Source organism: Oryzias latipes, chromosome 19 (assembly GCF_002234675.1).
Source record: "Oryzias latipes chromosome 19, ASM223467v1".
Classification (NCBI taxonomy): Eukaryota; Metazoa; Chordata; class Actinopteri; order Beloniformes; family Adrianichthyidae; genus Oryzias; species Oryzias latipes.
The window spans coordinates 1,245,523-1,315,005 of NC_019877.2; the positions used below are offsets into that span (position 1 = coordinate 1,245,523).

General features: G+C 46.7%; 4 protein-coding genes and 1 long non-coding RNA gene across 14 annotated transcripts in view; 1 reads left to right on the plus strand and 4 right to left on the minus strand.

The window, feature by feature from the left end:
• Positions 1–12,625, minus strand: part of LOC101164965 (kinesin-like protein KIF20B) — a 13,187-nt gene extending 562 nt beyond the window's left edge. Inside the window, exons 1-30 of one of the 6 annotated variants that reach the window (XM_020701996.2) lie at positions 11,902–12,625; positions 10,219–10,325; positions 10,052–10,141; positions 8,767–8,886; positions 8,554–8,692; positions 8,286–8,470; positions 8,167–8,209; positions 7,847–7,983; positions 7,698–7,770; positions 6,643–6,754; positions 6,499–6,570; positions 6,287–6,433; positions 6,055–6,217; positions 5,568–5,858; positions 5,252–5,358; positions 5,074–5,182; positions 4,872–4,989; positions 2,870–2,931; positions 2,541–2,666; positions 2,357–2,471; positions 2,102–2,290; positions 1,893–2,017; positions 1,645–1,818; positions 1,411–1,574; positions 1,166–1,341; positions 1,019–1,093; positions 828–949; positions 380–460; positions 192–254; positions 79–127 (exon numbers count right to left, since the gene is read on the minus strand). In XM_020701996.2, the coding sequence (XP_020557655.1) occupies positions 79–127; positions 192–254; positions 380–460; positions 828–949; positions 1,019–1,093; positions 1,166–1,341; positions 1,411–1,574; positions 1,645–1,818; positions 1,893–2,017; positions 2,102–2,290; positions 2,357–2,471; positions 2,541–2,666; positions 2,870–2,931; positions 4,872–4,989; positions 5,074–5,182; positions 5,252–5,358; positions 5,568–5,858; positions 6,055–6,217; positions 6,287–6,433; positions 6,499–6,570; positions 6,643–6,754; positions 7,698–7,770; positions 7,847–7,983; positions 8,167–8,209; positions 8,286–8,470; positions 8,554–8,692; positions 8,767–8,886; positions 10,052–10,141; positions 10,219–10,323 (3,532 nt within the window). In that variant the 5' untranslated portion in view covers positions 10,324–10,325; positions 11,902–12,625. Of the gene's footprint in view, positions 1–78; positions 128–191; positions 255–379; positions 461–827; positions 950–1,018; positions 1,094–1,165; positions 1,342–1,410; positions 1,575–1,644; positions 1,819–1,892; positions 2,018–2,101; positions 2,291–2,356; positions 2,472–2,540; positions 2,667–2,869; positions 2,932–4,871; positions 4,990–5,073; positions 5,183–5,251; positions 5,359–5,567; positions 5,859–6,054; positions 6,218–6,286; positions 6,434–6,498; positions 6,571–6,642; positions 6,755–7,697; positions 7,771–7,846; positions 7,984–8,166; positions 8,210–8,285; positions 8,471–8,553; positions 8,693–8,766; positions 8,887–10,051; positions 10,142–10,218; positions 10,326–10,451; positions 10,471–10,529; positions 10,702–11,901 lie in introns of those variants that run through there. The other 5 variants (XM_011473484.2, XM_020701992.1, XM_020701993.2 and 2 more) reach the window with 5 other exon arrangements.
• On the plus strand, positions 10,999–15,850 carry bbs1 (Bardet-Biedl syndrome 1). Of its 2 annotated transcripts, none has more exons than XM_004086804.3 (7): positions 10,999–11,112; positions 12,680–13,098; positions 13,784–13,966; positions 14,151–14,282; positions 14,395–14,501; positions 14,566–14,686; positions 14,784–15,850. In XM_004086804.3, exons 2-7 carry the CDS (start codon positions 12,721–12,723, stop codon positions 15,612–15,614), a joined length of 1,752 nt encoding a protein of 583 aa, XP_004086852.1. In that variant the 5' UTR covers positions 10,999–11,112; positions 12,680–12,720; the 3' UTR covers positions 15,615–15,850. The 2 variants fall into 2 exon arrangements, with proteins under 2 accessions (XP_004086852.1, XP_011471791.1); XM_011473489.2 differs by having other exon boundaries at positions 11,000–11,112; positions 12,677–13,098; positions 14,784–15,614.
• Positions 15,851–35,308: 19,458 nt separating this feature from the next.
• On the minus strand, positions 35,309–37,332 carry LOC111946394. Its single transcript, XM_023949426.1, has 2 exons — positions 37,276–37,332; positions 35,309–36,922 (listed from the first exon to the last, which is right to left on the minus strand). The coding sequence occupies exon 2, from the start codon at positions 36,806–36,808 to the stop codon at positions 35,765–35,767; it is 1,044 nt and encodes a 347-aa protein (XP_023805194.1). The 5' UTR covers positions 36,809–36,922; positions 37,276–37,332; the 3' UTR covers positions 35,309–35,764.
• Positions 37,333–45,408: 8,076 nt separating this feature from the next.
• Positions 45,409–48,078, minus strand: LOC101156467 (microfibril-associated glycoprotein 4). 3 transcript variants are annotated; one of them, XM_004085627.3, is made up of 6 exons: positions 47,954–48,078; positions 46,985–47,149; positions 46,626–46,664; positions 46,458–46,554; positions 46,225–46,392; positions 45,409–46,027 (listed from the first exon to the last, which is right to left on the minus strand). In XM_004085627.3, exons 2-6 carry the CDS (start codon positions 47,147–47,149, stop codon positions 45,774–45,776), a joined length of 723 nt encoding a protein of 240 aa, XP_004085675.1. In that variant the 5' UTR covers positions 47,954–48,078; the 3' UTR covers positions 45,409–45,773. The 3 variants fall into 3 exon arrangements, with proteins under 3 accessions (XP_004085675.1, XP_011492311.1, XP_020556677.1); XM_011494009.3 differs by lacking the exon at positions 47,954–48,078 and adding an exon at positions 47,299–47,349; XM_020701018.1 differs by lacking the exon at positions 46,626–46,664.
• A 3,362-nt stretch (positions 48,079–51,440) lies between these two features.
• LOC105358388 lies at positions 51,441–52,536 on the minus strand. Of its 2 annotated transcripts, XR_002872103.1 has the most exons (4): positions 52,453–52,536; positions 52,298–52,369; positions 51,872–51,970; positions 51,441–51,744 (listed from the first exon to the last, which is right to left on the minus strand). It is a non-coding gene; the product is annotated as an uncharacterized LOC105358388 (long non-coding RNA). The 2 variants fall into 2 exon arrangements; XR_002872102.1 differs by lacking the exon at positions 52,453–52,536 and having other exon boundaries at positions 52,298–52,381.
• Between the last annotated feature and the right edge of the window lie 16,947 nt (positions 52,537–69,483).

Sequence of the window (69,483 nt, forward strand, 5' to 3'; positions counted from 1 at the left end):
AGCTGAAGGCAGACTCAAGTAACCATGGCAACAGCCCCCCCTGATGTCAGCACAGCAGCTAGGAGGAGAAGGACGAACCTTTGGCTTTGGACGGCGAGTCGATGATCGCCGCGGCGACTTTCTGCTCCTGAAACCACAGAAGAACGTAAAGAAAGGCAGCGGCACGCCAGCATTCACCTGAGAGCGCTCACCTGTCTGCTGCTGAGGGCCCCTCCCCTCCCCCGGTTCCTCTTGTTCTCGCTGAAGACCAGGTCCTGAAAGACCAGAGGAGGCGTCACGCCTGCAGCTCCAACCCCCACGTTAACACACACACGATAACACTCACACACACGATAACACACACACACACGATAACACTCACACACACGATAACACACACCTCCACCTCCACGCTCTTCCTCTTCCCCCTCACAGCTCTGGGGCTCTTCCTCCTCTTGTGCCTCACCGGCGACGGGACGTCCTGATGGGAGAGAAACGTCACTTCATTCAGACCTCCAAAGGTCGTCTGCACGCATCCACCCCCCACCCCCCCACCGGTTCAGCTTTCTAAGCTTTATCTCAAGAAATTTGTTTTTTTTTTCTCCGTTTAAATCAAGAAAGAACATAAAAATATTTAAAATTTGAAACTTTATTCATCAGAGAATTTTGTTTGTGTGAATTCTTTTGGCTCTAGAATTTGACCTTTGCCCTTCTAACTTCCATGTTCCTTTTCCAGAACTTCCTGAAATTCAGCTACTGCTAAATTGTCTTCACTGAAGGATTTCACTGAAACATTTTCATCGTCTGGTTTGTCATGAGCGCCTCCTGCTGCTCCTGCTTGGTCTCACCTGCAGGCAAATCACTTCTCCCTCCGTCTCCTGCTGCCTCCTCCATGGGGTCTCCTCACAGCCCCTGTTCTCCTTCTCCTCCTCCTCTCTCCTCTGTAGCTCCTCCTTCAGCCTCTGCAGCTCTGGGAGGAAGCACAAGTTCAGCTTCAGCTGCTCTTGGCACAAACGGGAGGTGGAGGAGCGGCGTTCACCTCGTCTCAGAGCCTCCGCCTGCTGCAGGGTCTCGTCCAGGAGTCTGTCCTTCTCCAGCAGGACGTCCTGCAGCTCTGACGCACAAACACAACATGGTGACCATCTCCATCCTGCCGCCACTCACCCGCTGAAAGCCAGCTACTCACCACATGTCTCCTTCTCCTTTTCCCTCCTCCTCTCCTCCTCTGATCGCTGCATCTCCTGCAGCCTCTCTCGCAGGGCCCCGCCCTCTGCCTCTAGCTCCGCCCTCAGCTCCTGCAGCCGCAGGAGCTCTGCTCTCTGGGTGGCCAGCTTGCCCGTCAGCTCCTCACACCTGTTGAGGCTGCGGCAGACGGGTATGGCGTCAGGCTCTGATCAATGAGGCTGATCGGCAGCGGCGTGGATCGATCACCTCTGCTGCAGCCGCTCCTCCAGCTGCGTCTTCTCTCCCTGAAGCTCCTCGATCTGTTGGGACTTCTCGGCAGACCTCTGCAGCGCCGCCTTGCTCTCCTTCGTCAGCTCCTCCATGGTGGCGTGAAATACACTGGTGCTGTTGCTCCGCCCCTCCTCCTGCTCCTAAAACAACCAGCCAATCATGAGCCTGGAGCAGACGGACATTAGCTGCAAGCCAAAGCCAGAGCAGGACCTCCACTCTCTGCCTCAGACGCTCCACTTCCTGCCTGAAGCTGCTGGCGGACTCCGACTTCTCCTCTAATTGGCTCTCCAGGTCCTGGAGGCGGGACTTGGCTGTGTTGAGCTGCTCTGATTGGCGGTCAGCCATGATGCTTTGCTGTTTGAGCTGCTCCTGCAGAGCGGTCATCTGGGGGTGGAGCAGGAAACCAGGTGTAAACAGAAACGAGGAGGCGAGAAAGAGAGGCGGCGCAGGAGGCGGACCTCAGTCTGCAGCTGGAAGATGCCGTTCACCAGAGCCTTGTTTTCCTTCTGCAGCCGGGCGGACTCCCGCTGCTCCGCCTCCAGAGACGCCAGAACCGAGTCGCAGTTCTGACACGCGTCCAGATCTATGGGGAGGAGGTCAGGAGGAGACTGTGACGCACAGAAAGGAGTCATGGTGGAGACGTGGGAAATGGAGGCGTTGCTCCTACCGGTCAACATCAGCACCTTCTGCTCCAGTAGCTCCTGCTCCTCCTTCAGCTGCTTCACCTCCTCGTTGCGTCTTCTCACCTCCTCCTCCAGACTCCTCCTCCTCTCCTCCCTATTTTGCAGCTCAGCAATAGCTTTCTCCTTGTTCTCGTTTTCCTCCTGGAGCCTCCAGATCTCCTCCTCTAACAGCGCTGAGGAGAAACGGGAGAGTCAGAGCCAACCTCCACCTCTTACCCACCACCTCCTCCTTCGCTTGCCTCTCTTCCTGGCTGGTCCTCCACTCTCCTCTGCAGAATCCCGCGGGCGTTTGCAGCTCTCCTCCTTCACCTCCTCTGCTCCGTCTCCCTTCATACAGCTGCAGGCGTGCTCCTTCTGGAAAACAGCAGGAGGATCAGAAGGCTGCTCCTGAATCTGCAGGACTGACCTGATGTCTGCGCTCACGTCTGCGGCTGCGTTCTCCACAGCGTCCTGCAGTCTCACTATGACCTCCTCTTTCTGGCGGCAGACCTCCCTCAGCTCCCTGAGCTCCTGCTGCTGCTGCTCCAGACTCTGAGAACGCACAGGAACCTGCGTTGAAACCCAGCGGAAACATCGCCCCCCGGTGGATGCGGTCAAACCCCATCAGGGCCACTGAGGTCGAAAAATCGCATCTGACCAATTGTGTTAGCACCTCAGTTGTCATGGTTACCAGTATAAAGACACGCCTGCACGGTCAGGCTGAACTCAGCAGAGCAGAGGGGGCGGGACTTAACTCAAGCATCAGCGCTAACCTGTAATGTTTCCTGGAGCTGGTCATGTGATCGCTGATTCTCCAATTGCAGCTTTTCAATCTCTGCAAACAAAACAGGAGAAGAGACAACAATCAGAATGTCTGCATACAACCCATAATACATATATGCCATTAATAATTATCCTGGATTTTGTTATAATGTTCACAATTTTTGTGCCTATTTTTATGCAAACACACGTGTGTACCTGCAGTGTGTTGTTACACTAACACACATGTGTGTACCTGCAGTCTGTTGTTACACTAACACACGCATATCTGCAGTGCGTTGTTACACTAACACACGTGTGTGTACCTGCAGTGTGTTGTTACACTAACACATGTGTGTGTACCTGCAGTGTGTTGTTACACTAACATACATGTTTGTACCTTCAGTGTGTTGTTACACTAACACACGTGTGTGTACCTGCAGTGTGTTGTTACACTAACACAAGTGTGTGTGTACCTGCAGTGTGTTGTTACACTAACATACGTGTTTGTACCTGCAGTGTGTTGTTACACTAACATACGTGTGTGTACCTGCAGTGTGTTGTTACACTAACACACGTGTGTGTACCTGCAGTGTGTTGTTACACTAACACACATGTGTGTACCTGCAGTGTGTTGTTACACTAACACACGTGTGTGTACCTGCAGTGTGTTGTTACACTAACACACATGTGTGTACCTGCAGTGTGTTGTTACACTAACACACGTGTGTGTACCTGCAGTGTGTTGTTACACTAACACACATGTGTGTGTACCTGCAGTGTGTTGTTACACTAACACACGTGTGTGTACCTGCAGTGTGTTGTTACACTAACATACATGTGTGTACCTGCAGGCTGTTGTTACACTAACACACGTGTGTGTACCTGCAGGCTGTTGTTACACTAACACACGTGTGTACCTGCAGTGTGTTGTTACACTAACACACGTGTGTGTACCTGCAGTGTGTTGTTACACTAACATACATGTGTGTACCTGCAGGCTGTTGTTACACTAACACACGTGTGTACCTGCAGTGTGTTGTTACACTAACACACGTGTGTGTACCTGCAGTGTGTTGTTACACTAACACACATGTGTGTACCTGCAGTGTGTTGTTACACTAACACACGTGTGTGTACCTGCAGTGTGTTGTTACACTAACACACATGTGTGTGTACCTGCAGTGTGTTGTTACACTAACACACGTGTGTGTACCTGCAGTGTGTTGTTACACTAACATACATGTGTGTACCTGCAGGCTGTTGTTACACTAACACACGTGTGTGTACCTGCAGGCTGTTGTTACACTAACACACGTGTGTACCTGCAGTGTGTTGTTACACTAACACACGTGTGTGTACCTGCAGTGTGTTGTTACACTAACATACATGTGTGTACCTGCAGGCTGTTGTTACACTAACACACGTGTGTACCTGCAGTGTGTTGTTACACTAACACACGTGTGTGTACCTGCAGTGTGTTGTTACACTAACACACGTGTGTGTACCTGCAGGCTGTTGTTACACTAACACACGTGTGTACCTGCAGTGTGTTGTTACACTAACACACGTGTGTGTACCTGCAGTGTGTTGTTACACTAACATACATGTGTGTACCTGCAGGCTGTTGTTACACTAACACACGTGTGTACCTGCAGTGTGTTGTTACACTAACACACGTGTGTGTACCTGCAGTGTGTTGTTACACTAACACACGTGTGTGTACCTGCAGGCTGTTGTTACACTAACACACGTGTGTACCTGCAGTGTGTTGTTACACTAACACACGTGTGTGTACCTGCAGTGTGTTGTTACACTAACATACATGTGTGTACCTGCAGGCTGTTGTTACACTAACACACGTGTGTACCTGCAGTGTGTTGTTACACTAACACACGTGTGTGTACCTGCAGTGTGTTGTTACACTAACATACATGTGTGTACCTGCAGGCTGTTGTTACACTAACACACGTGTGTACCTGCAGTGTGTTGTTACACTAACACACATGTGTGTACCTGCTATCTGTGCCTCGTCAGCCAGACAGTGGTGGACGCTCTGAGCTCCCTCCTTGATCTTCTGCAGATCTTCGCTCATGGAGCTGATGATTTCTTCCAAGGCCGCCGTCTGCCTTTCCTAGTAACCAATCACATTCACACAGATGGAATTCAGCGCTCATCAGGGATGGGCGGGGCCAGCAGACATTGGGGTGGGGTTGACCTCATCAAGAGCTGAAGGCTCAACAGTTTTATCGACCAGCTTCTTCAGAATCTCCACCCTCTTGTCCGCTCGTTCCTCCAGGATCTCCCGCTCTTTCTCCAAGCGCTCACTGGCACACAGATCAAACAGATTCACACCTGAACTCGTCTCAGGGTCACATGATCACATCCTGGATTACCTGTAGTCTCTCTCCATCTTTTTGAAAAGCTCCATGAACTCATTGCTGACTTCTTCACGGATCTGTGCCTCCAGAACCAAACGCAGAGCCGCCTCTCTGTCAGGACGCTGTCACAGAAACAGGAACTCTGACATCACCTGGTCTAACCAGAGCACACCTCTAGAAAAGGGAGGGGCCATTTGGGCTCCAGGTTCAGATAAGGTCATTCCAGAAATGATCCAGAAGGTAAAATATGTACCAGAACCAAAACTCTACACCAAAAACTGATTTTAGATCATTAGATTATCTCAGGAGAGTCAATCATTTTCGGCCTCACCTGCTCTTCGTCCCCCATGGTCAAATCTACTTCATCTTCTTCCTCTCCTCCTGCTTCTAGCACGGTTCCCTCCATCATGCTGTCCTCCTCCTCCTCCTCGTCCTCCTCGCCGTCCTCATCTTCCTGCACATCCTCCAGACTGGTTTCCCAGGCGACCAGCGAACTCCTCCTGCCCCGCCTCAACTGGTTCCTGCGCTCCTCAGCTTCATCGATGATGATGGACAGCTCCATGGCCATCTTCTGAGGGTCCTGGTCACCTGGGACGTCCGGCTGGGAGCTCAGCACCACAACCTGCACAGAAAAGCCCCCATGTCATCACAAACCCCCACAGACGGGAGCAGAGGAGGTGACCTCGTCCAGCTTTTCCACTCATTCTACGTCTTTCTGTTTTTACCCATTGTAGGTGGAGCTTGAAACAATAATTCAGGTGAAGAAGAATCACCAAAACTGATCTGGTGTTCATTTTCAGAAGAGAGAAAGCAAAGACCTTCTGAGCGAGCGCAGAGAACTTGAGGACATTGAGCGTCTCGTCGAAAAAAGACGAGCTCTGGTTGATGTTGACCACCATGGAGACGCGGCCGGCGCCGCAGAAGAAGTTCTGGAGGAAGTGTGTGAGCTTGGACTCCCTGAAGGGAATGTGGTGCTGAAACCTGCAGAGAGACGGCAGCGTCAGTCCAGCCGTCATCCCCGGACTGTCCCGGTGGAGGGAGACTTCGTACTTGGAGTTCTGGTTGAGCCTCATGGCGTTGATGCACTTCCCGAGCGTGAGCAGGGAGGTGTTGATGTTCCCCGCCTCCTTCAGCCGCTCCCCGGTGTTGTGAGTCCGGGAGCAGCGCTCCGACCCGGCCAGGTCGCACAGCGCCAGCCTGAACGGAGTCACAGATTACCGTCGGGGCTGCAGCAGACACTAAAGGCCGACGCCAAGACTTACTCGCTGACGCCGAGGACTCTGGGAACGCCGCTGTCGTCCACTCTGAGGATCCTGATGGAGAAGATGCTGTGGCTGCAGACGCAGGTTCAGCGGGTTAGAGACAGGCGTGGCTGCACGCTCCACCCCTGTGCCTCACACACTCACCTCCTGCTGGACAGATAGTTCAGCCTGGTGGAGGAGAAGCTTTGGTTCCTCTTCCCGATCTTCATGATTCTGTAGGCTTCCTCAGAGCTGTTCACCTGAACCCAGCGCAGGTCTGACCGGCGGCACAGAAAACACAAACATCCGATTTGTTAGGCGCTTCTTTATCTGGGAAAACGTACAAAACTATGACATAAAAAAAGAGACAGCAGACCAAGACAATGTTTAGTCCTATGGAGAAAATGTAACATTGAAGAATTGACCGATAGTTAGAGCCGTCTGCACTTGCAGTCGTATAAACAGTTCGAGTTTCCCAATCAGGTTTCTGGGACTCGATCCGATTTTGAGTCACTTGAGTATCTACTGATGCCCAAAAGTGCGACTTGTATTCTGAGGCGGGACTCTGCTGCGTCTTATGGACTGAAAACTAGACTTAAACATTAAACCATCTACTAGAAAAAATCCTTAAATCTTCCATGTGTGAAGGTTTGGTGACTTCAGGATCTTCAGAATTATCATCATTTTTGATCAGATGTGATCGATGTCTTCATCAAAAATTCCTAAAGAAAATCCTCAAAAATCGTTGTTGTAGCATCACTATGATGAGTGTTCATGACCAACTCATCTCCATGGAAACATTTTTTAGATTGGATTTTTGACCACCTTCTCCCTGAGGTTGAAATTTGTAGATGGTCCCTTGTCTGTATAATTCCCATTAAATGTTTGTCCTAATGTTTGCATTAGGACAAACCAAGCATGTATATCTCACTAACTTTAGCGGCTGTTTCTGTGTGTCTCAGACCAGAACCATCTGCAGCATTTATAGCAGTAAATTGTTGTGATTCCTTCATGATACACTAGTAGAGTATTTATTAGAAATAATAAGCTTGACATATAAAGCGCAGATCAAAGTAATCCGATATATGATCAGGCATGTTTTCCGATCGCGTGATGGGATTTGGACGTCCCTAGTGAGCAGCACCAGTGAGCACCGGACGCCTCTGTGACGGGCAGATGGAGAACATGCTGTGCAGCATCGGCTGATGACTCGGCGTTACCTTTGATGAAGGAGTTTCCCTTCACGTCCTGAGACAAGCGCAGCACCGTCCTCCTCTGGTTCAGCGCAGGAACCTGGACGCCACAAAGACGGCGAGCCGGTCAGCTCGCCCACATCCTCCTCAGCCGTACAAAGGTGTGTTTGCGTTACCTGTTCCAGCAGGTCGTGGATGCTCTCGTTGTAAATCTCACAGAATGAGACCCAAACCGAGAAGCTAACGTTGGAAGAAACGTCCAGACAGAAGCTGTCGGGCTCAGAAACGCTGCTGTCGCTGCTCAGAGACGAACCTGACGCACACAAACACACCACAGCTTCAGCTCTTCTGAAACTCATCGCACTTCATTTGACGATTTTACCTCTGAAGACATTTAAGCAGAACATCCCAGAGGAATCCGGATGACAGGAATTTCACATAGAGCTTCTGAATGAACCAGCTCCTGATTGGCTAAGACATTTTGGATCCCACTGACCTTCCAGGAAGGTGGACCTTCCAGACGTCAGTGTCTTGTCCGTCTGCAGACAGAGAGCAGGTGTCGGTTTAGAACAGGCCACGCCCCCTTGACGTGTGATGACACTGGGGGGGTCTCACCTCTTTGAACAGCCTCAGCAGGCTCCTCTTGCTGCTGCTCTCCGCCGCCTGCTGCTCTGCCGTCAGTCTGCTGAAGTCTTTGCAGCGCTGAGGCTTCAGGTCGTGGCGGCTGTACAGGCGGTCCTCGATGCTGTTGAAGATGACCGACAGCGACCGGGGCAGCAGGCCAGAGTCGTGTTCTGGACCTTCAGAACCACAGACAACCACCTTTCAGTGACAGACAGATCAGCAGACATTGGGAACCCGGATGGCGGGCCGCGTCTCTGACCAAGGAAGGTGAAGGTCTTCCCCGCGTTGGTGACTCCGTAGGTGAACACCAGACAGTTTCCTCCCTGCAGAACGTCTCTGACCAAACCCCGAACAGAACCGTTGAACACCTGCCTTTGACCAGCGTCTGGGCCGAACACCTGAACAGAACCACCAAGCGGATGAGCGCTTTAACCGGAGCAGCAACGGCAAACACAGCCGATGCCACGGCCACCTGCGTGAAGGTGAACCTCTGCGCCGTCTGGGGGAGGGGCTTCTCACTCTTCTGGTTGGATGTGCTGACCCTGGGGGCCCTGAGGGCCACGGTGTCGGGACCCTCGATTGTCACACAGTCCTGGAAAGGAAAACGGGGCAGAGTCATGGTGGGAAGATGAAGGTTTCTGTCCACCTGAACCCAGATTAGGAACAGAAGCGCTAAAGGTGACGTAACCTTAAAGAGGTTCCAAACTCCTGAACACAAAATCGACAAGTTCAAAATAACTTCCCGGTGTTTCTGTTTATGCAAATTACAGAAAAATGCAGAAGGTTTTAACATTTTTGATCAAATATATATATGTGGCAGTCACATAAGATTATCAGAATCAGCAAAGATAAAAATCCTCATCAAATAATCAGCCGATTAGAAATAGATAACAGCAGGACGTTAGAGGAGACGACTCGATGAAACATCTACTGCGTGATTCAGAGGAGCCAAAAAATGCTTTATTAGATGACAAAGATCAAGAATCTGCTCCATGTCAAGAGAGGAGAGAACGAAAAGCATTTTTTTTTAAATAACCCCAATTCTGATCCTCTTTTGATCCGTTTTCAAAGCATTACCAGTGGTCTTTGAATTATGTTGATGCCAAAATCCAAAAACCTGCGTCTATTTTCTGGGACACAGTTTCTGCAGAGCGGCAGGAGTTTATTAGAAATGTACTTTCGGCGTGAAGTAAGCCCACCCCCTTCCCATCATCCAACCCTTCACACGTTTTCCACTATCTTACAGCCCGAACCTAACATTAGCGGTGCAACAACAGTGGTTAGCAATATTTGATCCAGATTCCAGCTCAGACCAGGAAAACAAAGACGTTCATGGATCTATCGGTCTGTAAAGTGGATTATCAGAATGGAGCAGAGACTGGGAGACAGGGAGACTGTTGCCTGGCTTGAAGATATTTTCTACGTTACATTTATTTGTCTGCTCCATTTCACAACAATTTGACAAAAGAAATACTCAGAAATGCAATTTTAAGCTTATTTTCCCCCCAGATATGGCAGAAAAATGCAACAATTTTTTAAAACACAAAAAAACCCACAGATTTTATCGTAGTGAAACCTAGAAAACAATAACAACCCAAAACATTTTTAAACCGGAATTTGCATCAATAAACGTATGTTTACAGTCAATTTAATTGAAGGTTAAGAGGAATTACTTTTGTCTAACTTTAATACTAAGCTGAGTTAATTTTTGACCTTTGACCTTGCCCTGCAGATCAGAAACAGAGAGGCCCTCTTACCTGGGAGTCTCTGCTGTGGCTCTCGGCTGCAGTGAAGGGCCGGACCCTCAGGTAGACCTGCAGGTTTTCAGTCTGAGGAGGAGCAGCGACCTGCAGGAGCAGAGCAGCAGTCATCATCATCATCCTCATCTTCATCATCACCATCATCCTCATCAAAGCAGACCCACCTGAGCTGGAGAGAAGCCGAATTCATCCAGCAGGTTTCGTTTAATGTCGTCCACCTCCACCGGCTCCGACCTGTCCGGCATCCCGGCTAAGCACGAGTCCATCATTTCTGCGGCGACACAACAAGCAGTCAACAAAACATGCACGTGACGGGATAAGGAGCGATAAAAGCCAGGAAAAGCAAAAGATCAAAGGCTTAGATAGATAGCATAAACGAAAACATTAAACAAATCACCGATTCGCTTTTGTTGTTAGCATTAGCTACAGCTAGCAAACAAACAAGGTCGTATTTTGAGTCGGTGTCTAATCCAACCTTTAAGTGAAATCACAGCTTTACAACATCAGACGGCATTAAATCCTACTTAATCTCACTTGTAGTTTCCTTTCTTTGCCCGTGAATTCATTAAAAAATATTCTATAAAATATTCGTCGCACGCGTTAGCTGTTAAATCCGCTTCTCTTTTCTGCGCGGTAGACCGTTTAAACCTGGATTGCCCAACCAATAAGGTACCGAGATCTTTGTGACATCACGTATTGTTGGTTGTAATCTCGCGAGAAATGCTGGGGATAGTTTTGGAAAAACAAAACAAAACACTCTTTAGTCTTTAAACACTAAATAAAAGTACAATATTCCTAAGAACATTGCTGTAAAAAAAAATTAAGTTTTGAAGGTGGGGGAAAAAAAACTGCGAGGGATGATGAGGTCATCAAAGTGGGACAGCGAGTATAGATCTGGATCTGCGTCACTAAAGCGGATTTGGGGATTAGAATCTGTAAGACTGCAGCTAGCTGGCGTTCTGTGGCTTTATCTAGATTAGTCTGAATCTGAAAAACACATATTGTGTTTATGTCAAAGAAGCGGCACGATGCAACCCGGAAAACGGCAGTAGACGAAGGTAGGAGTGCAGCAGACTGGTTACCTTGACAACGGTGATACTGAAGGGTATGCGCGCGCAGTGATGTTCGTGTTTGAGCGTGTTTTTCTCTGTCTACTCATTGCTTTCAAAGAAATGTTTACATATTCTAGTAATTAAAACCAAACTTTGTGTATTGGAACCAATTGTTTTGTTGGAAGAACCTCATTTCTGTCATGCTGGGTCATGTTTAATGCCCACTGGGTCTGCCTTTATGCAGTTATAATAATACACCACAATACAAAACAAAAAAACACAAGATTACATGCATTTAAAAAAATAAAGGAATTAAATTAGAATGACACAGTTTATTACAGCCTTATAATTAATGTTTAGGTCATTAAAATGTCAAAGGGAAAAGATTTTTGTGTTTGTCTGAACCAGCAGATGGACATTCAGAATATATGTCCTCATTTTTAATACAAAAAAGGCTGATTATTTAAAAAAGTTCACTCTGCCTCTTTACTTCAGCTGCATTTTATTTTCTATTATTTTGTTGCTTTTTCCATGTCTGTGCTATTTTACGGTCTCAATGCGATTTATGCCGGTAATTGTCTAAGAACATGATAGAGTCGGGAAACTCAACAGGTAATTGCTAAACTAAACTAAACCGACTAAACTAAACTGTCTCCCTGCCCTTAGACCCTCCCACACATCGCATTGTGTTTTCACAAAAAGCTTGATTATTAATACCTTTACTAATAATTATTAAAAGAAACAAGCTACTTTAAGGTCTAAAATGTATTTTTATTTTGAAATCAAGTCACTCACCACGTCTGGATAGGCGGATCGGCGGCAGAGCAGCTGATAAATGGAATCAAATCGTGTTAGAAGTGAACTGTTACTACATTTTTAGTTGAGTTTCTTCACTGCTGTGTTTCAGGTTAGGTCACTGTTCCCACCACACTCAGGATTTACTGCACATCATAATGATCTAAATAACTGTGTGAGTTTATTTAAACCACACAGCAGCTTCGTCCAGGTCACAGTTAGAGCCTCTGCATGGTGTTTAGGTCCCAGTAGATGCCCATAATCCCCTGATCATCTCCTCATTAGGACCTGTCAGACACATGAAATCAGCACAAGTACTCTCAAAGAAAATCCTGATTCACAGCTTTGTTACGTAAAAAAATATTAATTTACATCAAATCAAACTGATTAAATAGAACAAATAAATAAATTAATGGGAGTAAAGTTAAGTGAAAACGTGTTCTAATAATAGAGTGAATTCTCGTTCCATAATATTCTACAGTTGATACTCAGACGTTGTTAGCTAAAGGCTTCAGTTTGGCGCTTCTCTGTTTTTGCACTTTTTTTTTTCACTGCAGCTGAACGTTTACCAGCCCACTGGGGTCAGATGGATGATTAAGTTGGTGTCAGTAGTATCTTGGTAATCAGTCAGAGCTAAAAGGAATCAAACTTGACACTAAGCTCTGAAGTGTAGCTCTTTGGGTCAATGAGCAGGTCACGGTTCTGTGGGTCAAAGAGCCTGACTGTGGCCTCTGGTGTGGACAGAGGCAGTGATGCGGTCTTGTTTGTCATCCAGCAGACCTGCGTCTCTGTGTCCAGTAACTTTAACGCCTTGCTCCCATGACGTCCATGGAGTCCGGCGGCGATGGAGGGAAGTGGCTGGACGCCCACTACGACCCGGTGGCCGGTCTCTACACCTTCTCGTCCTGCGTGGACTTGGCCGACCTGAGCGGGGACGGAGAGAACCGGCTGGTGGTGGGGGACCTGGGCACGGGTTCGTCCGGCATGAAGCTGAAGGTGTACCGCGGCACGGCGCTGATGAGTGAGAACACGCTGCTGGACCTGCCCGCGGGCCTGGTGGCCTTCTTCATGGACCTTCACGAGCCGCGCATCCCCACCACCGCCGTGGCATCGGGGCCGTGCATCTACCTGTATAAAAACCTGCGGCCGTACTTTAAGTTCACGCTTCCCAGCCTGGAGGTCAACACGCTGGAGCAGGTCTGTGTGCTGGAGCTCCTTTACGTCTCTACGGACCTCTGAGGGCTGAAAGAGCTCACAGGGTTAGACGGGACGGTTCAGAAAGAGAGGAAACAAACATCTATGTAATGTTCATGTGAAATATGCCTTACTAAACAAAATGAGGTGAAAATGAACCAGTACCAGAACCTCCAGAATCTAGAGCTTCTGCAGTGATCCTCACAGCAGTTTGTGTCCGAACAAGTCGGCAGTGACCTGAAGGTGGGGTTTGCACTTCTTAAACTGGGCTGGGTGAGGGTGAAGGCTAATGCTCAGGGAACTGCTCCCTCTAGTAGTCGGTCAGCTGCTGAGAGCTCGGAGCTGGTGGCCCCGCCCAGCGTATTTTCTACGTCACAAATACAATCTTTTTTAAAGCAAGTCTTTAAGATTTGTGACGACGTGAAATGACGGCTAAAGACTTCAACTTGATAGCGTCTCTCCAGTGAGGTCACAGACGCAGCTGCTGTTGCACTGCATTCTGGGAGAGCTTCCATTCTTTATTGAAACCGTCGGGCAGTTGATGATGTGGGCCGGTCTAACTGCTGCAACTAGTGGGGGTCAAAACGGCACAACTGGAAAGTCTGACTGATGTTCAGATTCTAGATTCAGCTGAAAGGGAAGAGGTTGTTTTCCGATCACCATGTGGCTCTGTGCTCTGATTGGTCAGGACGTGTGGCAGCAGGCCAGGGAGGGTCAGATCGACCCCCTGACTCTGAAGGAGATGCTGGAGAGCATCAGGAAGAAGGCCGACGTCCCGCTGTCCGTCCGCTCGCTCAGGTTCCTGTCCCTGGAGACCGACGGCCTGGACGAGTTTGTCCAGCTGCACAAGCAGCAGCCAATCAGGCGGCAGGTAATTCCCTTCAGAGCTGAATGTGAGGCCAACACAGGCGTCTCAGATAATGCTTCATCATCTGATATCCAGACATAACACCAGTTCAAGACTTTTCTCAGCTTTTGCTCTGGAGATGCGCTGCACGTGTGAAGAAAAACATACAGCTGCAGAGCTCAACTCTGATTGGTGGCTCTCATTTCAGACGGTCATCACCTGCATCGACACTCTGAAGAAGAGCACCGCAGACGAGGACGGCGTCAGCTGCCTGGTGGTCGGAACTGAGAGCAGCGACGTCTTCATACTGGACTCGAAAGCCTTCATCATCCTCTCTAAGGTGGGTCTGCGCCTGCTCCTCCTCTGCTGCTCCTCAGGGATCCTTATGTCTCCTAAAGCCATAAAGCACAGGAAGAAGGTTTACTGCAAACGTCTCTGTTTGACTCCTGCAGATGTCGCTCCCTGCCCCTCCCACCATGATGGACGTGACGGGTCAGTTTGATGTGGAGTTTCGCATCACAGTGGCGTGCCGGAACGGGAACATCTACATCCTGCGCAGGTGAGGAGGTCTGTCGCCGCCTTCTGCTGGCGTCACCTAAGCTGAAGCTTGTGCCGCTCTGCAGGGAGTCGGACAAACCCAAGTACTGCGTGGAGCTGCCGTCCCACCCCGTGGGGTTGGTGCGGGTCGGGAAGAACGTGCTGGTCGGCTGCACAGACGAGAGCCTGCAGGGCTTCACTCAGAAGGTAACTCAGACCTGAGGAGGACCCTGGACCGGGGCTGAGGACCTCTGAGAGAGATTCCTGCAGGACCAGAAAGATCTGCATGTTCTTGTGTCCTCAGGGGAAGAAGCTGTGGAAGATCGTCCTCCCCGCCCCCATCACCACCATGGCCCCCATGGATCTCCCCACCAGAGGTTTCCAGGGAGTCCTGGTGGGCTTGGCTAACTGTGAGGTTCACCTGTACCGGGACAAGAACCTGCTGAGCACCATCAAAACCCCGGATGTGGTCACCAGCATCTGCTTCGGCCGGTACGGGCGAGAGGACGGGACTCTCATCATGACAACCAAGGGAGGGGGCTTGATGGTGAAGATCCTGAAGAGGACGGTGGTGTTCGATGACCGCGACAGCGCCCCCGGGCCTCCACTGGCCCAGAGCATCCGGCTCAACGTGCCCAAGAAGACCAAGCTGTACGTGGACCAGACTCTGAGGGAGCGGGAGAGCGGCGTGGCCATGCACCGCGCCTTCCAGATGGACCTGAGCCGCGTGCGTCTGGCTGCCGCCAAGGCCTACGTGAAAGCGCTGGAGTCCAGCCTGACGCCGATGTCCGCCAGCCTGTCCGAGCCTCTCAAGATGAACGCCGTGGTCCAGGGTCTGGGTCCGTCCTTTAAACTGACGCTGCACGTCCAGAACACGGCGGCGTGCCGGCCCGTCATGAATCTGGCCATCAGCTTCCTGTACGACGAGAACCTGTACCGCATCAGGGACCCGTACATGCGGATCCCCCTGCTGGTGCCGGGACTCATCTACCCGGTCGGCACCTTCGTGGACTGCACCAATGACAAGGGCATCACTGACATCATCAAGGTGTTCGTGCTGCACGAGGGGAGGAGCTCGCCATTGCTGACCGCCCACATCAACATGCCGGTCAGCGAGGGACTGGCGCTCAGCTGAAACCCCCCCCCCAGATGGATCAGCTGAAGCCCACCAGCTCTGCTGGTTTGGGATTTCCATCTGTGATCTGCAGGTCTCCTTAGACGTTCACTGACACCTCTGACACTTTATAAACTCTGTTAACACAGACATGTTATTTAAAGCGGCTGTCGCAGCCTGTGAGTAAAACCCGCTCACTTCTCTTTTCCAGTTACCGACATAAAAAAAAATTAAAACGATCAAACAGAGAGAACGACTCCAAGCCGTGTGGCTGTCATTCTGTTACAGATTTTTGTTGTCTGTGATGACAACAATTTACGATTTACAGTGTTGCATTTAGGCGACTTTCATTTATTATCGGTTCTGTAATGCAGTCGGGGAAAGCGCTGTTGTTTAGGTTGAGTTATCCGCTGTTTAAAAGGCTCGGATGGTCGTAAAGGAGGCAGAAAATGCAAAATTATACAAGTTAAGAGAGTAAATATAAATCAGATTACATAACTGTTGGCCACATAGAGGAAGTCATACATTATTTACACATGCCCAGACTGATTGGGTAGCCGTTACCGATCAGGAGCGACAGGTCCTGCAACAGACTGTCCAGGATGTACCTGTCTTTGCCCAACAGTAGCCGGGATGGGGGACGGGGTCGGGGACGGGCTAGCTTCTCCCCTCCTTGAACTTTGTGCTGTGTCGTAAGGCACCTTTTAATCCCCTTCTTCTTCTTTGTCTTTTTCTTCTTCTTTACGAGGAGTTGGCATCCATTACAGAATCGTAATCGAAACAATTAAACTTTAGACCAGAAAGTTATACGGAAAAAGTTTTCAACAGCACCATTTTTAAGACTTTTTAAAATTATTTTTAAGGCCTTTTCCCCCCCAAAATTTTTTAATTCAAGACTTTTAGACTTTTAAGACCCCGTGTGAAGCCTGATTCACATGATTCAAATAGAAATGGGGACAGTAGCTTCTATTTTGGCCTAAGCCCACTGACCAATGGGAGGTTTAGGTCAGGGGTCTGCAACCTTCAATACTAAAAAAGCCGTTCGGAAAAAGTCATCCTGCTTTGCATTCGTATCACTTGTAACCCTTGTGCTATCCTAGGCACTTTAACATTGGGAGGTGGGTCATCTAGACCCACTAGACAGTGCTCTGAACCTTTTTTCTTCAGTGATTTGTGATCTTCACTGGTGTCCATGGATTAGATGAAATCTTTCCACCTTTGTCCACCTTTGTCATGGTAGAGAGAACACGTCAATGGAAGGGGGGGTCATAGGATAGCAAAAAGGATAAATTGTATATTAATGTTTTTTATCTTATGAATAAAAACAGAAATACACAGAGAACACGCCTTTTCTCTAAATATAAAATTGTTTTTTACTTTTGACAAAGACTCAGGAATCAGATCCTGTACACTGATGATAGTATTAGACTGCACTGTGGTGCAGCGGTTAGCACTCTCACCTGACAGAGAGAAGGTCTAGAAGGCTCCGTTGGCTGCATGTAGGACTGGCACACGGGAAACCAAGGGTTGCTTCTTTCTTAGGTTAGATCCCACCCTACTGCCTAACTATGTACAGCGGGGAAAAAGTATTGAACACGTCAACATTTCTCTCAAAAAACATATTTCTAATCGAGCTATTGACACGAAATTATCACCAGATGTCGGCATCAACCCAAGTAATGCACACATGGAAAGAAATCCAATATTTATGTCCATAAATGAAGTTATGTGTAATAAAGTGAAATGGCACATGGAATAAGTATTGAACACGCTTACTGAAATTTATTTAATACTTAGTGCAAAAACCTTTGTTGGTGATTCCAGCCTCAAGACGCCTCCTGTATGGAGAAACCAGTGGAATACATTGCTCAGGTGTGATTTTGGCCCATTCATCCACACAAACTGCCTTCAAATCTTCAAGGTTCCGGGGGTCTCTTCTGTGAACCCGGATCTTCAGTTCTTTCCAAAGATTTTCAATTGGATTCAAGTATGGTGATTGACTGGGCCATTCTAGCAGCTTTATTTTCTTTTTCTTCAACCAGTTGAGTGTTACCTTAGCTGTGTGCTTGGGATGGTTGTCTTGCTGAAAGATCCACCCTCTCTTCATCTTCAGCAGCCTGGCAGATGACAGCAGATTCTGATCAAGAATGTCTCCATACTTTTCTCCAGTCATTATTCCTTCAATGATATGAAGTCTACCAGTTCCACATGCTGAAAAACAGCCCCACGCCATGATGCTCCCACCTCCAAACTTGACTGTTGGTATGGTGTTTTGGGGGTGATGTGCTGTGCCATTTTTCCCCCAAACATGTTGTGTCTTATGACATCCGAAGATTTCAATTTTGGTCTCATCTGACCAGAGTATCTTCTCCCAGAATGCCATGGGTTTATCCAAATGTTGTGTCGCAAACTCCAAACGAGCTTCAACATGCTTCTTCTTCAAAAATGGAGTCTTGCGTGGTGTGCGTGCATGGAGGCCATGGCGGTTGAGTGCATTACTTATTGTTTTCTTTGAAACAACGGTACCTGCTGATTCCAGGTCCTTCTGAAGCTCTCCACGAGGGGTCCTGGGCTGTTGGAGAACCATTCTGATGATTGTTCTGACTCCTCTGTCTAACACCTTGCTGGTGAGAAACCTTTGTAAAAGGCATCAATCAGGACTATACCAGCTGATATTACTTTGCACTAATAGGGGGCAGGTTAACCTTCTGAATACTGACAAACTCCAGCTGCTTTCTTGGCTTGCCAGACCTTTTTACTCCTCCTTTTCTTCATGTGTTCAATACTTATTCCCTGTGCCATTTCACTTTATTACTCATAACTTCATCTATGGACATAAATGTTTGGATTTCTTTCTATGTGTGCGTTACTTGGGTTGATGCTGACATCTGGTGAAAATTTCGTGTCAATAGCTCGATTAGAAATGTGTTTTTTGAGAGAAATGTTGACGTGTTCAATACTTATTTTCCCCGCTGTAGCTAAAAGGGGGCCCAAGTCTGGCTCTCCCTGTTCCTGTCCCCATTCTACATAAAATACAGGTTTGTGTTCAGAAAGGGCATCCGGCCTAAAACTCTCTGCCAAACCACCTGAGTGAATCAGTGAAAGCTGGATCAATGTGGCGACCCCGGACCGGATGCTGGCAAATCAGACTTTCTACACCTGAACTTGAACAAGAGACCAAGAAGATTCATTTAGGAAATAAAAACAAAGTGGAAACATCTCTGCTTTGCTTCTTTAATGACAACAATGTTCAGTTTTTACATCAAACTTGAATCAAACTTACAGCCAGCAGCTGCTCACAATCAGTTCTATTGAGGTCAGTTTATGATTGAATGATTCTACAGATTATTTATACACAGCAGACCAAGCTGCACTATTGAACGTTTGTCCTCCAGATTTATTTCACAGGACGGATCTTAAAGCTGATTCTCTTCAGAGAATAGTTCCAACCCTTCCAGCGGTACCACTCCACCCCAATGTAATTGATTGCGTCATCACTCCCCCAACGATAAATGCCGTTAGGGTTTGTATAGTGACACTCGTTATACCAGAACGCTCCTAAATACGTTTTTGCACAGTTGCGTTGTTGGTCGTTGTCCTGGTCTTTGTCAAAGGTGGTGAACTTCCGTCCATCACTTTGTGTTCAGAGCAGATCTAGACTTTGTAGAAACTGCAGGATCTGTTTTCTAGAGTAAAATGTTTCATCTTTATATTTCTTTGTGACAATAACGTTCATCTTGATGCTGCAAACGCTCCTGTTAGGGCTGTGGCCGTATTTGCTTTTGTTTTGTTTGTTTGTTCTGTGTTTGTGTGTTATTTTTGTATCAGAGTGGGACTTCTGTGTTTTTTGTGGATCTTTGTTTGTATGTCTGTGATTATTTTCAGGTGTGCTGGCAAGGGTGTGGCCTTTAAAGCCACCACTTGGACCTCCAGCCGGTGAGAAGGGTGCCTTGCAGCAAAAGCCTCCACTGCAGCTTGGCCCTCTTCTCCATTTTGTTTTGTTCTCCATTTTGTTTATGTCTTCTCCACTTGTTTTAGTTTGTGTTGCACTTTGTAGTTCTTTGTAGTTTTGTCTGTGCCCACTCTGTTTAGTCCTTTTGGTTTATAGTTATGTTTTAAGTGAAGCTGAAGGGGTGAACGGCCATTTTGTTTAGTACATGTTTTCTCCTGGTTTTGTTAGGTTAGGGAGGTTAGCGTTCTGTCTTTGATTTCACTTTTCTTTCTTTGCAGGTAAGATTACATGTTGCAGTTAGTTGGGGTTTTGTTTGTTGTTTTGGCCTGGGTTCACCCTGAAGCCTTTTAGCTTCACTTTTAGTTATTGTTGGATTGTTTGTTTATATGTAAATAAATTTGGTTATTTTATGGAGACATTCGTTTGGTGTTTTTGTTACAGTTAAATTATTAGTCAAAACGTTACTTTTTTTATGTTATGCCACCAGTCACCCCTAGACACAGAAGGGGGCGTAACATAATTGGGGGCTCGTCCGGGATTTTTGAAACCATTTGAGTTAACATCATTTGTGATTTGTTTGGTTTTTTTTCAGTTTTGATTGTGCTTGGAGATTTTGGTTAACAGTTTTTGTTTCTCTTTTGGGCCATAACATTGGCATTTGAAGTCTGTGACTTGTTTGGCTTTGGAGGCCAAGAGCATCTTGTGAGAGCAGGCAGACCTTGGCTGGAGACATCTGTTGGAGGTGGTGTAGGTGACGGTGTAGGAGTGGAGGCAACTGCAGCTGTTGCCAATACTACTAACCCCGCTCGGGCGGAGGCAGGTGCGGAGGTTCCCTGCTGCCGTAGCCGGTTAAGGAGGGGGCCAGACCCAACTCTATTGCTCCAGACTGGGGTTGCCACACAGGATGTCCAACTGCTCATCATGTCTGTGAGTAAAAACATCTCTCTTGGTTTGAGTGCATTGTGGCGTCTTTGGCCTGGCCAAAAACATTGGAAGTAGTGCTTCAAGCACATTGCCAGCATTTTGAAGAAAAAAAAAAAAAACTGTTAACCAAACTTGTGTTGAATTTTGTTTGAAACACATTTGTTTTGTTTGTTTAATTTGGAGTTTATTTTGTTTGACTAGTCTTTGGTGACTAGAGTTGACGGGTGCGTGTCCTGCGGGGCGCGCACCCCGAGTTGACGGGTGCGTGTCTTGCGGGGCGCGCGCCCCGAGTTGACGGGTGCGTGTCTTGCGGGGCGCGCGCCCCGAGTTGACGGGTGCGTGTCTTGCGGGGCGCGCGCCCCGAGTTGACGGGTGCGTGTCTTGCGGGGCGCGCGCCCCGAGTTGACGGGTGCGTGTCTTGCGGGGCGCGCGCCCCGAGTTGACGGGTGCGTGTCTTGCGGGGCGCGCACCCCGAGTTGACGGGTGCGTGTCTTGCGGGGCGCGCACCCCGAGTTGACGGGTGCGTGTCTTGCGGGGCGCGCACCCCGAGTTGACGGGTGCGTGTCTTGCGGGGCGCGCACCCCGAGTTTGACGGTCGCGTGCCCAGAGGGGTACGCGTCCCGAGTTGACGGGTGCGTGTCTTGTGGGGCGCGCACCCCGAGTTTGACGGTCGCGTGCCCAGAGGGGTACGCGTCCCGAGTTTCTGTGGTGTGTCTTGTGTAGTGCCTTAGGTTTGTGTGGTACATCTTGTGTTTGTGTGGTGTGCTCTGTGAGAGCTACCGCTTTGTGTGTGCTCCACTTAGGGTAAAACTTCTTTTTGAAGAAGTTTTATTTTGGGTAGGGGGGTGTTAGGGCTGTGGCCGTATTTGCTTTTGTTTTGTTTGTTTGTTCTGTGTTTGTGTGTTATTTTTGTATCAGAGTGGGACTTCTGTGTTTTTTGTGGATCTTTGTTTGTATGTCTGTGATTATTTTCAGGTGTGCTGGCAAGGGTGTGGCCTTTAAAGCCACCACTTGGACCTCCAGCCGGTGAGAAGGGTGCCTTGCAGCAAAAGCCTCCACTGCAGCTTGGCCCTCTTCTCCATTTTGTTTTGTTCTCCATTTTGTTTATGTCTTCTCCACTTGTTTTAGTTTGTGTTGCACTTTGTAGTTCTTTGTAGTTTTGTCTGTGCCCACTCTGTTTAGTCCTTTTGGTTTATAGTTATGTTTTAAGTGAAGCTGAAGGGGTGAACGGCCATTTTGTTTAGTACATGTTTTCTCCTGGTTTTGTTAGGTTAGGGAGGTTAGCGTTCTGTCTTTGATTTCACTTTTCTTTCTTTGCAGGTAAGATTACATGTTGCAGTTAGTTGGGGTTTTGTTTGTTGTTTTGGCCTGGGTTCACCCTGAAGCCTTTTAGCTTCACTTTTAGTTATTGTTGGATTGTTTGTTTATATGTAAATAAATTTGGTTATTTTATGGAGACATTCGTTTGGTGTTTTTGTTACAGTTAAATTATTAGTCAAAACGTTACTTTTTTTATGTTATGCCACCAGTCACCCCTAGACACAGAAGGGGGCGTAACACTCCTTTGAACAGTTTCTTAGCTCTGTTGTTCTCAAAACTCCATTTCTCCGGGTGTCCAAGTGTTTCTGATCAGAGACCTACCTGCTCCTCCATCAGTGAATCCCGTCACCTCCAGTTTGTATCCTTCATCCTCTGGACCAATGGAGAAGGAGGAGTAGCGAGCGTACGCCTTGTTTCCTTCAAAGTCCTCCATGTCGACCAGCAGCTCATATTTTTTCCTCAAACAGAGCTGGAAGAGATTCTCCAGACCTGAAACCCAGGAAGGTGTTAGCACCAACATTGGCATCAACGCATTGCTTTGATTTCTATCTCACCCAACCAGATCTCTCCATCAGCAGAACCAAAGCCCGTCCTGTAATAATCCCAGGGTCTGTAGAAGTTCAGAGAACCGTCCATCCTCCTCTGGAAGACCTGAGGGAACAGGACAGAAGTGAACCGGATGATTCATCAGACAACTGAAAGGGACCAGGTCAAGTTCTCACCATCCACTGTCCTCCGAGGGAATCCATGTCGCAGTGCACCTGGAGACAGACACACACACACACACACACACACACGCACGCACGCACGCACGCACGCACGCACGCACGCACGCACGCACGCACGCACGCACGCACGCACGCACGCACGCATGCACACACACCCACACACAAACACACACACACGCACGCATGCACACACACCCACACACACACACACACACATACACACATATTTAGGTAACACAACTCTTAGTGTTTTGATTGACTAATCAAACACTGAAACATTATTTTGTTTCATTTTCTCACTTTCAGCTTTTAATAAGCTCATGTTGTACGTTTTTCTATCACGATCATGAAAAATAACACCAACTTGTACTAAAGCTAGCCATGTTTCTAAAAATGTCTGTTTTCTCCATAAGTGTCCATCATGAGCTGAAAGTGGGAGAGCGTACCTGGACCCCATACGTGTCTTCTATGGGATAGACGGTGTAAACTCCACTGGCTCTGCTGTTGTCCTGGTCGTAGATATCACTGCAGTCCACAGGAGCAAGCAGCAGAAAAACACCCATCTGAGAGTCACTATTTGAACGTATTGTTTGGCTTTTCGGCCTGTCCCTGACTGGAAACACTAAACCACAGAGGAAGAGAGTTCACGTAAACCAAACATGTAACAGGTCTCTGGAGTGCAACTGTTTTGGTCACACGTGTGACAGAATCTTTCAATGGTGCATCTGAAAAGAGACTTTCTGTTAAAAAGAAATAAAGAGAAAGACAAGAGTTTAGAAATGAATCATCTTCAGGTCCTTAATGTCGACACTGACAGTCATGAAAAAGCAAAGTGACCATGTAAACTGCTGAGTTAAATACAAGCTGGTTGTAAAGTTAGAGGCACCAATATTTCATGCTGGTTGACCTAAGAAAAACCAGTGGAAACATTAAATCTGGAAGCGTGTTTGATCATAAATATGTTGAATAAAACAACTAAAATATAAATTTGCTGTTAATAAACAAAAAGCTCTTCATTAAAATACAAAAACGTGCTCACCTTACAGAATTTTGTGTCACGTTTAGAGACTAAAACTGTGATATTTTATCTATTTTATTGCAGTTTTTTAGTTTGAAGTGCATCAGATTGTATAATTATAGATTATTTGCACAGAGAAGCAAACACAGGTGATGTAAGTAAAGTTAGATTTTAGGAGAAAATCCTCTGACCTTTGACCTTTTTCAAGCTCTTTGCTTCAGTCGCTTCCTTCAAGAATTGGAGAAACTTCAGAAGAAGATCAGTCCTGGAGCTGCTTCTTGGTGTTTCAAGAATTAAAGTCTGAAACTGTGGAACAGAAGGAATTTCAAAATAAGAGCCTGGAGAAAGAGAACGCCCTTTCTGAATTCCTTTCACTTCTCCTTACTGATGATAACATCTGCTTCTATTTAGTAATTCTCTCTGCATTTTTAGGAAGCATTCTTCATTTTTTCAGTGAAACAGTTGATATTTCTCAATATTGAACTCAGACGTTGGAATATTGTGAAGTCAGTTCCTGTTTATTACAGAAATTACAATAGTATAAAGTAGAATAAATGACTTTTTTGGGTCAAAATGTATTTAGGAACCATTGATTCTGCCAGTTGTCCCCCTTAACCCTTGTGCTATCATCTGGGGTCATCTAGCTGGTATTTTGGTCTTTTCTTACACATAGATCTTTTTAAGAGCTGTGATGTTTAAAACTGTCACTTTGTCATCAAAGAAATGAATTTCCTTCAAATGATTTAAAGCATCTATCTCAAGCCAAGCAGTTATTCCTCATTGATCCCAAAAGCTACAATCTTAAAACAACCTGATAGTGAAATCCACAATGTTGTGGTGTTATCCTTGCATTTGGGCTTCACACTCAACAGGCTTTGCAGTTGCCATGGGGGTGGTCTAATTCTGTGTTCATATATAAGAAGATTTGCCCGCTTTATTTCTGTTGTTGGCATATGATTGCATAAAGCTTCACGTATTGAAGTCAAGACGTGTCTCCTCATCATTGCCACATTGGTGATCCTAATCGTGAATAATGTCAGAACCAGCAGACGCGCGAGTTTCTACGTCATCTTCAGTGACCTCGCCATCTCCTATGCGCGGGGACCCGACCATGCTAGCTGCTGCCGCTGTGAAGCTGCCCGAGTTCTGGCAGAGCGATCCTGGGCTGTTTCCGTCTTTGACCATCCCAGCTTTTTCCTCCACTGTGGCTAAGCACGGAGTGGAGCATTTCATCCCCACTAAAGGCCCGCCAGTTTTTTCTCGAGCATGGCGCCTCAATGCAGTAAAATTCACCATCGCTAAGGAGGAGTTTGCCACCATGAAGAGTCTGGGTATCGCGAGGCGCTCAAACCCCCTGGGCGTCGCCCCTCCAGATGGTGCCCAAGGCAGATGGTTCCTGGCGCCCGTGCGGAGACTTTCGCTGTCTGAAGGACGCAACGACACCCCTTGCCCACATTCAGGATTTCTCGGTCCGTTTGTGCGGCGCTTCAATTTTTTCTAAAGTGGACCTGGTGTGCGGTTACAATCAGGTTCTGGTCCGGGCTGAAGACATGCCCAAGACTGCGGTGATCACTCCTTTTGGACTTTTTGAGTACCAGTGCATGCCGTTCGGTCTTAAAAGGTCCTGTCCAGACTTTTCAAAGGTTGATGGACTCTGTCTTACGCGGTCTCAAGTTCATGTTCGTCTATCTAGATGACATTTTGGTGGCCAGCCCCTCTCCTGAAGAGCATCTCGTGCACCTAAAGGAGGTTTTCCAGCGGTTGGAAACCCACAGCTTGATGGTTACCCAGCTAAATGGCAGTTTGGTTTGTCAGCCATTGATTTTGGGGTCATCGAATTTCGGTGCAGGGTGCGATTCCTTTTCCCACTAAAGTCCAGGCCATGGTAAAATATCCCCGTCCTGCAGTGGTTAAGACCTACAGGAGTTCTTGGGGTGTTGCGGCGGGTGTTTGGGGGAGTACCCAGGCGCAGAGAACATGAGGCATGAGGTTAAGGTGGATAGGGGCTTTAATATTAACAAAAGGCTACAAACCAAAAACCACTGCATAAGCAGGCTAGAAAACTCGAAACAGTATAAAACACTCGAAACAGGGGAAGAACCGAAATATAAACTATGGACATGCACAGGAGGAAGGGAATGACAAGACTTAAATGCATACAGACAAACAAGACACAGGTGAACACAATCAGGAAGGATGGGAACCAAAGTAAAACTCAAAACTACAACAAAACAGGAAACCCTACAAAATAAAACAGGAAGTAACACAACACAACAGGAAGTAACAAACCAACAAAGAACCAAACACAAAAGGAAAGAAACTGAAACCGTTACATTACCCCCCCCTAAAGGAACAGCACCGAAGTTCCACCTAGAGCCAAAGAGGAGGGGGCCCAAAAGGCTAACACATGGGCCAACACAATCTGAAGGACGGCCGGGAGGCTGTGCAGTCCGGCGAGGCGGGTCCGGAGGGCGGCCGGGAGGCCGCGCAGTACGGCAATGCGAGCCTGGACAGCAAACGGCTGGTGGCTTCGGCTCGGAGTCCGCGTCTGGAGCTGGGGTCTTGGAGTCCGCATCTGGAGCTGGGGGCTCGGAGTCCGCATCTGGAGCTGGGGGCTCCAGACCTCCTACCAGCCTCCTGGTGTCACATGATCAGCTAAAGGGTGAGTTTGACACTCTTATTGACTCTGGCTCAGATGGAGATCTGATCTCTCAAGAAGTGGTGGAAAGACTCAGGATCCCCACTCACACCTTGAGTTCGGCTCTACATATTAATGCAATCAACGGCTCTTTAATCCACAAAGTGACTGCTCGTACTGTACCTGTGAAAGTGACTGCATCCGGTAATCACAATGAACTTATGTCCTTTTTTGTGGTCGTGACCATGAGACCTCCAGTCATCTTAGGTTATCTGTGGCTGTGCAGACACAGGCCCCATATTGACTGGGTCTCGGGTAGAGTCTTATCCTGGAGTTCCTATTGCTTGATGAACTGTCTGAATGCTGCCACCACACGCTCCTCAGCCCTGAGGACCCCATGTGCCGAGTCACCTAACCTCAGCAAAGTACCCTCTGTTTATCACAACAGGCGTGAGGTGTTTTGTAAGACTCGAGCAAAGTCTCTGCCTCCCCTTTGACCATATGACTGTTCTTTAGATCTTCTCCCAGGTACTCAACCACCCAGGGGACACCTCTACCCAGTTAGTTCCCCTGAACGAGAAACCATGGAGCAGTACCTTTATGAGAGCCTTCAAGCTGGTATCATACGGCCTTCTTCCTCCCCAGCAGGAGCAGGATTTTTCTTTGTCGGGAAACGCGATGGTGGATTGCGTCCCTGCATTGACTACAGGGGGTTAAACAATATCACTGTCGGTAATACTTACCCTCTCCCTATGCTTCATTCTGCCTTTGACCTGGTGAAAGGTGCCAAGATATTCAGCAAGCTGGACCTACGCAGTGCTTACCATCTGGTACGCATATGAGAGGGAGACGAATGGAAGACGGCCTTCAACACCCACAATGGACATTTTGAATATTTAGTTATGCCCTTTGGACTGACCAATGCTCCGGCAGTCTTCCAGTGTCTCATTAATGATGTTCTTGGGGACATGATTAATAGATTCGTGTTTGTCTATCTTGACGACATTTTGATTTTTTTCTCCTGATGTAGACACCCATGTGCAGCACGTCCAGGCAGTTATTCAGCATATCCTGGAGAACCAGCTGTTCTGCAAAGCGGAGAAATGTGAGTTTCACTCTACCAAAATCACATTTCTGGGCCATGTAATTTCTCCGGGTTCTGTTCACATGGATCGTGCCAAGATTAATGCTGTCTTAGAGTGGCCCACACCAACAGGGAAGAAACAACTACAAAGGTTTCTTGGCTTTGCAAACTTTTATAGGCGCTTTATTAGAAATTTCAGTGGCGTTGCTGCACCCCTGCACAAGTTCACTTCGGAAAAGGCACGTTTTGGCTGGGATGAGGGGGCCAGGAATGCCTTTTCCGAGCTAAAGCGACGTTTCTCTTCGGCCCTCATTCTGGTTCAGCCCGACACCACCAAACAGTTTATTGTGGAGGTGGATGCGTCTGACTCTGAAGTGGGGGCTGTACTGTCTCAGAGGGCGTCTGAAAATAAAATTCATCCCTGTGCGTCTTTCTCCGGTAAGCTCTCTCCTGCAGAGAGAAATTACGATATAGGGAGCAGGGAGCTCTTGGCAGTTAAACTGGCTCTTGAAGTATGGCGTCACTGGTTGGAAGGTGCCGAGCAGCCATTTCTCATTTGGACTGACCATAAGAACCTTCAGTATATTTGAACTGCTAAGAGACTTAATCCTCGCCAGGCACGGTGGGCACTTTTTTGACAGATTTAGGTTCTCCTTGTCCTATCGACCTGGTACAAAGAAGATCAAGCCTGATGCGCTGTCGCGACAATTCCAGGACGACGTAGCTGTGGATTCTGCGCAGGACTCCACCATTTTGCCACCTGCCTTAGTGGTGGCCACGACTCGCTGGGCCTTGGAACGTAAGGTTAAGATTGCAGGGACAAACAACCTCTCTGTTCCGGCTGGCTGCCTAGCTGGTTGCCTGTTTGTCCCCTCAAGCCTGCGTCCACAGGTGCTTAAGTGGGGCCACTGTTCCCGTTTAGCCTGCCATCCAGGAGTCACTCGGACTGTCTTTTTAGTATCTCAGCGGTTCTGGTGGCTCATGATGTCCTCAGACATTAGAGCCTTTGTGTCATCATGCCCTGTTTGTGCCAGTGTCAAGGTTCCCCGGAGACCCCCTGCTGGACTTCTTCAGCCCCTACCAATGCCCTCTAGACCTTGGTCTCATATAGCCATGGACTTTATCACCGGGATCCCAGACTCCGAAGGTAACTCTGTAATTCTTACCATAATCGACCGTTTTTCTAAGCTGGCACATGCTGTGACTCTTCGACAACTTCCTTCGGCTGAGGACTTGGCAGCAGTGGTGCCAAGAGGTGTTTCGCCTGCATGGTGTAACCCCTAGCCATCAGACTAAGTGGGAACACCTGGCCCCACCTTTATTTTGAAAGGGTCAATGTGTATGTAAGCTCCAGGTCAGTGGGTGCACTTCCTGCTTGCTTCTTACTACTTCCTGCTGGCTGCTTCCTGCTCTTAGCTCTCAGCTGTTGCTGCTGTGGCCACACCAGGACGCCTAAAACACCTTCTTGATACATATTTGGAAACCTCAAAATTTCCATTTCATTAACCCCAAAGAAACCTGCTCATCGGTGAGTCTTTCCGGTGCAGTCTTTTGCTGGCGGACCATTCCTGATATAGAAAACAGAGGTGAGTCACCACAATCAGACAAGGCATAGACATACATGCAGCAGCTGTAAAACATAAATATTTAAATCTATGTGCTTTCACAGGTGCTCCTGACCTAGAAGAGCATTGCTGCTGCTGCTTAACTTTAACTGCATTAAACTAATAAACTCTGTCAATTAACCCTTTCTGTCTGTTTCTTTAATGTGACAACTGCTTGTTGTCACATTTCCTCACCCCCATCTCCCAAGTTTACAGTACATCAATTCTCATGAACACAGGACAAACAGTCACACAGTTGGTCTTTCCTGCTCGATATTGAACTGTGAAATCATAGGCTTGAAGAGACAGGTACCATGCAGTGAGACGCGTATTGGAGTCTTTCATTCTCCTCAGCCATTGCAGGGCACGATGATCTGTCTCTAGGAAGAAGTGGCGCCCCAGTAGATAGTACCTCAGAGAGTCAATCGCCCACTTCATGGCCAAATACTCCTTCTCCACCTTAGAGTATCGGGTCTCTCGGTCGAGGAGTTTCCTGCTTAGGAACAGCACTGGATGTCTCTGTCCTTCAGCTTCTTGAACCAAGACTGCACCAAGTCCAACATCAGATGCATCTGTTTGCAGGATGAAAGGTTGAGTGAAGTCAGGGCTGTATAGAACAGACTCACTTGTGATGGCCATCTTCAAATCCCGAAAAGCTGCATCACAGTCCTCAGTCCAAACAACCTTGTTAGGTGCAGAAGCCCTGGTGAGATCAGTAAGAACAGCTGCTTGATCTGCAAAATGGGGAATAAATTTACTGTACCACCCAACCAGCCCTACAAAGGCTCGCACTTTCTTCTTGGTTGTGGGTATTGGATATTCCTGAATGGCTTCCACTTTGCCAACACGTGGTTTTACCAGACCCTGACCCCCAACATGGCCCAAATACTCGACCTGTTGTTGGGCTACAACACATTTGCCTGGGTTGATCGTCAGTCCTGCTGCTTTTATTAGATGGAGAACATGGCGTAGATGAGACATGTGGTCCTGCCAGGAGTGGCTGAAAATGATAACATCATCCAGATATGCCGCTGCAAACTGGGGAACATCTATCAGAATCTCATCCACGAGTCTCTGAAATGTCACTGGTGCCCCCTGGAGACCAAATGGCATCACCTTGAATTGAAACTTGCCGTAAGGTGTGGTAAATGCTGTCAGCTCCTTGGTATCTTGTGCAAGTGCCACTTGCCAGTAGCCTTTACTCAAGTCGAGCGTGGTGATGAATTTTGATTTTCCAACCCTCTCCAACAGTTCATCTATTCGTGGCAACGGGTATGACTGGAGGTTTGATACTGCATTTAGATATCTGAAATCAATGCAAAATCTCAGTGATCCATCCTTCTTTGGGACCAATGCCACAGGACTGCACCACTCACTGGTTGACGGCTCAATGTCGCCCAGCTTCATCAGTTCAATCTCCTTTTTCGAGCTTTACAACCAAACGTTCTGGAATTCTGTAGTACCTTCGACGGGGAACTGCATCTTCCTTCAGGTGAACCTTGTGCTGAACCAATGTGGTGAATCCCGGTGTCTCCTTGAAAAGGTCTGCATCCAATAATTGCCCCACCACCCTCTGCTGATCCGGTTGGAGATGTGACACATCAACAGGACTGGATGCCATTTCTTCATGTGGAAACAACTGCTCCCTCTCCTCCTCATCATCAGCAACCCGGATAAAGAGTGTCTGGTTGCACTCCTGCTTGTTCGATGCTGGTAGCTGAAACTCGTTCAACAGATTTACATGGAAGCGCTGATGTTTTTTCAATTTTTCAGGCATGTAAAGTTCATAGGTGACCTCACCCAAACGTTTGGTGATGCTGTAAGGACCCTGCCATCTGGCCAACAGCTTATTGTCACTGGTGGGGAGTAGCAACAACACCTGCTGACCAACCTGGAAAATTCGATCTCTGGCTTTCTTGTCATACCACGTCTTTTGTTGTGCTTGTGCTGCTCTCATGTGTTCTTGTGCCAACGTACTCATCTTTTCAAGCCTCTCTCTCATCTTCAGGACGTAGGACACCACATTGTCTTTATCCGTCACTGGCTTCTCCCAGTAATCTTTGAGGAGATCAAGTGGTCCTCTGACCTGGCGACCATAAAGAAGTTCAAAAGGTGAAAAACCTGTTGATGCTTGTGGCACTTACCGGTATGCAAATGTGGTCCCGAGGGAGTTTATTTTTCTATTGGCAGATGCACACAAAAGAAGGCAGGAGACGGAGGTACAAAAATTAAAATGATTTTATTACAAAACATTAAAACCAATTAAAAATGGACCCGTTAAAAGACATACACAACAAATTCAGTATGCTGAGGACCAGAAGACTTAAGGGAGGTGGAGGCTCCCAGAGAACAAAGATAAAATTTCACCCCACTCACGTGATGCAGACCACACACACACTGTGAAACCTTCACCCAATGACACGTCACTCCAAACTGGGGGGATAGCCTCCACCTAGAATTCTGGGCTGGCACCTGAGTCCTCAGCACTGGGAGGCGCGCTCGATTGCAGAGGCTGTATTTTGCTCAATCTGTGCCTGCAGGTCTCATCCGGAGCTGTGAGGCTAGCCGGAGGTGTGAAAACAGGAAGTGGGCGGTTCCAATGGCCAAATGCTGCCCCTGGCCGAGTGAAGGCTTCTTTGCCCTTTATAGCGCCCCATGAGGCCACTGCTAGTAATCCTCTGCCCTACAGCACCTGAGCCAATTAATCCTGCCACAATCCTCCCCCACAAAATGCATCGTCGACCCGACGATGATTCAAAGTAAACTACAGCCATGGTCTAAAAGCAACAGCAGATGATATGCTTACTGAGGAGGAGCTTTGCTCCTCCCCTACGGCCCGAGGAAGCCGGTGAGGGTTGGAGTGCTGTCCAGCAGTGGGCCGTGACGTCCGGCGCACTGGCACGCTACTCCTATCCCGGTCAGCTTGTAAAGTGACTCCGGAAGCACAGGGTACAGCAGCTGCCGCGGAATCAGCCTCAGAGAAGACTGGTGCCACCTGTCCAAGATGCAGTTCAGGTTGGTTGTCCTCTACCGCCTCACTAGTGCGGTCCTCCCTTAGAACAAACCAGTCCCCGTTCTCTATTGGGTCCTCTTGGGAGAAAGAACTTTGTGGGGGTTGGCTCGGAGGGCAACCAGCCAACTCTTTGTCTGGTCCTCGCCTGACCACGGCCTTCAGTAAGGACCGATGGACTTGTCGGGGTGTACAGGGTTCATCCCTGGGGGAAATGGTGTACACTGAGCCCCCCTCTCTGGGTGCCTTTAATACTCTGTGCACCCTGTGATCCCACAAATCCCTGATTTTCTGTCGTCCTCTAAACCCCAGGTCACGCACTAAGACCAACTGCCCCTCACTCAAAGGAGGGTCCCTTACCCCCTCATCATGACCTCACTTCCTGCGATCAGCAGCTGCAAGCAGCTTCTCTCTGGTACCCTCAAAAGCCAGTTTTAGCCGAGCTTTGTGTTCCTGGACCCACTCCTGCACAGTGCCCTCCACTGGCTCTTGCACTCTTCCTAACAGGAAGTCAACTGGAAGCCTTGGCTCCTGTCCAAACATCAGAAAAAATGGTGACTCACCCGTTGAATGATGGGGAGTCGTGTTATAAGAATACAAGAGCTGCGGCAGGCACACGTTCCAGTCCCGCTTCCGGGACACTGGTAGAGTTCTGAGAAGGTCGTGGAGGGTTCTGTTGAAGCGTTCACACTGACCATTACCCTCTGGGTGGTAAGGTGTGGTGCGAGACTTCTCTACTGCATAGAGGTCACAGAGTTGTTGAATGAGGGCGCTCTCAAAGCTCCGACCTTGATCGGAATGTATCCGAGCTGGAACGCCAAATTTTGAAAACCATTCTGTGACCAAGGCCTGGGCCACTGTTGCAGCACGCTGATCCCGAGTCGCAACCGCCATGGTGTATTTACTGAAGATATCAGTAATGACAAGAACATTCTCTATGCCACTGGTAGTTGGCTCCAGCACCGAAAAATCCATAGCCAAAATCTCATTGGGCTTGGAGGCCAGCAAATGACCCATGGGGGCGCGGGCTGCGGGACGAGTGACTTTAGCTACTTGGCAGCGCTCACACTGACTGCACCACTCTGCCACCTCAGCTGACATACCAGGCCAATAACAGCGCTGCCGTAGCAGGTCAAGGGTCCTGTCTACACCCTGATGACCATGCTGCTGATGGACTGCCGTCAACACTTCCTCCCTGATCGAGCCAGGAAGCAGGATTTGCAACACTGCCTCCCCACCATCATCTCGAAAGACCCTTCTGTACAGAACCCCACCTTGCTCAACCAGCCGGTTCCACTGTCGAAGCAATGCCAGCGTGGGTGAGGACAACTGCCTACGCTCCTCTGGGCTTGGGCGAGTCTGACGTTCCCAGAAAGGCAGAAACTCCTTTAGAACAGGATCAGCCCCTTGAAGTGAAGCCATGTCAGAGGGGCTGTGATGGGGCAGGGCAACCATGGTGGCTTGGGTTGTACCGACAGTCTCCGTCTGTTGCACCTGCTGCAACGACATGGGCAAGCAGCTACCCGGAAGAACATCTCTCCAGGCCTGCATGTCTGGAAAGTGCTGCCTTGACAGAGCATCTGCATTTCTGTTGCTGCGGCCCGAGCGGTACCTTATCTCCAGGTCAAACGCTGCCAGCTGTGCTGCCCACTGTTGCTCCATGGCACCAAGCTTGGCGGTGGACAGATAGCTGAGGGGGTTGTTGTCAGTGTACACAATACACTTCTGTCCCAAAAGGTACTCCCTGAATTTCTCAGCTACTGCCCATTTTAGTGCCAAAAATTCCAATCTCATGGAGCTATAATTGACTGGGTTCCTCTCGGTAGGCCGCAAGCCTCGACTAGCGTAGGCTATTGGCCGCACCTTACCCTCTTGTTCTTGGGAAAGAACAGCTCCAAGGCCTCCGTTGCTAGCATCGACCTCTAAGATGAAAGGGCGGGAGAAGTCTGCATACGCCAGGACTGGTGTTGTAGTCAGCTTAGCCTTTAAAGCCTCAAAGCTGCGCTGGCATTCCTCCGTCCAGTGGTTAGTTAAACCACGTGCAGACTTTTTTCTGACCTTGTTTCCCTCCAGCTCTGCCACTAACCGGTGCAGCGGTGCAGCCAACTTGGCAAATCCCTCCACAAAACGTCTATAATAGCTGGCAAAGCCAATAAACGATCGCAGCTGGAACACTGTAGTAGGGGGCTCCCAATTAGCCACCGCTTCCACCTTGCCAGGGTCTGTAGAGACTCCCTGGTCCGACATCACATGACCCAGATAATGCACCTGGTGCTGAAAAAAGGCACATTTGGCGAGCTTAACCTTAAGCCCTTCGAGCTGCAGTCTCTCAAGTACCAGCTCTAATCGCTCCAGATGCTGCTCGATTGTCGAAGAAAAGACAATGATGTCATCCAGGTACAAAAGCAAGGACTGACCTTGTTGCTCGCCAAACATTCGCTGCATCAGCCTTTGAAAGGTGCTGGGGGCGTTGCAAAGGCCAAAGGGCATGCGGTTCCACTCAAAAAGGCCAAATGGTGTGCAGAACGCGGTCTTAGGACGATCTGCCTCTGCCACCGCCACCTGATGGTAACCGCTGGCTAAGTCCAGGGTGGAGAACCAACGAGCTCCGGACAAGGCATCCAAGGATTCCTCTATTCGAGGAAGTGGAAAAGCATCTTTCCTAGTCCTGCTATTCAACTGCCTGTAATCCACGCAAAGCCGGAGACCACCATCTTTTTTGCGGATCAAAACGATTGGGGACGCAAAGGGGCTGCTGCTCTCACGAATCACCTGAGACTGGAGTAAATTGTTAATATGCTCCTTAGCCGCCACATAATCCGATGGGGGAATGCGCCTATAGCGCTGCCGGACTGGAGCATCATCCACCAAGGGAATCTCATGAGTGATTAGGCTTGTGCAACCCAGGTCCCCCTCATGCAGTGAGAAGACAGTTAAATACTTCCCTAGGAGGGCCCGGACTTTCTCCTGCTCTCCCGCCGAAAGTGCAGAGAGGTCTACTGACTCCAGCTGAGCCAGAGGCAGGGTGGATGCTGCATGAGCAGCCACCACAGCGGCTTCCGATTGTACCTCAGTCACTTCCTTGGGTAAACTTACCACTCCAGCTGGAGCCACCGTACCCACTAGGGTACGTGGGTGGAGTCTCACAGCGGTGGACCCCACATTGATGATTGGGATGTAGGCTGTCCCCCTTTCCACCCTTACGAGTGATGGAGTTGCTAAAAGGCCGGCAGGGAGGCCTGAGCTACATGGCTCAAACAACACCGCTGAACCAGCACACTGCTCGGAACAAGTGGCAGCAACGATAGCCAGGACACCACCAGAAATCCAACGAGCCTTTCGACCACGTGTCCTTACATTAAACATGCTGGGGGTTACCGTAGCTTGAGCTTGCTGGCACTGTTTCAGGGCCCCAAAAATTACATCTGGCGCTGTGGACACCTCAGATTGTCCAAACAGGGCACTGCCATACTGGGCAAAGAGCTCTTGGTAACAGCGCTGGATGATGTTCATCCCCAAAACGCCCGGCGCCTGTAAAGGTCCTCCACCGGGAATATCTTTAACTACTAGTACACCACATTGTGGCAATAACTTGCCACAAAGTCCCACTTCCAACTCCAAGTAGCCAAGATATGGTATAGCCAGCCCGTTAGCTGCCCTCAATTGTAGCCACTGACAGGAGCGAAGTCGCTCTGGTCCCCATGGCTCAAAATTCTGCTTGAAGAAACTTTCCGTGATGGTGGATACCATGGACCCAGTATCCACTAAACACGAAATGGAACGACCCCCCATGCACACCTGTAAATGAGGACAAGATGCCAGAAGTCCATCAAACTCCCCCTTGGAGCCAGCGGCTGCCCCCTCCGAGCTGTGGCTCAACAACTCGGTGGGCATTAGTTTTCCGATGGTGATGGGGTGTTATTATTTCTCTGGCGGGACCTTTGGGTAGGCGAGACTGGGCGGGCCGAAGGAGCCACCCGAACGCCATCACAATCCTGGGCAAAATGCCCAGGCTGCTGACACCTTCTGCAAATAATGGGACCACGACGAGGGGGACGACTGGCCTGGCTAGGATTCTGCAGGCGTAGCAGGTCCTGAGACATCTGGAGGATCTGCTCTTGTTGGAGCCTTAACATCTCCTTTATCTCCGATAGTTCGGACACCGGAGGGACTGATTGGGAACTACCCCCAACGCCACACTGGAACCCAGGGACAGAGGGGACGGAGTAACTACGACTCCGTACGCCTCCAGGGAGACCCTCCCGCTCCCACTGCATTGCCTCACCCCTAACCTCCAGCAACGTAGCGGTGGGCTGTCGGCGCACAAACTGTTTTAATTCACGGCGTAGGGCACAGTCAAAAACTTGTTCCACAAATTGATCCCGCAATAAAATCTCTGCATTTGGAACACCACTAGGTGCAGCTCCCTTAACGGAGGCCATTAGGCTCATTAAAGCCAGGGAGTATTCATGCAGTGTCTCACCTTCCTGCTGCCGACGAGAAAAAAATGCCTCCTGCAAGGCAACATAAGAGTCAGTGCATCCGTATAATTCCTGCAGCACTGCAATGACCCTAGCCGGGTCCTCCCTGTCGGAACCAGGGCGATATTTAATTTCGTCGCGGGCCTCTCCCTCCAGGTGATCGAACAAAAAGAACGCCTGATCGGCTACACCTAAATGGCGGGTCCTCATGCAAGCCTGCACCTCCTCAAGCCACTCCGTAAGCCCAATACCAGTCCGTCCCCTAAACATGGGACATTTTCTGTCTCTAGGGACATACAACAGTCTCTCAACCACGGGAGGATTGGTCGAAGGCCCAGCCAAAGTGGCAGGTGCTGCACCAGGGCCAGAAGCTGCTGCTTGTTGCTGCCGCAGCCTCTCATTTTCAGCTTGCAGCCGTGAAACCAGGTCTGTCAAATCCTGGACCTGTCCTTCCATTACTTAAACCTGGAGGTCCCAAAAAAACAAAGTCCACTTTCCAAGGTTATTAGGATGCCAAGTTACCTTGCACAAATCACCTTCCTCACTTCCAAGCGGAACCAGCTGCTGCTTCTTTAAAATTAAAAAATAAATAATTAAAAACAGAACAAAAAAAAACAGTCTGCGTGTGACCAAACACAACCACAGAATAATGTAAAAACCACACGTCTCTGCCAAGTGTGCGATCCTGCCGACAACGCCAATTGTGGTCCCGAGGGAGTTTATTTTTCTATTGGCAGATGCACACAAAAGAAGGCAGGAGACGGAGGTACAAAAATTAAAATGATTTTATTACAAAACATTAAAACCAATTAAAAATGGACCCGTTAAAAGACATACACAACAAATTCAGTATGCTGAGGACCAGAAGACTTAAGGGAGGTGGAGGCTCCCAGAGAACAAAGATAAAATTTCACCCCACTCACGTGATGCAGACCACACACACACTGTGAAACCTTCACCCAAGGACACGTCACTCCAAACTGGGGGATAGCCTCCACCTAGAATTCTGGGCTGGCACCTGAGTCCTCAGCACTGGGAGGCGCGCTCGATTGCAGAGGCTGTATTTTGCTCAATCTGTGCCTGCAGGTCTCATCCGGAGCTGTGAGGCTAGCCGGAGGTGTGAAAACAGGAAGTGGGCGGTTCCAATGGCCAAATGCTGCCCCTGGCCGAGTGAAGGCTTCTTTGCCCTTTATAGCGCCCCATGAGGCCACTGCTAGTAATCCTCTGCCCTACAGCACCTGAGCCAATTAATCCTGCCACACAAACAAAAGATAAGGCAGCCATTGGTCCCAGTCCGCGTCCGTCTCCGACACAAAGTTGCGTAGCATGGGTTTCAGGGTTTGATTGAATCTTTCGACCGGTCCATCTGTCTGGGGGTGGTCTTAATGCCCTTAACTCCTAGCAGATTATACCCTTGTTTAAACAGTTTGGAAAGGAAGTTGGTGCCACAGCCTGTCAGAATCTCTTTCGGTATGCCAACTCTGGAGAACAGCTGAATAAGGCAGTTTGCTATTTGTCTTACTTTAACTGATCTCAGGGGAAAAGCTTCTGGGTAACGTGTGGCATAATCCCAAATAACCAAAATGTATTTATGACCTGATGAACTTTTCTCAAGTGGCCCCACTATGTCCATGCCTATTCTGTCAAAGGGGGTCTCAATGAGTGGTAAAGGCTGGAGTGGAGCCCGGGCAACTCCCTGTGGTGCTGTTAACTGACATATTTTACATAGTAGTAGTAACAAGTTTATTTCAAATCAAATCAACATTTACCTGGAAAAAGAAAATATAAGTCAATACATGACTTGGAAAATAAGCTTTGAAAGGGGAATGGAAGAAGCGAAATCTTATAAAAATCCAAACCCCCACTCAACAACACTCGTAACAACAAAACAACGAAATTAAACATTTGACATAATAACGCTAACATACAAAAAACACCTGATGACGACAGACAGACATGCCCAAAAACTCCGACCAAACACCAAACCCCCTATAAAGGAAACAATAACAGAATAAAACTAAATAAAACAAAACAAAAGAACTACTTTGATAACGATCCTTCCAAAGTCCAAGACTACACATACTCATCATTGTTACATTGCATCTTGGTACACATTCATTATATATCTTTTAAACATAACTTTAAAATGAACAAGATTTTTACAAGTTTTCATGTTGTCCGATAAATTGTTCCAGAGTGAGACACCCTTTACTGAGATACACATCGATTTTAATGTTGTCCTTATTTTAGGTTGACAGAATTTGTTGATTCCTCTCAATTTATATTTATTAACAGCATCTCTGTTTTGAAATAAAGATTGAATGTTAGTCGGCAGAGAATTTATTGAAGCTTTATACATGATTTGGGCCGTTTTAAAATCTACCAAGTCCTGCAATTTTAAATTAAATGTATTAAGAAAAAGTGGATTGGTATGCTCATTATATTTAACTTTGTGAACTAATCTGATGGCTCGCTTTTGGATTATAACTAAAGGATGCAAATTAGTTTTGTAGCAATTTCCCCACACTTCAATACAATAATTTAAACAGAACTCCTTTAACTGGGTATACATAGCAGGCCAGACAAACCTATTAGCTATTCTGTTGAGTGACTTCTGGAAAGCTAAGTGACCAGCCCATGGGATGGAATGACCAATCCCCATAACTTTCTCTGTAAGACATTGCGGCAGTGCTAAGGGTTCAACTGTTCCATGATGTTGGTAAAGGATGCTATTTTTATCAGATAAATCTTATATGTCAGACACTCTACTCTACCGCTCTTCTCCCCTTCTATTTCTGATACTTTGTCAAACCATACTTTAAGTCTAGGGTCAGCTCTTTGGAGAGCAGCTATATCAGCTGGAACTTGGAAATCCAAAACGTGGCTGGGTTGTTTCTCATCATCACACTCTGTTTCAGCTGTAGCTAAGAACTTTTCTCTTCTTCTCTGAGCTCTAGATTGTCTCACTTTCACAGGAGATATTTCTAACTCGCTGTTGTGAAAAGGCAGCTCCTCAAGGAGATTTCTAGATGAATTTGCTCTTGTTGTTACTATATTGCAAAGAGAAACTGCATGCTGATGATCTGATCCAACTGGCTTCCTCTGAGCCTGAACAGATGTCTCACAAACGCCTCCATCCATCTTTGCATGCGCTCATTGTATTAAATCAAAAAGCAAAGGTACATCCCTACCCAATATAACAGAAAAGGGCAGCTCTGGCACAAGGACTACTGGCATGAGATAAGTTTGACCATCTATAGTTAAATAAACTTCAGCAGTACGATACACTTTCTCATCACCATGAACACAACCGATGGTAGCAGTAGCTTCATTCCATAAATCTCTTTGAACCAGACTGTCCAGAACAACCGATTTAAAGCAACCAGTGTCTAGCAAATCCTCTTTTCTCTGACCATTAATCAGTACAGGTACTGTCACAACTTCTTTCTGGACCTGAACCGGCTGAGAGGGTCTAGGCACTGTACATAGCAGGGAAGGTGGATTTTGTCTAGTGGCAGGACAAGTATACTGGGTGTGGCCTATTTCATTACATTGATAACAGTGGACATCCTGCTTAGAACTAGAAAATGAACGTCTGCTCTCCTTGGCTTTAGCTGAAAATTGTCTGGGCCTACTATGTGTTCCACTCTGTGTTTGACCACCCCTTTCACCCGCATAAGACTAACTCCGCCCAGAGAAGTAGCTGTCACGGCCAAAGTTAGGTCTTCCTCTTCCGCTTCTAGCTGATAGAAAAACTTCTGCTAGACGTGAAGCCTCTTCTGCAGACTGTGGATCACTTTCACGAATACAAATTTCCATTTCTGGGTTCATCATCCGAAGAAACTGCTCCAGGATTAACTTCTCAGAAATCTCTTTCACAGTGCAGGCTTCCGGTTTCACCCATTTGTTGAAAAGTTCCCTCAGGCGTACATCTCATATTTGGCCAGAAATACTTCTTTGACCTTCTCATAGTCTTCAGAGTCATCAAAATCCATAAGCACATATGCACTTCGTGCTTTACCTGTGAGCAATGGGATGAGCTGAATAACCCATTCCTCTTTAGGCCAGCGGCAAACAGTAGCTATCCTTTCGAATGTCATGAGATAGTGTTTGATGTCATCTTCAGGCGAAAGTGGTAAGATCTTGGGTTGTTTTTGCAGTATTGGTCCCCGTTGTGTGGGTGGGACAGGTCCATAGCTGGTTGGCATAGCAAGGTGCACGTCATCAGCCCCTTCTCCAACATCATCATCATCATCCTCCTGCTCCGCTCTGGTTTCAAAATCATCTTTTAATTATTTTCTTGGGTTTGGAGCAGCTGAGATTGATGCTGGAGTTTTTTCCATCTTTGGTCTTGGCGTACAGACTCCTTTCCCACCAGTTTATCTCTGGACGCCTGAGATTGGATGAGGGTCTTCACCAAAGTAGTCAACTCCTCCAATTTATCTGGTTCATCAGGAGCAGCCGCTCCTTCCTAGTGAGATGAGGTGGCTTTATCATCATCCAAAGGAAGATGAGGGGTCTCAGTCTTTTTCTGCACTGTGCTTTTAATTGTTTGCTCCTGACACCACTTGTCATGTTCAGCTCGTAGTCTTGGAGGCCATCCTCATGGTAGAAGCACAGGCGGAGTCTCAGGACTTGGTTTTAGCTCAAACTTTATTTTCCAATTTCTTCTGTTGGCATTTCACAGTCATGGCCCAAGCTCTAACCACCAACCAACAACAACCTTTCAATGGTTACAACTCCCACCTTTATAGGATTTCTCCTTTGGGAGCTACCATCCACCCAGGGTCCCACAGATAATCTTTTTACACAATGTGTTAAAATATGTACATTCAAAGTTTCCCCAAACCCTATAAAAATAGAACATTTCCCCCTGCAAAAATAGAATTCACAGACTGTTCCTAAAACATTTCAATAATTCACTCCAATAATAAAATTACTAATCTAAATCCCCCCTGTTAACTTTACAATGATTTTGGTTCCCTCCCTGGAACCAATATAAGGTCCTTGTACCCTTAGGGACCTCTTTTGCTGGTGGACCATTCCTGACAGAAAACAGAGGTGAGTCACCACAATCAGACAAGGCATAGACATACATGCAGCAGCTGTAAAACATAAATATTTAAATCTATGTGCTTTAACAGGTGCTCCTGACCTAGAAGAACATTGCTGCTGCTTAACTTTAACTGCATTAAACTAATAAACTCTGTCAATTAACCTTTTCTGTCTGTTTCTTTAATGTGACAACTGCTCGTTGTCACATATATGATGGATTGAACAACCATGTTGCGCAACATTTGAATGTTTAATTTGTTTATAATTATTCTACTTTGATTAATAATGGAAAAAGTTAATTTGTAACTTTAAAGTACATTTTGATTTAAGATTTGAAACTTAGAAACCTTGAACCTTGACACATTGAATTGTTTGACTTGTGTGTGTACACACACTTTGAATTCAATTTGAAACAGCTGTTTGATTTTTGATAAGAATATTGTTTCTCTTGTTTTTGTTTTCTACAAAGATTATGGCTAATCTGATTTATTTCAGTACACGCAGTGAAATGACTGTGGTTTGCTTTTGTTCAATTCTTGATTTCTGTTTTTTCTGACCCTTTCTAGGTCAGGTTTTTTTTGTATTGTTTAAATGTTTTATTTTCTTTTAATACAATCGATTGCATTTTACTCTCATTGCTGTCCTGTGTTTTCATTTACACACCTTGGGCTCCTAGAGACGAACTCTGAAATAATGCGCCTAGACCCATAATCTGAGAAGCGTGACAATGGACTGCCAGAGAATATTGTTTCTGACCGGGGACCACAGTTTGTGTCAGCCTTTTGGAAGAAGTTTTGTAACCTCTTGGGGATAAAGGTCAATTTCAGTTTAAGTTCAGGATTTCATCCACAGACTAATGGCCAGGTGGAGTGCTACAATTAAGATCTGGAAAACAACGTTGCGTGCCATGTGTTCAAAGAATCCCTCCACTTGGACAAATCAGCTCCCTTGGGCAGAGTATGCCCGCAACTCTCTAGTCAACTCCTCAGGTTTTTCTCCCTTCCATGCAGTTTGTGGTTACCAACCTCCTCTCTTCCCCCATCAAGAGGGCATAGCATCCACTTCAGGTCCTGCTGCCTTTGTTCAACGCTGCCAGCGCACTTGGATGGTGTTTCGTACTCGCTTGATGGAAAATCAAGAGCGGTTATCCAAAGTGGCCAACCGCCGGCGGTCTGTGGCACCACAGTACAGAGTTGGACACAAAGTGTGGCTGTCCTCAGCTGATGTACCCCTGAAAGGTGGGCCACGGAAGCTGCATCCCCGTTTCATTGGGCCTTTTTTAATCCCTAAGCTCATCAACCCAGTTGCTGTGAAACTGGCTCTTGGACTGTATTCCACATGAGCAAGCTGAAGCCTGCAAGGGAGAGTCCCCTACATGCTGTGCGGGAGGCACCCCCCCCCCCACTGCGCGTCGTGGATGGTGGTCTGGTCTACACCATCAAGAGACTTCTATCTTCTCGGAGAGTGGGCCATGGTTTACAGTACCTGGTGGACTGGGAAGGCTACGGTCCTGAGCATCGCCAGCGGGTGGCCAAGTGGGACATCCTGGACAAGGGACTATTGGCTCGATTCCATCGGGAACATCCGGACAAACCTTCTCGTCCGTCTGGGGGGGGGGGGGGGGTTATGATACATGTTGTTGTTACACTAACACACACGTGTACCTGCAGTCTGTTGTTACACTAACACATACATGTACCTGCAGTCTGTTGTTACACTAACACACATGTGCGTACCTGCAGTGTGTTGTTACACTAACACACATACTTTAACTTCTGTAGTCAGCACAAACAAATGAAATACATCTTTGTTTTGTTACTTTAGCATGGAGCTTTTTTAGAGGAAGTGATATATTATTTGCACACGCCCAGACTGAGCGACAGGTCCTGCAACAAACTGTTAAGGATGTACCCGTCTTTGCCCAAAAGTAGCTGGGATGGGCACTGGCACAGTCTAGCTTCTCACCTCCTTGTGCTCTGTGCTGTGTTGTAAGGCTCTTTTTTTCTCTTCTTCTTCTTGCGGTTGGCATCCGCAGTTGGCACATAATTGCGGTAAAAAAAAAAGGAACCCTGACTCATATGATTCAAACTGAAATGGCACAGTAGCCTCAATTGTGGTCTGTGCCCACTGACCATTGGGAAGTGTAGGTCAGGGGTCTGCAGCCTTCAATACTAAAGAAGACATTCGGTCATGGTGCCTCTGGCAGTCTCTCCTCCTCCTCCCCTCTCTGCTCTGCCCTCATCATTGGAACCACACTCACCTCATTTACTACCAGCCTACATAAGGAGATCCAGCCCCAGGATTCATTGCCAGTTTGTTCGCTCCTAATGGTGCTTTGTCTGGTCGCCAAGTTAAGTCTTGTCTTCAAGTTTGTCTTTGTACTTACCTCGCTTTGTCACCTCGCTCTCAGGTCCATTTCCACGAGTGTCCACATGGAACAATCCTCTCTGAGAGCAGCCACGAGTATGCTAACCACGCCACGACTCTTGCCACACATTACTTCAACCACGCCAAGACTCCCGTTTCGTTTCGCATCCTGCCATGTAGAAATTCCAACTACGGCAAGACTGCTGTTATTGCTAGCTTCTTTCTCTTTCGGCTTTTCCCATCAGGGGTCGCCACAGCGAATCATCCTTTTCCACCTCACTCTATCATGGACATCTTCTACCCTAACATTAGCCAACTTCATGTCCTCTGTTAAGACATCCATGTATCTCCTCTTTGGCCGTCCTCTTGCCCTCCTGCCAGGCAGCTCCATCTCCAACATCCTTCTACCAATATATCCACTATCCCTCCTCTGAACATGTCCAAACCATCTCAGTCTGGCTTCTCTGACTTTGTCGCTAACACAGGCAACATGAGCCGTCCCTCTGATGTACTCGTTCCTTATCCTGTCTAACCTGGTCACTCCTAAGGAGAACCTCAACATCTTCATCTCCGCTACCTCCATCTCAGCCTCTTGTCTCTGTCTCACTGCTACCGTCTCTAACCCATAGAGCAGAGCTGGTCTCACCACTGTCTTGTACACCTTTCCTTTGAGTCTTGCTGACACTCTTCTGTCACACAACACTCCTGACACTTTCCTCCACCCGCTCCAACCTGCCTGCACTCGCCTCTTCACCTCTTTTCCACACTCCCCATCACACTGAACTGTTGACCCCAAGTACTTAAACTCCTGCACCTTCTTCACCTCAGCCCCCTGTAACCTAACGCTTCTACCTTGATCCCTCTCGTTCAGACACATGTATTCTGTCTTACTACGACTGACCTTCATGCCTCTTCTTTCCAGAGCAAACCTCCACCTCTCTAGCTGTTCCTCCACCTGCTCTCTACTCTCACTGCAAATTACAATGTCATCCGCAAACATCATTGTCCAGGGAGATTCCTGTCTTACCTCGTCTGCTGTTATTGCTAGCCATCATCCAAATTACGAAGTCTAAAGACTCTACTAATTTTCCCATCTGGAAAAGTAAATCTTTTTGTTTCTTCCTATTATGTCTGAGTTTACTTCGGGTTCCAGCACTTGGGTCTGCTACGTCATACATATCATGACGCATTCGAAAAATGTCATCCTGCTTTGCAATCGTATCACTTTTAAAATAAAAAATATTTTTATTTTATTGCAAAAATAAAAACAGAATTAAAAGAGAACAGGCCTTTTCTCTAAACGCAAAATTGTTTTTTACTTTTGACAAAGACTCGTCCTTCTAAAAGAAAACGTTGTCAGGATCATCTGACTGAAGCTAACGTTGTCCTATGAACACAATAAACACGTCAAGAATGACATTTTCTTTTGTTAGCTTTTAGCTGGTGAGCTGTCGTCCTTTGACCTACAGTACATACTATTGATGTGGACCTGAGCACGACTTTTCTGATTCAATGTAGAGAATAAAAAATATACAAATGGATTTTCTCAGCAACTCTGTTTTGATGGTGTTTGAAATCTACCCATTCTGGTTTTAGATGGTAGATTACTCAAAGACCAAGAACCAAGACACTCCTGAACTTGAACATGAGGTCAGCCATATTTATTGCAGACATAAAAACAAAGTGGAAACATCACTGCTCTGCTTCTTCTTTATTGACAGCGGAACATAACACTTGAATTCAGCTTCTAACAATCAGTCATGTAATTTTATATCTACATATTAAGGTTAGCTTGTGACTGAATGGTTCCACTGATTATTTGTACACAGCAGGCCAAACTGCACAGCTGAACGTTTGTCTTAAAGAATTAGGATTAGGGTTAAAATCCATGCGGGCAATGTGCCTCCTGGCCTCATGTCTCATGTATGGCAAACATGTATTTCCTTCAATTGTTTTCTTGATTGCATGTTAATATGTGGGAATGCCATCAGACAAAGAATTATCTTAAAGGACGGATCTTAAAGCTGATGCTCTTCAGAGAATAGTTAGAACCCTTCCATTGTTCCCACTCCACCCCAACTGCCTGGATTGCACCATCTTTCCCCCAACGATAAATGCCGTTAGGGTTTGCATAGGTGCACTCTTTATACCAGAACGCCCCTAAAGATTTTTTCCCACAGTTGTCATGCCAGGCATCCTGGTCTTTGTCAAAGGTGGAGAACTTCATTCCACTGTTGTAGCTCAGAGCGTCTCCTGCAGAAACACAAACACACATTTGTCATTTTGTTCTTAAGCTTCCTGCTTTCAGAGTTGATCTAGACTTTGTAGAAACTACAGAGCCCGTCTGCAGGGAGGTTGTTGGGGTAAGCCACTTTGTGAGGACTGATTATAAAGAAGGCCTCAAAACTCCATTTCTCCTGGTGTCCTAGTGTTTCTGATCAGAGACCTACCTGCTCCTCCATCAGTGAATCCCGTCACCTCCAGTTTGTATCCTTCATCCTCTGGACCAATGGAGAAGGAGGAGTAGCGAGCGTACGCCTTGTTTCCTTCAAACTCCTCCATGTCGACCAGCAGCTCATATTTTTTCCTCAAACAGAGCTGGAAGAGATTCTCCAGACCTGAAACCCAGGAAGGTGTTAGCACCAACATTGGCATCAACGCATTGCTTTGATTTCTATCTCACCCAACCAGATCTCTCCATCAGCAGAACCAAAGCCCGTCCTGTAATAATCCCAGGGTCTGTAGAAGTTCAGAGAACCGTCCATCCTCCTCTGGAAGACCTGAGGGAACAGGACAGAAGTGAACCGGATGATTCATCAGACAACTGAAAGGGACCAGGTCAAGTTCTCACCATCCACTGTCCTCCGAGGGAATCCATGTCGCAGTGCACCTGGAGACAGACACACACACACACACGCACGCACACGCGCACACACACACACGCGCACACACACACGCGCACACACACACACACACACACACACACATATTTAGGTAACCCAACTCTTAGTGTTCTGATTGACTAATCAAACACTGAAACATTATTTTGTTTCATTTTCTCACTTTCAGCTTTTAATAAGCTCATGTTGTACGTTTTTCTATCACGATCATGAAAAATAACACCAACTTGTACTAAAGCTAGCCATGTTTTCTAAAAATGTCTGTTTTCTCCATAACTGTCCATCATGAGCTGAAAGTGGGAGAGCGTACCTGGACCCCATATGTGTCTTCTATGGGATAGACGGTGTAAACTCCACTGGCTCTGCTGTTGTCCTGGTCGTAGATATCACTGCAGTCCACAGGAGGAACCCCAGGAAGACCGCCCACCAGCTGTGGAACCAGGACCAGGACTGACAGCAGAGCAGCACTTTGCATCTGTTTCCATCCAAAAGCAGCAGAAAAACACACATCTGAGAGTCACACATGAAAATACAGAAACACTAAAGCTTCTACAGACACAGAATGTCAGAAAGATTCAACAATTCATAGATTCTTGTTGGACTGACGTTCTAACAATAACTTGCCTTAAAATTCCAGTAGAGTCTCCTCACTACTCATTAGTACCCTTAATGATGAAAAATGTGGCAGGTTTAATTATTTTTTCCATGCCTTGTTTCTGCAATGATTCAGTTCCAACTATTTTTTATTAAATGTGTTTTGCTCCATTTTTTCTCTTTCCTGTCATTTCTGATCCATGATAATTTATAAACTTCTAGAATTGTTGGTGAAGATCCCAACATGCAGGTGACCAGGCTCAGTAGCAGAAACTAAACCGAAACATGAGAACCATGGAGGCAAAAAAAGATTCAAATAGAGACGATTTGACAATGAAGAACCAGAAAATTCAACACACTAAGAGGAACTCAATGAAGACGGCTGTGGATGATCAACTTTAAGCTGGAAAACAGAACATGACAAAAACCTAAAACATCACAAAAATCAAAGTGCAGAATCCTCACAATAAGTTGTGTTTTTTATATTTCTTTTTACTTTTTTTCCATTTTTAATTACAATAAAAATGTGTCACATCCTTTTGCCTTTAAGGAAACAGTGACTTTTAGCCATTTGAAAGTTTTTAAGTTTGAAGTGCATCAGATTGTATTTTTACAGATTATTTGCACAGAGAAGCAAACACAGGTGATGTCAGTAAAGTTAGATTTTAGGAGAAAATCCTCTGACCTTTGACCTTTTCGCTTCCTTCAAGGTCTCTGATATTTGGAGAAACTTCAGAAGAAGAGCAGTCCTTGAGCTGCTTCTTGGTGTTTAAGGAATCAAAGTCTGAAACTGTGGAACAGAAGGAATTTCAAAATAAGAGCCTGGATGAAGAGAACACCCTTTCTGAATTCCTTTCACTTCTCCTTACTGATGATAACATCTGCTTCTATTTAGTAATACTTTCTGCATTTTTAGGAAGCATTCTTCTTTTTTTCAGTGAAAGAGTTGATATTTCTCAATATTGAACTCAGACGTTGGAATATTGTGAAGTCAGTTCCTGTTTTTTACAGAAATTACAATAGTATGAAGTAGAATAAATTATCTTTTTAGGTCAAACTGTATTCAGGACCCATTGATTATGCCAGTTGTCCCCCTTAACCCTTGTGCTATCCTAGACACATTAACATTGGGAGTGGGGTCATCTAGCTGGTATTTTGGTCTTCTCTTACACATAGATCTTTATAAGAGCTGTGATGTTTAAAACTGTCACTTTGTCATCAAATAACTGAATTTCCTTCAAATGATTTAAAGCATCTATCTCAAGCCAAGCAGTTATTCCTCATTGATCCCAAAAGCTACAATCTTAAAACAACCTGATAGTGAAATCCACAATGTTGTGGTGTTATCCTTGCATTTGGGCTTCACACTCAACAGGCTTTGCAGTTGCCATGGGGGTGGTCTAATTCTGTGTTCATATATAAGAAGATTTGCCCGCTTTATTTCTGTTGTTGGCATATGATTGCATAAAGCTTCACGTATTGAAGTCAAGACGTGTCTCCTCATCATTGCCACATTGGTGATCCTAATCGTGAATAATGTCAGAACCAGCAGACGCGCGAGTTTCAACGTCATCTTCAGTGACCTCGCCATCTCCTACGCGCGGGGACCTGGCCATGCTAGCTGCTGCCGCTGTGAAGCTGCTCGAGTTCTGGCAGAGCGATCCTGGGCTGTTTCCGTCTTTGACCATCCCAGCTTTTTCCTCCACTGTGGCTAAGCACGGAGTGGAGCATTTCATCCCCATTAAAGGCCCGCCAGTTTTTCTCGAGCACGGCGCCTCAATGCAGTAAAACTCACCATCGCTAAGGAGGAGTTTGCCACCATGAAGAGTCTGGGTATTGTGAGGTGCTCAAACCCCCTGGGCGTCGCCCCTCCAGATGGTGTCCAAGGCAGATGGTTCCTGGCGCCCGTGCGGAGACTTTCGCCGTCTGAACGACGCGATGACACCCATTCCCCACATTCAGGATTTCTCGGTCCGTTTGTGCGGCACCTCAATTTTTTCTAAAGTGGACCTGGTGTGCGGTTACAATCAGGTTCCAGTCCTGGCTGAAGACATGCCCAAGACTGTGGTGATCACTCCTTTTGGACTTTTTGAGTACCTGTGCATGCCGTTCGGTCTTAAAAGGTGCAGTCCAGACTTTTCAAAGGTTGATGGACTCGGTGTTACGCCATCTCAAGTTCCTATTCTTCTATCCAGATGACATTTTGGTGGCCAGCCCCTCTCCTGAAGAGCATCTCGTGCACCTAAAGGAGGTTTTCCAGCGGTTGGAAACCCACAGCTTGATGGTTACCCAGCTAAATGCTAGTTTGGTTTGTCAGCCATTGATTTTTGGGGTCATCGGATTTCGGTGCAGGGTGCGGTTCCTCTTCCCACTAAAGTCCAGGCCATGGTAAAATATCCCTATCCTGCAGTGGTTAAGTCCCTACAGGAGTTCTTGGGGATGGTGAACTTTTACAACAGGTTCATTGCCCACTTGTTAGAACCGCTTTATGAAGGCTTGCTTTCCAAGAAAGCCATAGATCCTGTGGATTGGACACCAGACCGCATTGCTGCATTTGACGGAGCTAAGTCAGCCTTAGCAAAGGCTGCTCTCCTTGCTCACCGAGACCCAGATGCTGAGATTGCGTTGACTACCAACGCTTCAGACATAGCAGATGGTGCTGCGGTAGAGCAGCGAGTGGCGGACGCTTGGCAGCATCTTGCATATTTAGCCGCAAGTTGCAGACTCGGGAACGCAAGTATAGTGTTTTTGACCGAGAGTTGTTTTCTCTCTATTTGGCAACTCGACATTTCCGTTTTTTGCTGGAAGGATGTTCTTTGGTTGCCTATATGGATTTTAAACCACTTACGTTTTCCATGGCTAAGGTGAGTGAACCTTGGTCTGAGCGCCAACAGCGCCATCTGGCAGCCATTTCAGAGTTTACGACTGACATACGTCACGTAGCCGGAAAGTCCAACACTCGTCTCCCTGGTTCTTGCTGGAACTGATTTTCTGCTATGGCCAGTAAGCAGCCTGGTGATGCAGACCTTTTTGCCCTCCGCTCCGGTAGTTCGGGCTAGGGCCCTGCGCGGGACTATTTTCTTCATCCCGCTACCGCCCGCGCCTCCTGAATTTCTGACCAATCCCGCCCGCTCCCGCAAGGTATGCGTTACACTCCCGCCTGCTCCCGCAAAACTCAGAAAATTTAGTCCCACACAGTAATAGAGATGCATTGATTTTGTATCGTCTCCTGTCCCGCAGAAAAAAAACACGCATTTGTATTGATGATATTAAAGAGATTCGTGTCCCTCCTCCAGCCTCATCTTTTCATGCATTCCTCTTTTGTGAAATTTGCAACTTAATTATTAAATATATATTTACAAATCTTGTTCGGTAAAAAGTGTGCGTGTGTCCACGCGCAGACAGACGGCCTGAAGCGCTGAACCAGCTGGTAAATTTATGGAGGAAAAAAAACATTAATGGTTCAAGAGAGCTGAAAATCTATGAATTATTTTTTTCCTGACAGAAAAAATACTTTTAGCTTCAGCCTTGTCCAGTTTTGCTGATTCGCAGATCTGAGAACCATGCGTGACTCGCGACCGCGGTATCAGGCTTTAAAGAACACACTAAGAGGCGGGGCGTTGCACACCCCCAACAACAGGTTAGATGACAGAGGCCATTGGGTGTCTCTACCTGTTGCATTCACTGAGCTTCACCCTGCGCAAAAGCCCCCAGAATCAGGACATATATTTGTCTGGATATCCTCAGAAATACCCCATATCTGGTGATATCTACGGTGGATACTCTCCGGACATGACTGTTTCAAAGTTCATGTCCTGAGCATATCAACTCCGACTATGGGACACTTTTATTCTGATGGAATCTGGAGATGAGATTCTCTCCAGATATGAGATGCGTCACTAGTGATATCCAAGGTCAGGATATTTCCAGATTCTATCCATGTCATATCTGTTGATACCTGATGTCCGTATACCAGTCATTTCTGAAGTTAGGATTTGGAACATATGGCCAGCAGACATATCTGAAGAACAAACACTAGAGATGTAAGTCAGGATATTTCAAGATACCAGTCATCTCAAAAATATATAAGAAATGAAAGGTAACAGAAAACCGGTATTACTCAAAAATATTTTATTACAAAATAAATAAATAAGTCAAAAACCACAAACAAACATGAATCCTTTTTTCTCTTCTGCCAGATAGCAGCTCTCGACTGGTGGTGGGTTTCCTTCAGTAAAGCCAGCTGAGTGTAATTTTGGCTCAATTCCACTCCTCCAGTTTTCATCCCAGGCTTTATGGCATTTCAGCATCACCCTGGTTAGCCTAGTGGAGCGCCACTTTGGCGAGGCTTGATAATAAGATGGTTTGTCCTCGTCACTTTCCTCGTCGCTGACATAGTTTGCATTGGCTTTTTATATATGACAGATCCTCTTGATTGAGAATTTTCTCAGCAATTTTGACCCTCTTTTTGAAGAGCTGTGGACCAACAGGAAAGGAAAATGTTATTTTAATTAGAGGAAACAACATACACACACATAGACAGTTCAACTGGACCATGCATGACCTGAGTAAATGAAACAAGGTCACAAATAGGACAACTCACCTGATCATGCTGACTGGTCCTCCTTTTGACCTCCTCCTTTATTCTGTCTCCATTCTCTCTCTTTGCACTTGAGACTGTCAATAGCTCGACTGCAAGCTCCTAGTCGATGGAAATATGAAATGTACAGAAGATGAGGTCAACATATTGCAAACATGTTTCCAAAGTGGAATATTCAAAATGTGCCATGCAGACTGTCACAGTGGCTTATCTTAATTATCCATTGTCAATGCTATATCGTTATTATAACTTAGTGTTTGGTCTTAAGACATGGAAACACTAAATGAGCTGTCTATCACACTAATACAATTGCAATCCTATTCAAAAAATCTCTGAAAAGAAAGTAACACTGATTATTGACATTGAGTCTCTCACATTATCTCTAACTTATAGCGAGTTGTGTAAATCCAACTTCATGTTGGTGCTTACTTCTAACTTGGTGGAAACTCCAATTTGGTTCCACATCTTTCACTGCTGCCGTCATCTCCTCATTGTGGTGTTCTGAAGTTAAAAAAAGACAATATTTTATAACTGACTGGAGTTCTTGTCAAGTTTCCTAAAACAATAGTGAGAAAGAAACATACTTGTCATCTGCCCGGACCTTCCACTGGAGCTGCTCTCCGAGGTTCTTGTGGTTGTGATGGACAAGAATCTGAAAGAAAGAAGAAGTCTGTTAGGTTACAGCAACATTGCTGTTATGGCCAATGTTCTAGAATACGGGCACCTGCCCAACACAAACCCCCCAGCGGCCGAGTGGCAAACTCAAGAACGCATGTAGCTTATAACCCCAAAGGAAGATCCGCCAACGTTTTCCGACCACGGTCAGAAAGAGAAAAGTCATCACAGGAAGGGTTCAACATAGGCTAAACATGAACAACCTTTTTTAAAGTGCAAAAAAAAAGTGAACACGTGTTTGTCTGTTTGGCTGCTTTAGTGAACCGTGCTGCTGCTTTTATTCGTCCGTCTTCATGTTACGTGACCGGAACGCCAACATGATAACCGTGTCAGCTATCAGTGAGGATCTTAACGGGGTGACGATGTTTCCTGCCGTGCTGAATTCACGCTCCCATGAGGAGCTCGTAGCGCATACAGACGTATATTTTCCTGCCACTTTTGACAGAGGTGCAGAGACATCGGGACGCCTGCGCTCCACCCTCGCCCCGCAGGCTCCTTGCACCTCCTTTGCCTCCTCCGGCGCCCTTAGCGAGAGGGGAGCCGACGTTCGGACCCTGTGCGGTTCGGGCGCAGCTGCCGGTGGACCCCCGTGTCTCCGTGCTGCCCACACTACACAGGCCCCACGGCGGTGGGGGGCGATGTCTGCCGCTCCAGCGGGGGAATCAGGAGGAGTGACGCCGCGGCCGCCCAACACGTAGAACCTAAAAGAAACCTGATTGACATAGTGCCCAGGGTCTCCAACATTTGTCCATAACCGCACGAGAATACACAATAATTAGCAAAGATGAATATGTTTATAGTTCAAATCACACACCATGAGTCCTCTGTAACTTCAAATAAATAAATAAAGTGTGGGTCCGCGGTGATGACATCCCGCGGGTGATGAGGTTCGCGGGTGATGAGGTTTTACGGTCTGACACCGAATCCCAGGAGAAGCTACTAGGCTGCGCGGATGATCCATGATCCATACGGATCACAGGCCCCGGTTCTGCACAGACGTGTGCCGTGGATTCCACCCCCCAATCCCCCATCCCCTCCACGCACTTCATTTAATCTGTACGGTCACGTCCTGCTGTTTACCGCGTTAAAGTCGCTGCTCGACGTTTGTCCGTTAGGTGATGACATGTTTCTGGGTTACTTGAAGTTTTATACAAAAGCGACGTTTTTCAGCACAAAATATTTTTACACACGGAAGATACATACGGAAACTTCGAAGGGGGGGGGGTCGTATCCGGTGTTCTTGTAGCTTCTTCTTGGTTTTTTCCACGTCGTCCAGCCTCTGTGATTATGTTTCAATCGCTTCAGATGAAGACTCTTTTTCCTGAAAAAAGTGAAGGATGTGGTTTATTTTTACTATTTAAAATAGCCCCCGGAATTGGTTAAATATAACCCCGTAGCCTCCAAGCCCCGAATATAACATGCCCATTTAGATCAAAAGTTTTACCTGAACTTATCGGCTCGGCCGGGTCACTGCCACCAACTCCTGGATCCTCTGAGGTCTTTTCGTTGTGAGGACGCGGTCGGCCTCGCTTACTAGAGGGTGTCCATGTCTCCTACGGTCAACTTTTATTCTTTTTTTCCGTCTTCATCTTCGACCCTTACGCTCCGTGCCGCCATTGTTTTCAAACAGATTGCGTCATGGCGGCGCGGAGCGCTGTAACTCGACAGCTGATTGGTCGCGTTGCAGAACGCGACCAATCAATTTTCACTTTACTGGATGGATGTCCAGGACGGATGTCCTCCTAGCACCCTACCCGCCAATTTTAACCGCACCTTAGACATTTAGGGCCCCTTGGTGGGGAGGGTGAGGGGACGTCACTGTGAGTAATCAGGAGATGTCCCCTTAGTGCCCTACCCGCCAATTTTAACTGCACCCCCCTTAGTACACACACCCCTCCCCCCTCAATATATACATCCCAACATAAACACACACACATGCACACACACACCCTCTCAAACACACATACACGCACACACATTTTGCAAGGAAGGTGGGACCTGGGACCATCTGTCCCCTGCCTCTTCCCTGGTGGGGGGTACGGGCCCCTTTGCAACGGCGGCCGTGTCCCCGGGGTGCCGGCTTCCTGGGCCCGGCGCTGCTCTCTCCGCGCGGTGGGGGGGTTCACATTACATCTGAGCCGGGGGTGTTCGTGTCCCTGGGGGGTGGGTTCTGGTCCTTGCTCCTGATTGCTGGGCCCCGCCAAATTTCCAACTGTGGCCGAGCCTGGTCGGGCCATATTTACAACACCCCTTGTGGGCCCTCTTTTTTCCCCGGGGTTCCCCCCTCCTGGGCGGGGGCGGCGGGCCCCTGCCTCGCTCCTCCCTGGACCAACCGTGGGCCGGGCGGATGACTGCCTGGAGTGCGGAGCGGGTCTCCCTTGGGGGGTCCTGGCTCGTACCTGGGGTTGGGGCGGGGGGATGCCCGGAACTCCTGGGTGGTGGTGGGGTGCTCGTCTGGGGCTGTGGGCGTCCTTCTCCGGTGGGGCCCTGCGTTGGGTTCTCCCGGCGCGGCGGGGGGGCTGCTCTCCTGGTTGGGCTGGGGCGGCGCTCTCTTTTCCTCCGTGCCTCCCTGCTCTCTGGCTCTGGGGGCCTTGCGGCTGCCCTGCTGGCCCTGGCCTGGGTGGCGGGCTTGGTCGCCCGGGCGGCGGTTGTTCCCTGCCGGTTCCCTTGTGGCGATGGGGGGATTCCGGCTGCTGCTGCGGTGGGGGTCTTGGGGTGGGGATGGCTGGGCACTCTCCCTCCTTCTTTTCACGTTCCACCATCCATTTTAGAAGAACATAAACACTCACCTGAGCACTGGTGTTAGCTCACCTTTGCATGTTTGCATGCAGTTTGCATGATTGAATGACTGAAATATTTCACACTAGTTGGTTTTAAGGCATAAGTATGCCTGTGAACACTATCTGTTTTGTGTACATGTCGACAGGTGGACATTTTTGCAGCTAGCAGGTGTGTTTATAACATTTGAGTGTGTGTGTGGACAGGCTCCGCCCTTTTTGTACTACATTTGAACCTTACCATAATGATTAACAACCAGTAAACTTGTTGCTTTATGCTGCTTCATGGTCTTATCCCCCTTCCCCTCCTATTATCACCCCCTACCCCCCCTCTTTCTAACGTCCCTCTCTCTTCTTCCCCTCTTTCCTTTTCCGTCCGGTCCATCACCAAAGATTTTCAGACATGATTGAAATTAATAAAGTTTGGCCTCAATTACAAAAGGGGTTTATTCAGACATACCTTTGGTTTGTCTGAAGATTAATAACCCCTCTTGTTAAAGTAAAATATGTCCAACACAAGAGGCCCTCAGCTCTCATCTGTCTGCCCAGCTGTTGGACAGGACAAGTTAAAAAAAAAAAAAAAAAAAAAATTTCACTTTACTGGAGCTCGGGTAACACGTCACGGCCGTTCGTTCTCCTCGTGTTATTTTGCGGCTTCGAAACTACTGAAGACTTTTTGTTCCCGGCAGCATTTGGAGAAAGGGCTGGAGTGTGACCCAAAAATCTATGATAAAATAAAAAATGAAAGAAGTTTCTTTTAAAATCATTCACAAAAGTTACCCCACTAATCAATTCATGCTAAGATACATTAAAAAATTGATCCTAACTGTCCCTTCTGCAAAGAACATCCAAAAGCAATTAACCATCCTTTTTTGGAATTGTACTGAAATTAGAATTTTTTTTTGGAAGAAGTGTTTACAATTTATCAGAAATCATATTCACCCCAACTTCACTCTGAAATTTGAATATATAATTTTTGGGTTTTATAATAAAACTTGGACTCAAATAAAAACTAATAATTAATGTTATTATTATATTTGGCAAATTGTATATTCATAAATGCTAATATTATTCATCTTCTATCCCCCTCCCCGTGATAATCAAAAAAATTGAAATGTATCTCAGTTAAATCTCTAAAAGCCTTAAGAAAGCTGTATGTTGGTATGAAAGTTGTGGAAACCTGAATGTTTTTGTGTAAAATGCATGTAATATGTTTGCTCTCCTGGCTGTACCTACATTTTGAACAATAAAGTTAAAAAAAATAAACTTTCTTCACCCACTCCCTGAAAACACTAAACAGAGCAGCAGTTATCATTGATTTCTTACCAAAAAAAGATCCTAAAGTTTTTTAAAAGGTTTCTTATGTTTTTTTTATTGGTATAATATGAGATACTGTTTTACCAAACATCACAAAAGACTTTCCTGCCACTTGATACATGCTCAGGAAGAAATTGGGTGTTGAAAATGCAAAATTTGTTGTATGCCCGAAGTGCCATAGTATTTATTACCTTTGATGAAGCAATGAGGATATTACTGTATATCTTAATCAAACTTGGGTTGACTTGTCAATACTTTTCACACCTGTTTTTAAACATTTGTGGGAAAATATAAGTGCAGAGCAAACTCAGCTTAACAGATCAGATGTGTAATTCAAATTTGTCATAAACAATATATGTCTGGAAAAAATATACGTGCTATTGAATTATCTTGTGCACATAAATTGCTAGGCAAGACACTTATCAAACAAGTGATACATATAATATCCAGAGACAATACATGTCCTAATGCAGTATCGCCTTTGCACATATCACAAAATATGGTGTAGGTACCATAACCTTTCAGCCTGGAACTTCCGTTCGGGGTCCTTTCGACTGAGTATAACGTCACACTACGGTAACCCCACTTGGACAAACTACGTAGCGTTGACATCTGCTTAGGCTCTATGTATTTTCATTTCACGTTCCCTTTTGTAACCTAAAGGAACCTCATAAATTGTGTCTGACAATATTCTTTGTCATTTTTATAAAGACATGTTGTCACAATCCGCTCGTTTCTCCAGTTTAAGTTCAGCCGTGGCTGAAATTTTTGTCAGCACGGCTAAATGTTGCCCTTCCGGGTCCGTTCTGTCAATAATAAAGCAATGGGTGCACGGATTAAAAAAACTATAAGAGAACATGAATTCAATAATAATCATAACAATAATAAAGGCACCTTTCGAATACTAACTCACAGCTCTGTTCGTTTACAACAGATGTCATAATATTTTCTTCTATGGTAGTATCGTAAATTGGTGAATGTGGAAGAGAGTTAGGTGATGAGGTGTACGAGGTTAAAGGGTGAACGTAGATTGAATGTGGCATTAAATGGGGAGTTGTTGGAGGAGGTAGAGTGTTTTCAGTATTTGGGGTCGTGTGTCTGTGTGGATGGTGGAATAGGTGGAGAGGTAGAGTGTAGAATGAACGAAGTACGAAAGATATGGGGGGGGGGATGAAGAGAGTGATCGAATGTAGATCACTGGAAAAGGATGCGAAACGGAGATTCTATGAGGGTGTGGTGGTGCCTGCAGCGTTATATGGGGCTGAAAGGGAGTCTGAAAGTGGCGGAAAAGAGGAAGCTGAATGTAGTTGAGATGAGATGTTTAGGAGAATGTGTGGTGTGACGCGTATGGATCGTGCAAGAAATGAAGTTATCCGAGAGAGAACTGGTGTGATGCGAGAGTTGGCCTATAGAGCAGAGCAAAAGGCACTGGGATGGTTTGGACATGTTCAAAGAATGGAAAGGGAGCGTTTGGTGAAAAGGGTATATGAATCTGATGTGAGCGGAGTGAGAATGAGAGGAAGACCACGAATGGAATGGACAGAGGGTGTAAGGAGAGCGCTGAATGCAAGAGGGATGACTGTGGTGCGGGGGAGAGAGGCTGCTCAGGACAGGGATGGGTGGCGAGAGTTTGTGTATGAATGAATGGATGGGTGTGGTAGAGGTCTGGGGCCTCATTTATAAAACTTAGCGTAGGATTTGCGTCAGAAGTGGCGTACGGATGAAACATAGGACGTGCGTACGCACAGAAATATTCAGATTTATAAAACCGTGTGCACGCACATCCTACGCATCTTTCCCTTAATAAATCACAACCGATTCTAAATGCAGCGCAGCTTTTGCGGCTTCATGACACGCCCATAGTTGCCCATAAATAGTCCGTGAAACGCCCACAAATGAATATTCATTGATTGCGAAACCATGGCACACACCGAGAGGAAATGAAAAAAATGTAACTTCACTCAATGTGAAGTAGAAGTTATCGTTGGCGAGGTGGAAAAGAGGAGAATAATGTTGTTTGGAGGGCACAGTGTGGGCATTACTAATGCCAAAAAGCCACGTGAGTGGCAGACGCCGTTAATGCTGTAGCCTCACAACCTCGGACCGTGGTTAAATAAAAAAGAGATGGTCGGACATCAAAGTCCAGGCAGAAAAAACGTCTGGCGCTGCATCGCCAGAGTGTCTCTGCCACGGGGGGGGGCCGGAGCTGACCCCTCTTGATGAGAGACAAGCGGCAAGAATTGGGGAATCCCTTAATGGAGTGGTGACTGAGGCGCAGGGGGACACGACGGCCAGATGCACCGGGTGACACACCCCCAAAAGCCCGCAGAGGTCCAAGAGGACGGCTCGAGGAAGTCGGAACCGGCTCATAAGCCAGTCGTCCTCGTTTGCCAGCACGTCTTCTTGCTGTCTAAGGATGCGTTCACTCCGAATTCTTCCATTTGCCACATCTTCTAAGAGCGCAAGATCAGCCATTGTGCGTCATTACGCATTGTGATGGGGCATTTTATTTCCCTCCATTTAATTACATCTGACAAGCTACAGATGTCGGTAATAATCGACGTGGAAATTGGAAATTGTTCAGCACAAATGTAATGTCTTGTTGCTTTCTGAATGGTTGAGACATACGCCATACATTGTTTTATCAAAAATAAAACAAACTAAAGGCATATGCATGAATACCATAATTCTGTAGCTTATGAAGAAATGTTTTACTATGGAAACAACTTTCCCCAGTGGACAATTAATACATCTCAAAGTCAAAGTCAAAGTCAGGTTTATTTGTCAATTTCTTGACATGTGCTTGACATACAAAGAAATCGAAATTACGTTTCTCACTGTCCCGTGCATAGACATGAACAACAGTAAAGTGCAGATGCACAACAAAGAAACTGGCTTCTCTCTATCTATCCATCTGTCTGTCTGATTGCACCTATATCTGCTCCGCCAGACGGACACATTGACGGGACAATCAGTTTTGTACATTATTTATGAGGATGAATTGCACAACATGCCAATATTGCAGAACATATTTCACTTTCCTTTTTGCAAATATGTGTTCATTTGAATTTCTGTTGTAATTTTCGTTTGATTTTTTTTGTTTGTTTCACTGCTGATCGATCAAACGGGTGTTCGTGTAGGCTGTCAATTGTAAGACTTGCTTTGTGAAGTCTTCATGTTATTTATGAGAGGCAGTATTATCATTTTCACTTTCACGTGTTTCTTCCATCTGCCGACGGCGTCGCCGTTTCTCATTTCACCCGTTTTTGTGCGTACGCCTGGGTCAGAGCTTGCGTGAAGGACCGCACATTTTCCCGTCAAGTTTGCTTTTTATAAATCTCAACTATTGCGTAGAGAGTGGCGTACGCCTTCTTTTGTGCGTACGCAACCTTTAGAAATGAGGCCCCTGGTCTTGGGATGAAGCGGCAAGGGGAAACCAGCCTTGGCTGAGGCCCTGCTGTGGAGGTGCCCACACTGGAGTGTGCAGCTGACCCTGGTGCAGTGTGGTGTGGCTTAGACCAGGCCTTAGACCAGTCTCACACACACACCAACGCACACACACACGCACACACTGAAGGAGGAGGGTTTGGGGAAGAGAAGGAGGGAGTTAAAATTGTGTGCCCTGTCTAGGCTACCCCACCTTGGTGGGACACAGCCTTGGTAGATAGATAGATAGTATCGTAAATTTTCCAGACCAATCACTGTCTGACACGTCATCAGACCAACACACAGCCAATCACATATTGTGACGTCAGCACTAGTCGAAGGACCCCGAACGGAAGTTCCAGGCCGAACGGTTATGGTACCTACAGCGGCAATGGTAACTACGGAGGATATGCATCAGAAATGCCTCAACACTTAGATAAGTATACACTACAGATACTACAGGATATTTACCTTCTTCAGTATCTTTACTCCAGATATTTCCAGATTTGACTTCAGGTCATATTCGGAACTTGGCTATGACCAAAATAAGACACAACCAGTATCTTTTGCCCGGATATCTTCAGATATGCTGCATGTCTGGATATGCATTAGAAATGGTCCAGATTCTTTAGATATTTAAGAAAGTATCCACAACAGATATTGAGGATTCTGGCTCTTTTCGCGCAGTGTCAGTACATAAGAATCCAACAGCCGCACAGCCTAACATAGTCCGCTAATATATATTGATGAGATATTCATGGCAGCACTGATCCCGCAGCACTGATCCCACAACAGGTTAGATGACAGAGGCCATTGGGCGTCTCTACCCGTTGCATTCACTGAGCTTCAGTACATAAGAATCCAACAGCCGCACAGCCTAACATAGTCCGCTAATATATATTGATGAGATATTCATGGCAGCACTGACCCCGCAGGATTTTTTTTTTTTGCTGCCCACTCCCGCCCGCAGCACAATTGAAACCGCCCAATCCCGCAAGATTTGGGTTGGGTCCCGCGGGACCCAGCGGGACCCAATCCCAATGCAGCCCGTTCGGGCCTCAAGCTCGAGGAGGTTGAGTGGCAAGATGGCGATCTAACTCTCCTGTGCGACGTTTCCACAGGACGGCCTTTGCTGGTGGTTCCTGCGGGATGGCGGCAATGCATTTTTGAATCTGTCCATTCCCTCTCGCACCCAGGTGTATGTGTGTTAGTGAAGCTGGTTAGTTCCCATTGTGTGTGGGCTGGGTTGCGTAAAGATGTGAAAGGCTGGGCCGAGGCTTGCATTGCATGTCAGTAAAAAAAAACATCTAGGAAATCACAATTTGATTTATAAACAGTTTATTTACATAATGAAAGAGAAAATATGTTGATAAAGGTTTTCCTGTAGATGTTCAGCAGGTTTAAAAGAACAGTGTAGCTGGTATTTTGGTCCATTCTTGCACATAGATCTTTTAAAGAGCTGTGATGTTTAAAAATGTCATTTTAGCATCAAAGAAATGAATTTCCTTCAAATGATCTGAAGCATCTCTCTCAAGCCAAGCAGTTCTTCCTCATTTATCACAAAAGCTATGTTCTTAAAATTCCCAAATAGTCTACAACATAGATTATACACACATATATATATACACACACACACACACACACACACACACACACACACACACACACACAAATATATATATATATATATATAAAACCGTTCGGCCTGGAACTTCCGTTCGGGGTCCTTCGACTAGTGCTGACGTCACGATATGTGATTGGCTGTGTGTTGGTCTGATGACGTGTCAGACAGTGATTGGTCTGGAAAATTTACGATACTATCTATCTATCTACCAAGGCTGTGTCCCACCAAGGTGGGGTAGCCTAGACAGGGCACACAATTTTAACTCCCTCCTTCTCTTCCCCAAACCCTCCTCCTTCAGTGTGTGCGTGTGTGTGTGCGTTGGTGTGTGTGTGAGACTGGTCTAAGGCCTGGTCTAAGCCACACCACACTGCACCAGGTGAAGGACCCAAATGCAGAGGCGGAGGCACACGGTTGAAGGGCAAGGGGATTTAATGCAAAACAAAAGGCGCTGCCTGAGCAGGATAACAAAACCGAAACTAAACTTACTGTGGCAAAGCATGAGACATGGCATGAAGGGAGTCAGGGACAAAGAGACTTTAAAGACAATAGTGACGTTACATGAGACGTTAATGGACCAGCACAAGAGGAAGGAAGAAACGAGACTTAAATACAGACAGGGCAGACAAAACACAAGTGAACATGATCAGGACAGATAGGATCAAGGAAGTAAAACTCAGGAACATGACAAAACAGAACACCTTTCAAAATAAAACAGGAAACAGAACTCAACCGTGACAGAACAAGACAGAAAGCAAAAACCAATACAAAAGAAACTCAAACCATGACAGAATGAAGCATTGAGGGCAATTCCTACCACAACCTTAACAGAAACCAATGAACTGGTTTACACTTCAGCAGCATTGATCCTTGAGATGCTTGGCTATAAGAGCAACCATGGAAGAAAACAGTACCCACCATGGAAGCAACGGTTAGAGGCCAAAATCAAGGCAACTCAGAAGGATGTGAGTAAGCTGACAGAGGCTGAAAGAGGTACAATGAGAAAGCAAGTACCTATGAGATACAGCCAGATGCCCATACCTGAACCACTGGAAACTGCCAAACAAAGGCTCCTAGCCTTTAGCAGCTGCCTAAAGAGGTACACAAGAGACAATGAAGCCAGACGAATAAACAGTATCTTCGCAACTCAACCTGCAAAAGTGGCAGGGTCAAAACAGCCTGAGCAGACCCACCAAGGCTAGAAACTTAACAGTACTGGAAAAGTATATGGGAGAAACAGACAGCACATAACAGCAATGCCCAGTGGCTGGTCTCTCTGAGAAAAGAACATGGCAACCTCCCTGAACAGAATCCAGTAACCATCACAGTGGCAGACATCCAAGAAAGAGTCTCAGGTATAAAGAACTGGACAGCACCGGGCCCTGACATGATACATGCCTACTGGCTAAAGAAGCTTACCGCACTCCACGAGCACCTGGCAGCACAAATGAACAAGCTGCTAAGAGATGGGACTCACCCCGATTGGCTAACGGAAGGGCGAACGATCCTGATCCAGAAGGAACTCTCAAAGGGTGCAGCCCCATCCAACTACCGGCCAATAACCTGTCTCTCCACAACATGGAAGCTCATGTCAGGCATCATTGCAACCAAGATAAATAGGCACATGGATCAATTCATGAGTAAAACACAGAAGATAGAGACTCCAGAGGAGCCAAACACCAACTCCCGGTGGAAAGAACAGTCGCTCAAGACTGCAAGTCACGACACACCAACCTGTGCACAGCCTGGATTGATTACAAGAAGACCTATGACTCAATGCCACACACGTGGATCAATGAATTCTTGGAGCTGTACAACATCAACAGGACTCTAAGAGCCTTCATAGGAAACTCAATGAAGCTGTGGAAAACCACCCTTGAAGCCAATGGGAAGCCACTTGCACAAGTGTCCATCAAATGTGGGATATACCAAGGTGATGCTCTGTCCCCACTGCTGTTCTGCATAGGTCTCAACCCCCTCAGCCAAATAATCAACAAGACTGGCTATGGATACCGACTCAGAAATGGGACCAACAGTCACCTCCTCTACATAGATGACATCAAGCTATATGCTAAGAGCGAGCGTGACATTGACTCCCTGATCCACACCACCAGGATCTACAGTACTGACATTGGGATGCCATTCGGGCTCGAGAAATGCAGCCGGATGGTGACAAAGAGAAGCAAGGTAGTCCACACAGGAGGGGTCTCACTCCCAGAAGGAACAATAGCAGACATCGAGGACAGTTACAAGTACCTTGGAATTCTGCAGGCAAATGGCAACCTGGAGCAGGCAACAAGGAAAGCTGCAACAGCTAAATACCTCCAACGAGTATGGCCAGTCCTGAGATGCCAGCTCAATTGCAAAAATAAGACCTGGGCAATAAACAGCTATGCACTGCCAGGTATCAGATACCCTGCAGGAATAATAAGATGGCCAAAGGAAGAGATACAGACCACGGATGTTAAAACACGAAAGCTCCTCACCATGCATGGAGGGTTCCATCCCAAATCCAGCACCCTGAGACTGTATGCTAGCCGCAAGGAAGGAGGCCGAGGAATAGTGAGCGTAGAAGACACTATCAGGATGAAACATCCAAGATGCATGAGTACATCAAGCTCAAGGCCCCAACTGACAGTGTGCTCAGTGAATGTCTCAGGCAATGGAGAACAGAGGATACAGTGCTGGAGGACAGATCCTCATGGGAGGACAAACCCCTGCATGGGATGTACCACCGGACCATAACTGAAGTGGCTGATATCAAGAAGTCCTACCAATGGCTAGAAAGGGCTGGCCTACAGGACAGCACTGAAGCGCTCATCCAGGCAGCTCAGGAACAAGCCCTAAGCACCAGAGCGATAGAGGCTCAGATCTACCACACCAGACAAGACCCAAGGTGTAGCTCTACCACACCAGACAAGACCCAAGGTGTAGATCTACCACACCAGACAAGACCCAAGGTGTAGCTCTACCACACCAGACAAGACCCAAGGTGTAGATCTACCACACCAGACAAGACCCAAGGTGTAGATCTACGTCACCAGACAAGACCCAAGGTGTAGGCTGTGCAAAGAAGCGCCTGAAACAATCCAGCACATAACTGCAGGGTGTAAGATGCTGGCAGGTAAAGCAGACATGGAGCGCCACAATCAAGTGGCTGGAATAATATACAGGAACATGTGTGCAGAATATGGACTGGAAACCCAGTCAAAATGGGAAACACCTCCGAAGGTGGTAGAGAATGAGAGGGCAAAGATCCTGTGGGACTTCCAGATCCAGACTGATAGGATGGTAATGGCGAACCAACCAGACATTGTAGTGGTGGATAAAGAACAGAGGAAAGCCGTTGTGGTGGATGTGGCAGTGCCAAGCTATGGGAACATCAGGAAGAAGGAACATGAGAAACTGGAGAAATACCAGGAACTTAGAGAAGAACTGGAGAAAGCCTGGAAAGTGAAGGTGAAAGTGGTGCCTGTGGTAATTGGAGCACTCAGGGCAGTAACCCCCAAGCTGGAGGAGTGGCTACAACAGATACCTGGAAAGAGGGGGCGTATATATATATATATATATATATATATATATTTATATATATATATATATATATATATATATATATATATAGACATCCCGGACATCCAGACATCCAGGACATCTTTAGCCAAAACTTTGACCAGTATGACTCAGAGAGAAATACCTGGTACTGAACAGTGTTTTCCAGATTTCTGGTTTTATTTATCTTCCTGGTAAGATAGTCACGTGTGTGTTGTCCATTCTGATGCACTTGGTTGTTTTTATGTTAAAGTAAAATAAAGCTACGGTACCTCAATCCAAATATTATTTTTATTTTATATAGTTTGGTTTATTTAATTTTAAAGCAACTTTGTAGCGGCTGGAAGGCTTCGGCACACAGGAACCAAGGGTTGCTTCTTTCTTAGGTTAGTCCCTACCCTACTGCCTAACTATGTAGCTAAAAGGGGCCTTAGTCTGGGTCTCCCTATTCCTGTCCCCATTCTAGATAAAATACAGGTTTGTGTCCAGAAAGGGCTTCCAGTGTGAAACTCTCTGCCAAAACACCTGAGTGAATCAGTGAAAGCTGGATCAATATGGCGGCCCCTGACAGGATGCTGGCAAATCAGACTTTCTACACATGAACTTGAACAAGAGGTCAAAGAGATTCATTCTGGAAATAAAAGCAAGTCAAGTCAAGTCAAGTCAAGTCAACTTTATTTATAAAGCACTGTTAAAACAGCAGAAGCTGACCAAAGTGCTGAACAATGCAGAATAAAAAATAAAAAAAAACTAAAACAAACAGAATAAAATAAATAAAAATCGATACATTAAATAAAAATAAATAAAACCAATAAAATAAATAAATAAATAAAACCTATAAAAACATCAACTCACACTGAGTTAAAAGCCAGGGAGAAAAGGTGAGTTTTAACTTGGATTTAAAATCATTCAGTGAACAGGCCTGCCTAACCTGCATAAGGAGTGCATTCCACACACTGGGGCCAGCAACGGCAAATGCTCTATCCCCTCTGAGTTTCCGCCGTGTCCTTCATCCAGGAGCAGCTGGTCAGCTGATCTAAGTGAGCGGAAAGGGTGAAAGAATGCAGGTGTAGCAGCTCAGAGAGGTAGGGCGGAGCCAGACCATTTAAAGACTTAAAAACAAATAAAAGAGTTTTAAAAAAAAATCTAAAATGGACAGTCAGCCAGAACTAGTGTGATATGCTCTCTCTTCCACGTTCCAGTTAACAAGCGTGCAGCAGCGTTCTGCACCAGCTGGAGACGGGACAAGGATGAGTGAGGGACACCAAAGTAAAGTACAGTAATCCATCCGAGTTATAACAAAGGCCTGGATTACTGTTTCAAAGTGCTTTCTTGATAAAAACGATTTGACTTTAGCCAGCTGCCTTAACTGAAAGAAGCTGGATCTTACCACCGAACGGATCTGCTTGTCCAAATTAAACCCATTGTCGATCTTCACTCCTAAGTTTGTGACAGTAGATTTCACCGATTGAGTGAGAGAGCCCAGAGCTATTGGGTGTGACTCACTGTTTACACTGGGACTGAAGACAATCACCTCTGTCTTTTCCTCATTGAGGTGGAGAAAATGTAAGAGCCATCCAGATTTTTAAATCCTCCAAGCACTTAATTAAAGGGCTGATGGAGTGGGCATCCTTCTTTGTTATTGGCACGTATATCTGGGTATCATCCGCATAGCAATGAAAAGCACAGTTATGCTTTCTAAGAATGGAACCCAGGGGGAGTAAGTAAAGGGAGAAAAGCCGAGGTCCAAGGACTGAACCCTGCGGGACCCCGTACAGCAGGGGTGTCCAAAGTTTTTTTGGTGAGGGCCAAATACAGAAAAATGAGCAAAGGTCCGGGCCGCACACAAGAGGTGACATATTGACACATGATTACTGTGTATTTCTAACTCACCTATAATGTGAAAAACATTGCTCTTAGTGGGAGCAGAGATGCTGATCTGTGCCACATAAAACAAGCACACGTCAAAATGAAACATTCACTCAGACAATGAAACCTCATTCCAACCAGGCAGTTCAGAACAGGTTTATTGAGCAGCTGAAGCCAGCAGATCTTTACATACGTAGCCGTTAGTGTGGTTGACTGTCAGAGTGCAGGATTTTGTAGTTTATAAAACGTCGACTGTTTTCTCAGAAAAGTAGACCAAAAAAAACGGGGCTTATGGGGGACCAACAAGGACAATTTTAACATTAAACGCACACAATTTAAAAAGCTTCATTTTACAATTACACTCTGTGACTAAATATGCAGCTATGAACAAAAAGAAAAAAATCCAAAAACAAAACAACAAGTTCTTTTTTACATTAAAGGAATACTTTTTCACAGTTCAGAATGCATTTTCTTCACCTTTTAGGTTCACTCTATCTCTGTGAAGCATGCAAACATGGCTTTGCGAACAGCATCCTTGTAGGTGTCAAACGGAGACAGCTCATAGGAGCTTCCTTTACTTCCTAAGCCTGTGACCTTTGCATAAAGCCTGTGGGGAGACGTGATGGCCATTATTAGGAGAGACAGGCAGGCGGCAACCCCTCGTGTAACGCTGCTAATAACACAGGAAGATAGTGAAGGAGGCCTGGATGGACGGCGTGTGTTGACTCACCGCGATGGGAAAAAACTGTTGTTGAGCTTGCAGGCTAGCTGGCATTTGCTTGAATTTCTGTGCTCGTTCGGCACCCATGTACGAAGCGTAGCTGCTCTGATGCTTTGTCTCATAGTGCCGACGGACATTTTCATCTTTCATCACAGCAACATCTTCAGTGCAAATCAAACAGACACACTGTCCGTTGATCTACTTAAAGAAATATTCATTTTCCCACAGTGTTTGAAATCTTCTACACTCACTTGCTATCTTGCGTTTCTTCGGTGCTGCCATTTCTGGTGACTCGTGGTAAATATTCTTCTTTGCTTAATTTTGTTTAGTGGAGAAGCACCTGTTGAACCTTTCCTGCGTGGGACTTCTCTTTGCTTTTCTCTCTTTCAGACTATGGTCAGAAGCGATGGGGAGATTTCCTCCAGGGCCGAAGGCGATTCTCCTTCAGGGTTCACTCTTCCGTTCGGAAACCTCAGCCACAGAGTGGATTAAGAACAACTCTAAACAGTTATTCTGGGGGGGAACACCTTCTAATTATTAAAATGCTTCGTGCTCTGAACACACAATATATCGACCCCCCCACACTGCTCCGTTCTCACACACCCATCTCCACCTGCACGCGCTCCTCCCCCTCTCTCTTGTGGCACGCGCCCTGCTCAGCACACACCCACTCCGCAACACACCTTTCTGTGACCGACTCCATCTAGTGTTGAAACTGAGAAGTGCAACAGAGTTGAGCTCAAGCGCCATGTGCGGGCCATATTCAATTATATTTTCAAAATGTGTTGCGGGCCAACTACGGCCGGCGGACCACAGTTTGCCCGCGGGCCGTAGTTTGGACACCCCTGCCGTACAGTAAAGGAGCAGAGGAAGATTGAACACTATTGAGGTTTACATAAAATGTTCTATCTTCTAAATATGACCTGAAGCACTGCAGCGCAGTGACACGGATGCCTACAAGTTGCTGTAACCGGGAGATCAAGATGTTGTGATCCAGTGTGTCGAAGGCAGCCGTAAGATCCAGTAGTACCAGAACCACATGGTCCCCAGCATCTGTAGCTAAGAGGATGTCGTTAAACACCCTGAGCAGAGCTGACTCTGTGCTGTGTATCTGAAGCCAGACTGGAAAACCTCAAGGTTGCCATTTTCATCTAAAAAATCCTTCAATTGGACGTACACAATTTTTTCCAGAATCTTCCAGAGGAAGGGGAGTTTGGAAATAGGCCTAAAATTTGACAACACAGAGGGATCCAGGTTAGGCTTCTTGATCAGTGGCTAAACTGTAGCATGTTTACAGTTTCTAGGGAACACACTAGAGGAAAGGCTGCCATTTACAACAGCAAGAACTGCAGGTCCCAGAGTAGTGATAACTTCTTTAAATAATCGGGGTGGAACCGCATCAGAGGGGGAACCTGAGGGCTTTAGGTGTTTCACAGTCTCATATAAAACGGACAGAGTCACAGGTTCAAACTGGTCAAATGTTACAGAGCAAGACACAACAACAGAGGGGTCAAATCCAGGTGGTGATATGAGGGCCCTGACATTATTCACCTTGTCCACAAAAAACTTAAGGAAGGTTTCACATGTCTCCAGCGTAGGTTGGACATAGACAGACTTGGGGGCATTAAGAGCTGCATCTATGGTGCTAAACAGGACACGG

What these genes read in the sequence shown, in the direction of transcription:
- bbs1 (XM_004086804.3), top strand. Translation starts at nt 12,721, where the DNA reads ATGACGTCCATGGAGTCCGGCGGCGATGGAGGGAAGTGGCTGGACGCC. An exon ending in AGGTCAACACGCTGGAGCAG is followed by an intron (nt 13,099 to 13,783) that starts GTCTGTGTGCTG and finishes CTGATTGGTCAG; the next exon opens with GACGTGTGGCAGCAGGCCAG. An exon ending in CCTTCATCATCCTCTCTAAG is followed by an intron (nt 14,283 to 14,394) that starts GTGGGTCTGCGC and finishes TGACTCCTGCAG; the next exon opens with ATGTCGCTCCCTGCCCCTCC.
- LOC111946394 (XM_023949426.1), bottom strand. Translation starts at nt 36,808, where the DNA reads ATGGAAGGACAGGTCCAGGATTTGACAGACCTGGTTTCACGGCTGCAA.
- LOC101156467 (XM_004085627.3), bottom strand. Translation starts at nt 47,149, where the DNA reads ATGCAAAGTGCTGCTCTGCTGTCAGTCCTGGTCCTGGTTCCACAGCTG. An exon ending in CCCTCGGAGGACAGTGGATG is followed by an intron (nt 46,555 to 46,625) that starts GTGAGAACTTGA and finishes CTGTTCCCTCAG; the next exon opens with GTCTTCCAGAGGAGGATGGA. An exon ending in TGATGGAGAGATCTGGTTGG is followed by an intron (nt 46,393 to 46,457) that starts GTGAGATAGAAA and finishes CCTGGGTTTCAG; the next exon opens with GTCTGGAGAATCTCTTCCAG.